General features: G+C 40.4%; 3 protein-coding genes across 3 annotated transcripts in view; 2 read left to right on the plus strand and 1 right to left on the minus strand.

Annotated features, from left to right (window-relative positions):
• Window positions 1–7,951: 7,951 nt before the first annotated feature.
• Window positions 7,952–53,275, plus strand: kcnq1.1 (potassium voltage-gated channel, KQT-like subfamily, member 1.1; the record flags this gene model as incomplete). The annotated part of the gene is made up of 17 exons (XM_083911834.1): window positions 7,952–8,310; window positions 17,333–17,423; window positions 26,404–26,530; window positions 26,987–27,065; window positions 27,223–27,319; window positions 34,402–34,542; window positions 37,558–37,668; window positions 38,369–38,464; window positions 38,628–38,744; window positions 39,654–39,792; window positions 44,759–44,815; window positions 47,091–47,220; window positions 50,283–50,358; window positions 51,352–51,446; window positions 51,637–51,683; window positions 51,792–51,853; window positions 53,093–53,275. The coding sequence occupies 17 exons, from the start codon at window positions 7,952–7,954 to the stop codon at window positions 53,273–53,275; spliced, it is 2,007 nt and encodes a 668-aa protein (XP_083767960.1).
• A 4,650-nt stretch (window positions 53,276–57,925) lies between these two features.
• On the minus strand, window positions 57,926–58,590 carry cdkn1ca (cyclin dependent kinase inhibitor 1Ca; the record flags this gene model as incomplete). Its single annotated transcript, XM_083920510.1, has 2 exons — window positions 57,926–58,029; window positions 58,164–58,590. 2 exons carry the CDS (start codon window positions 58,588–58,590, stop codon window positions 57,926–57,928), a joined length of 531 nt encoding a protein of 176 aa, XP_083776636.1.
• A 2,721-nt stretch (window positions 58,591–61,311) lies between these two features.
• trpm5 (transient receptor potential cation channel, subfamily M, member 5) overlaps window positions 61,312–72,089 on the plus strand; it is a gene marked incomplete at both ends in the record, with an annotated part of 21,668 nt that continues 10,890 nt past the window's right edge. The window contains 11 exons of the mRNA XM_083911822.1: window positions 61,312–61,338; window positions 63,465–63,532; window positions 65,566–65,722; window positions 65,819–65,999; window positions 66,353–66,528; window positions 66,651–66,828; window positions 68,251–68,315; window positions 68,726–68,911; window positions 69,253–69,352; window positions 69,466–69,584; window positions 71,046–71,393. Coding sequence (XP_083767948.1) covers window positions 61,312–61,338; window positions 63,465–63,532; window positions 65,566–65,722; window positions 65,819–65,999; window positions 66,353–66,528; window positions 66,651–66,828; window positions 68,251–68,315; window positions 68,726–68,911; window positions 69,253–69,352; window positions 69,466–69,584; window positions 71,046–71,393 — 1,605 coding nt within the window. The remainder of the gene's footprint in view (window positions 61,339–63,464; window positions 63,533–65,565; window positions 65,723–65,818; window positions 66,000–66,352; window positions 66,529–66,650; window positions 66,829–68,250; window positions 68,316–68,725; window positions 68,912–69,252; window positions 69,353–69,465; window positions 69,585–71,045; window positions 71,394–72,089) is intronic.

The raw sequence follows: 72,089 nt of genomic DNA on the forward strand, positions 1-72,089 counted from the left end.
AAAATAATAGTAAAACCATTGTAAAAGGGGGACATACTTCATATTTAGACCATGCAAATTTACATAACTATAGGTTCATGGTAAGGAAACCATTGAAAATAATATATTTACCTTCACAGTCCATAATAGAACAATGAAAATGTAAAAAATAATTGTATTTTTATCTACCAGTATTGCTACTCCCCTGCTTTTGCTGTTAAATCCTGAGTGAAAAACGCACACATTTCTGATTTAGTCTACAAGCTTCAGATAATGTTAGATGTGTTTCTTTCAGTGGGGCTTATTAAAGGTACAAGGAAACACAGGTACCATTAGATTCTATAATGGCAATTTGGGAACTGAAAAGTATTTGTAAAATGGACTGAAAGGGCATTAAATCAGTATTTATTGTTCCTGCACTGCAAGTTCCTGCTGTTAAAAATGTTTTGCAAGTCAGAGAAAGGTCTATGTGCAGTGCAGCCATAGCCAAAGCACTTTGTAGATGTATATGTGGTTTGAATAAATGACTCACACACAGATTTGGTGAGAGCTATAAATATGAGTTAAAAGTAACCTTTAAAAATGTTTTCAGTTCACTGGAATAGTCTGAGCATCTCCGGAGACTAAACATATAGTGGTTCTGGCTGAAACGGCTGTACATTTAAAACGTACACATGTAAAACATACAAAAGGGCCCCACAAGGAAGTGATGCCATAAAAAACACAAGCGGTGCATTTGCTTCCTTCTGGATTTTAAATTGGTCATGACTTTCAATCATTTCAAGAAAGCACATCTTTAATTTCAAGGTATCAAAATGTAAGAGGCTAATGTAAACACTGCAGCAGAGGTTTTCAAAGTGGGAGGCGGACCTCCCCGGGGAGGCTCCAAATTGTTTCAAGGGAGGCTCAGTGAATGGAAGTGGAAATATATTACATTAGTTATCAAAAGAAGATCACATGGAATAGCATAACTGTGTGTGATTTGGTTAAATAGATAGTTCAGAGATACAATAGTTTTAAGGAGTGTACATTTTTTCTTACTTTCAGAAACCAATAAATGCCTAAGGAAAGATCTTTTTTTCTTTTCTTTTTAAAAACGTATTTGTTATAGTCTGAAGTTATGTCAAACATCAATATCGGGCTTTCTTGGCTCAATTGTTGAGCGTCTATGGGATCAGATAACGTAATCGTGATCCCAAAGGCATCCAGGAAATTGAGCGAAATGTTGAGAGTAAACAAATACAAGCACAACACAAGCAGACATGCCAAATGTTCATCTGTACACATAATGCCGGAGGTTACAATAATCTCTTTAGTTCCCACAACGCAGTTCAGTTACAAGTTTAGTGTTTGTCACAGCTGCTCCTGCGTCACACCCATCCCTTGCCTGCCTTTGTGTGTGTGTTTACGTCTCTTTTTTCAGATGCTGACATTTGCCACCTGTCCACCAGCCACCTCGCTGTGTTTTCCCTTGAGCCTGACTTGCTGCACAGCTGGTACTCCTCTCCTCTGCTGTGTCTCAATCCCATATTATACACTAATTCTGACTATGTGACGCCGGATAAAATAGGGGGGAAAAATAAGTGTATTTAGCTGTCATAAACAAGACTTCCTGTTGTCATGTTGTCTAAAGTTGTATAACAGGAGGTAGAGTAGATGAAGGGGTGTTAAACCAACGATCGGATGACTTTGGTCATTAAATGAGTGTTATGTAGTTTCTTCCTGTTACATAAGATAAACTGCAGTTCCTTCCTGTTTTCAGAGAAGGTTCAGGTGCATGTTGTGTCCATAAGTAAGGGAGAAATAATCTTCAACTATTGGCTGATGATGCTGCTGCAAGTCCTGAATAAAAGGCTAAGCGGGAGATTTCCCTCGTGACCACAGTTGACCCTTTTCCAAATGAATACCTCCGTGAAGAAAATACAACATGACAGCTACTTACGTGTACTCCAATAACCTTCCCAGTCGCTAGATTTCAAACTTTAGGGATGACTTAAACGAGAATAGACAGATAAAGTGATGCTATCAATCCAGCATTGACCAATATTTTTGTGTAATATTCATAGCGCCATTGAACCTGTTCCTTTAAGTATCTGACGTCAATCGAAGGGTGATTGGTAATGATGTTTTATGTTAACTTGATGGACAATTGGCACATCACAACAAAGATACATATTCAATATTTGTTTCAATTAATTCATTCAGCCTGACATTGTGTCCATGTTCGCCCATTTCTTGTTGGAAGGGAGGGGTGTTTTGCGCTATCCAATCAAAGTGCAATGTAGCTGTTCTGTGACCAAATGGCAACGTGACAAAGTTGTTGAAACATTAATTAAACGGCAAACATAATACAAATAATAATTAACTTCATTTATAGAACACCTTTTATACAAGATGCAACTCAAAGCTCTTTACATAAGCATACAAAAGAGACACCATTAGCATTAAACATGAACACTGAAGAACAATGCTTCATTGACAAATAATACATAAAAGAGAAGAACAAATTATTAAATAGTTATTGTATATATAAAGAAAAGGGATTCTGAGATGTAGTGTTGTGATGAGTGGTTAGAGCAGTCACCCCATGTAAACTGGCTGAAGGTCCTTGAGGCAGCGGCTGCATGTTCGACTCCCAACTGCAGCCCTTTGCTGCATGTCTCCCCCTCTCTCTCACCCAATTTCCTGTCTGTACTATATAATAAATGACTTGGAAAAACTGCCAAGAAATAATCTTAAAAAACAAGTAAAACTACTTTATTAATGATTCTGGAGGACGCAGGGAGACAGTGTAGTCCAGTCAAATCATGTGAATACACAAAATTAATCAAAAAAACAAGACAGCTTCATGTTCCACATTTCAGAAAAATTACTTTTTTTGTTGTTGTTGCATTTAATGTTTCTCACAGATGTAGCTATACCCAGCTCGCTATGAGGGACAAAGCTCCGATTGTTTAACTGTGTTTCCCACTGGTGGAAACTGCCATCACTGGCCTGTTAATCTGCTGGACAGAACAAAGATGCTGGTGGTGATTCAGAGGTTTTAAAAAAAAAGGGTGAATTCGGAGAATTTTTCTTAAGTGATCTCACATGTGAACAAAAGGGGCCCCTTGCCTATAGAATGTTTACCATGACCAGGGTCAATAGGTCATATTATGTGTCAGCATGGATGCGAGGATGTCTGGTAAACATCCAGTGTATGTCAAATCAAGTATGCTGTGGGAAGCCGCCTGAACAGAAGATTCTGAGTGTTTCTCATTTGTGTGTCCGTCTCTCCTTGGACGTCAACTCAATCACAGTTATATGACTAAAACGCTTTTTTTCCAGCCAACTTAGGTCAAAACAAGAGAAAGTTTTGCAGCAAAAGTGTTTTGGAACAGGCATCTAGGACAGTCTTCAGTGCGTTTTAGCCTTAAGTACCTGCGCACAGAATGAGGGCCACAAAAGATGCACCGATTGTGTCCTTCATATTCAGGCAAAAGCAGAGCCCATTTCTCAGGCTGCATTCAGAGGAGCCTTTGGAAGGGGACGGCCTTGTCATATTAGTCTAGAAGTGCAGACTTCATGAATGCAGCCTGGGTCACAGTGAATGTGTGCACAACAGCCTCAACTCGGTGATGCACATGCAGGACACTCTTCATCATTATTAATTGGGTTATATCACAACATGCAAAAGCTTCACCCCTCCTTACACGTTATATGCTGTGGCTTGATTATGTCTTTACATGAATAGGCTTAGTCACTGATAATTTGTTTATACGGTCATCGAGGGATAGCTTCTCGTCCCTTTATGCATTTGTATTACTCGTAAATATGGAGGACAATGCAGTCTGAGATCCCATGACTAATTTCTACTGACTGCCCTGAACGCTTGGACAGAGCCTGTTTGGAAAGGCTGTCTGTGCTACCCTGCAGAAACATGTCAACCCTTATGTAACCGCCTATGAGTTTAAACCATTTATGACAAGGAAACTGCGGAAACGGTTGATATTCCAGTTGTCATTTTTAGGATGCTATCTCTGCATCATCTCTCCTTTTCACCGTTTTTTTTTTCTCTCTGGCTTCCATATTCGTTTATTTGAGAGCATCAATTAATTACTATGGAATGTTATTGTTTGTTTCCACTTGCAAACTAATTATGCGTTGCTGCTGTGTCAGTTGGGGCTTGGAAAAAGAAATCCCTTAATCTCATCTGGATCTGGCAAGAGTTAATAAAGAACGGCTTGCTTCATATGCCCTCGTGGAGGAAGATGAGCTTCTACATTTCTTACCTTATTGCAATTGTTATGAGTGACACCGTACTCCCATAGCTTTCTGACTGCCATCTGATGTCAACTTTAATAAGAGGTGCTTTCCTCTTTAGGTGAAGTGACTATGGCTTACAATTTGTATTATTATTTTCTCATGGGATTTGAGTAAAGGCTGATGCTAAATGGATGTCATACAGTCAGTTTGGGATTGTCAAACAGACATAATACTTATGTTGACTGAATAAAAATAGTAAAATAGGCCTACAGCTAATTTGAGGGCAGTTTTCTTCTTTTGAGCAACTTGAATAAACATACATTTGTAGTCTATAACGCAGCCACTTTGAATGTTATCAGTCAATTGAACGGGCGTTATCAGTTGATTTCACTATCATTGACTGGCTCACTGGATGTACAGCGCTGATATTAAGCCTTAGATCCTGCACCCTCTCACACGTCAGATGTCACTTCCTCTATCTATTTCGCAAGAGCAACGTTGGCCTCAGTGCCGTCGAAGACAAGTGATGTGTGCAATGGTGCGATACCATTCTTCACAGCACTGTAAAGGTATGTCTGGCAATGAGAGATAGATATAATCATCGCTATAGCCCTCAACCTATCTTCGATTGGTAAGCCAGAACACCTGTCCGCTTCCATATCAGACACTCAGAGCAACTTCTCAACCCTAACCGTACATCTTCACGGACGTAGTAGCTAAATCTGTCCACAGAAAAATTACAATTTCTGCAGATACCATAGTCCTAACAGGATTGAGCTAGCGAGGGAGTTTAGTGTTTAGATGTGTGGCATTTATTCAGTTTGAGAAACGTCACGATGTCTACAAGCTAACCTTAGCTTGAGTTGACTGGTGGCTCAATCGGTTTGTAGAAATGGTCTCCGTTGCTTAAATCTGTCCATAGAAAAATATTTTTATCGGCAGATATCTTAGTTACAACATGATTGAGTTAGCAAAGCAGTTTAGTGTTTATATGTGCCATTTTTATTCAGTTTGCAAAACTTGAAACAGGATTTCTACAAGCTAAGCTAATGCTAGGCTATGCTTGGTTAAGCTAACAGTTGTTGTCCTGACATTCATATGTGTTGCTTTTTTGTTTATCATCATCTTGCTTTGCTAAACGCCATTATGATCGAATATAAAAGTATAATAATATTTCTAGGTTACTTCAAGTGGATCAGCTACCTAAACTTTATGTAAGGTGTTGTTGGTGTTTTTTTGTGTGTGTTTTTGTTCATTTACATTTACTTGCATTAATTCAGGAAGTGACATCACACATTCTCTTTAAGACACTTGATGAGAAAAAGGGGTGGGGCAGGCACAAATTGCATTCAAATGTTGCCATTTTTTTGTGCAATTGCTATTGAATGCTGCCTGAAATAAATGATTATGAAATGAAAATGAACAAGGCAGCAACAGGCTAAATTAAATTAAGATCGTGCGTTCAATAGCAACTGCCGACCAGGAGGGCCTATTACTTTGTCAGAACAAAGCTTTATGGATTTTTGTTAAATTGGAAATGTCCATCACTTTAATATTGCCATAGTCACAGCTTTATAAAAGCAATAGCTCACTTCAGGCAGTGATATGTTGAAAATTGAAAACAAGGCATTTTTTTTCTTATACAATAAAATCAAATGGACAGTGACAATATTCAGATTACTTGTTTTTAATAATCCAGAGTCCTAAAGCCATGTGTTCAGTTCACTAACACTTAACAAAACAACAAATTTAAAAAGCTTGTACTAGTGAATCTTTGACATTTGTGCATAAAAAAGGATTAATCGATTATTACGGGGGTTGTTTGTTAAATATAAAATGATGTAAAATGTTTGATTTCCTTGTCACATGCAAATATAGGAGCATGTGACCTTCAGGTGCCTTTTCTTCAAAAACTCAGATGTAGTGGGTGGCTTCTAACAGCAAGAGCCACATAGAGTTGTGTTTAATGTCTACCTGGTAACAGATCCTGTCATCACATGAATGCCACTCGACTCCTATTGAAATCCGCTGCAGTGAACTTGTTTCCTCCTCCATGGACTAGCATGGCTAGGAAGGTCATTGCAAAACAAAGGTCCACAGGGTAACCTTGTCAAACTAAACTGCATGTGTCCCCAGAGTTTCAATGGATTATACCAACAGCAGGGTTAACAAAGTTACATTCAAAGTGTCATAAATCCCACATAGGTCAGGGAACGGGCATGGTTTTCAATCAATAACATGTTTTATTATAGCTCCATATGATCTGTATGCTATCAGTAATGTGTAGGTGTATGTTCTTCTTATTTTGAGAAGCTAACAGTGTGAGAAAGTACGAGATCGGAAACAATTAGGTGGAAAACTGAATGAAAAGTTTTTATGCACAAAATGCAGAGCTGCTCCATCTAGAAATATTTACAGTCTCAGCAGTTACACATCTGAGTAATGTTGGTGACAAGTATAGAGAAAAGCAGGGTATAGCTTCCAAACGGGCCAGAAACCTTCTCCCAATGAGTGTCACTTCTAACCTCCCACTGACAGTTTAATGAGGGGAAATGACTCACAAGCTGTATGTCATCTCAAACAATGGGATGCTATTCTATACACTTCTGCACAAATTAAATCCTATTTTTCTCAGTAATTTCTCATGAATATGCTCAATTGAGTATATGTGTGCAAGCATGTGCAACAATATAGGGTACTACTGAAGGTCTTGCATTAACCTTGAATTAATCCTCTATTATAATCTTCTGTTCCTTTATATAATCATGGTTATACGCAATATGAGAACATTTTTTCTTCATATTCAATTCACATTAAAGCCGGAATATTTCCTCTTGACCATATGAGGGATATTTACTAATTCAAGTTATGTATATCTAATTTACAAATGAGAAAAACAATGTGTTTGTAACATCTCGTCGTTAAAATCGCAGGCACATTTTGTTGTTTTCTATTGATATTAAAAGACATTTTAATGAATTCAGGATTGATAGCTGGTTCTAATCTTGTGTTTCGAGGGTTGTTTACACGTGGGTTAGGGTCTATGCCTTTTGTTACTTAGCAAGAGACTTTTATTGCAACACAATTCACTGGTAGTCTAACCTTGAGGTATTTACGTGCTTTGTTCACTGCTCATTTCGTATTGTGCATATCAACATTCACACATGCACAATGCATGTCAAAGTGAAATCAATACATCACCAAATCTATCTGTCTAGTAAGAATTGCATTATGTGTTTAGAATAGCAATCACGTGAAATGTGTGTTTACAGGTTTTGCAGAAATATTTTTGCATTTTGTGTGAAAAGTAATTACTGTGGAGAAAACAGTAAACTGTGTGTGTTGTGTATTTTTCAAACAGTTCCGGGGATGGAGTTCATCAGCTGCAGATTGTTTTTGAGCACTTTTTCCCCAAACAATAAAATGTCTGAACAGCTGGCGACTCACAGCGCTCCGCCTGGCGCTCAGAGCTCTCCAGGCTGATAAGTGCCCTGGACGAGGTAGGGGACGTTCATTTAGGGCTGAGGCACAGCACAGCCTCAACAATCCAGAGAGCTGTAAAGTTAAATCAAAGAAACTCCGTCCTGGTGATTCAGAGCATTAATAACTCCGTTTATGTTACAGCTCTATGCGCACTGCCGAGACCGGGCGCACATGGGCGACCACTTCTCTGAAAAAACACTGTGAAAAAGTTAACCCGGTGACAGAAGAATAACGGGAAGAAACTATGTCGTATTCCGCCTCATATCAAGAAAATACACGGTGGTCTTCTGGTGCGACCCGTGGAAAGAGACCACCGGATTTGGAGCTGTCGGAAACCGCGTTAAGCGCGCCTGAGTCGGGGACACCTGTAGGCAACGACGCGTTTGCCGAAAAAGACACAACGACGGAGGACGGTAACAGTCCCACAGTTGTGCCAAGTGTTCACCTCCACCCGTACTTATCTCACCCACGGATGTCTGTGCGGATGTCGGTGTACAGCACCGGGGTCCGTCCAGTCCTCACCCGCGCCCACATCCAAGGACGCGTGTATAACTTTCTGGAAAGGCCATCTGGCTGGAAATGCTTCGCGTATCACTTCACAGTGTGAGTGTTTTTTATTTTTCATAATCATCCAGTTCCATGGGGCATTCAAGGGTGTAATTGCAACTCCGAGATCCTAATTAAACAGGGAGTTAATTGCGCATGTACAGTCTTAGAAGCCCTCACTACAAAGAACCGTTAATCCTGTGAGTTTTTGAAAGATGCTGCACAGATATCACCGCACAACTGGAGGTCCCGCTAGGAATAAAAGGACATTTAAGTCTAGCCAGAGCAGATTAAAAAATACCATATAATTCATGGCATGCAGGAGAAACTCAGATAAAATATGTCCTCTGGGGTGTACTAAAAGGGATATTATAAATATATTTCATTTGGGGGACTGTTTTCCCTTGCACCATTGAACAGTTAATTTTCCAGAACAGTTTGAGTACAACATCACAGACTGGGTTTTTATTCAGTAAGTTTATAACCAAAGAGCTTTTCAACGTGACAGGGGATGTTTTTAGTACTTTTTCCTTCCTGACAGTATGACAGGTATGTGAGACTACCTGATTTAATGAAAATCAAATATAAATAATAGGCCTACAGCTAATAATGAACATGAATCTTGAGGTTAGCCAGTGTGGGATGGATTTCATCTGTCAAAGTTCCAAAATCATGAAGACATCACATTATGGTTCACCCTCCAAAATTGATGTGACAGTTCTGTCAGGTCTGTCTTTTTTTGACAAATGAAATGTTACTCATGATTAACACCTCTCTATACACCACCGGTGTAATGCCAATGGATACGTTTCACAGCTTTTGTTTCCTTGGTATCACCCACATCCGCGAAACTCTCAGCTAAGTAGATCCAGACCGGAGGGTTCAGGCAGGTTTAGGAATGTGGGATATGATTTCCCAGCTCACCAACATGTGTGCTGCCTGTCCCCACTTAATGGTACTGATAGCAGGCAGCTAAACTTGGCAGTGCGTGTGTTCTGTGGAGGAGGTAGCTGCCCCGTCTGGCGCTGCCACCCAGTGACCCTACAGTGTCGGAGGGGACGCATGGGAACGCAGCCTGTCGGAGCAGGTTAGAGTCTCAGTGACTCAAAGGGAGCATGAGCCATTACAGTGCAGCCATAACATGTTAGAACATTACCAAGAATAACTGCACAATGCACTATAATAGGTAAGATTCTGGCGTCAACATTTCAAATATTATATTAGTAGACTGTAAGTGAGATACAAGCCAGCAACATGGGGTGCCTGAACATTAAAGTGTAATTCCGGCTCAAAATCATCCCATGGCCTTTTTTCGGCACTTACCTACATCAAATAAGCCATCAAGACAATTTTGGCGTAACAACTATTAAAGAGTCGCTAACAACCTGACGTGGCTAACATTGATTTGCTCGGGGCAGTACGGTGAAGGCATTAAAATGGCTTTTAACCACCAATACTGCCCTCAATAACACCAAATCTTTGCACTAGCATGATAAGTATCTCTACACATAAAAAGAGGCATCAATGGGCTCCCTAAAAAGGACCTGTAGTAAACATTGCGCAAACTGATCACAAACTCTATATAGTCTGATACTGCAAAATTGTAGAAAACAAAGTGATGGCCCCTGTTAGAATAATGATCTCTACATTTCCAACTGTGTTTCTATGGGCTGACCATGCACATGCACATGGTAAAAGTTTAACTAAGGTGATCATCAAAGTTTAAGTCCACTGGAGCGAGGTGATTGCACCAGATAAGGAAGCACATCTTTGAATTTGTCTGTTGTGTGGGCTTCAGTTGTGTGGGAGACAATATTTGCAGGACAGAATTGTAGTGGGATCATACCTTGTACTACATACTTGTACTGACAATTTGCCTTATATTAGAAACCTACACTTTATTTAAAAAGCACATCTCTGAAGTGTAAGCAGCAGAGTTGTTGTAGTTTCTTATATTTCATCAGTATGGTAGTGTATTTTAAACAAAACTCTCTCCAATTGTAAAACACAAGCAAAGGTTTGTTGTAAGAGAATGTTGTTGGGATGTCTACCCATCCAGCTGTTTTTTCGGGGTCAGTTCAATACCTTGTTTTGCAAGTGTTTGAGAGGGAGAAAAACAGTTAAGAACAAGCATGGCCTTATCACTGACCCAGAACTCGAACGTCATAGTGACCCGAGTCCTTATCAGAGGTACCCTTGTGTGTGCGCATGTTTGGGCATTGTCAGTTTCTGTGTGTGTGGCGATACAGTATGCTCACAGGGACTCAGGTCTGTTTTATGCAATTAATGGAGTATATGCTCCTGCTGGGTGTTTGCCTGCAGTGTGTTAACCATAAAACAGTAAATTGTGTATTATGGTTTGGAGCAGCATGGATCCATCCCAGCTGCTGGCTATAGATAAGTTGAGCAGGAGAGTTAAAAGACTCAAATTAACCTCCGCTCCATTAACCATAAACCAGATATCCTCTCAAACAGTATCAAGCCGGAGGAATTCTGACTCAATTTTTAATGACTTAACAAACTGGAGAGTTCATGCATTGTTATATTTTTTTAATTTTAGCAACATTTTTGGCATAGCCTGCTTATATTCCATCCTAGTGGCGGCTGCTGGTCTTTCAAGGAGGGGAAGCTCATTTTTCGGGTCTACATCATAAATGTGTTTGTTTATTTATATGTAAATTCTACCCTTCGTTCCTTATTAAGAAAATTACCTGAGATCTTGTTGTACCAACTAGGCATCTTTTCCACGGACTTGACCAGTGTCCTCTCAATGGCAGCAGAGCTAGGTTGCTTAAACGGCCTTGGCCCAGCTGGAGCTGCTGCGCCAGGCTACTGTGAAGTGTGACCGCCTGTGAGTGTGAATGACAGGGGGAGAAGCTCCGCAGCTGCCGCTGCTCATTGGGGAAAGAAACCACTGAGTGACAGAACAGAGTAGCAAAACACAACGCTAGTCGTTTCAATCAAATATAAAGTCTCTGGGGATCGGTAAAGTCCCCGGATCAGTTCAGAACAACGGAATTAAAAACTTGGAAAATGCTCCGTTGGATGTTTATTCTTCAAGGTCGCTGATTCGCTCATTTAGCTGTCAATCAAAAAAGGATTCCACCTCAGACAGCTCATCCAATCATCATGCAAAAGGCTAGTGTCCAAGCCAGCGTCAGAGTCTGTAAAGCGCTGTAACACTGTGGATGAATGAGAGGGAAGTTGCACCGGTAACCTGTGATAAGAAGCTGATTCTGAACAAAAGATGAAGGCTTTCTAGCACGTATTTATTCAATGAAATGTACACACAGCGGTACATATTTCACCACCTTTTTTTTTTTTTGGTGACATTTTAGGGGAAGCTGAGCTTCCCTAGCAATCTCCATCCAATATTTCAGTGACTTGGGAAAGGGCCTTCATGCTTTTATCTTTTCTTCTCCATTACAAAGCACAGGAGCTCAGAGTCTCCATGGAGCACATAGACAAGGTCACTTGTTGGGGATGTCTTTGAGTTATTAACCCCATACTAGCCAAAGGTTTTGCTGAGCGCCTGAAAAAGGCTTCTATTGGCTGTCCAAATTACAAAAGAGGCCTTTTTTTACATTTAATTTGAAATTTTATCTAAGTCTGAACCTGGGTTTTGTGTTGCATAGCTCTTTATTGATTTATGTTTTGTCTTTTATCAACAACCCTTGTTGTTCCAAACAAGATATTTGATGGTAACAGCCAGTGACACGGTCAGCAGCATCACTAACTCTTATCCTGTCCCCTGCTTTGTGTCTACACTCACTGCACAGCAGACTGCAAGTGAATCTGTCCATCAATAATAGATAGGAGCAATGCTTTGAGCTTTTGTTTAGAGTTCAGTGGTGCCTATGTAGCTGAGCCAATGTATTATTTTGTCGATTGCTAGACCAAGCTCACTAGAGGTAAAGGAAGTGAAATGGTGGTGTGGTTAGCAGAGAAGCACTGATGAGTCAGATTGTCTCAGATGGATTCAAAGTGAAGCAGAAATGTATTGTTAGGAATTAGACATTAGAGCTCCTCTGTTTTCTTATTTCTTTACTTTTCTTTTTGGGCTGGTTTTCATTTGCACAATGGTTGGGGGTGAAGTTTCCGTGGATGGATTACTGAACAGGCCTACTGTAAAATGTTGCTGAAAAAAACACAAAATGATCACAAAGAGATGCTAAATGACCACAAGTATACATTCAACGAACAAAAATGACCACAAAAGACAAACAATTACTATAGGGATGCAAAACCATTACGAAGACCATTAAAATAGACACTAAAAACATTTAAAAAAAAGACAAATCATGAGGACAAGCAAAATGATAAAAAAAAGATGTAAAATGACCACAGAGAGAAACGAAACAACGACATAGAAATGTAAAATGTCTAAAAATAGATGCAAAGCCATTACAGAGATACAAAACAATTTCAAATACATACAAAACAACTAAAATGGACATAAAAAGGACCACAAAGAATAACAAAATTATCACATAGAAAACTATTTAAAAATAAGTGCACAATGACCACAAACAGACCCCAAACTACTACAAAAGTTTCCCATAATCCGTCCTTGGTAAATACACTGTGTGTGATGAAAGAAAAAGAAGTGTGGATGGAGGATAGTACATCTCCAACATATGACATTTTGTCTCACAATCTGCTGATGACCTTTTTTACTGGACTCAAAATCAATCCCACTGTCTGCCAAAAACTCCAAACACGCATCACCGCAATAGAAATCTGGTCTAAAACTCAGCTGCACCAAAACTCAGCTCATCCTTTTAACCAGAAACACCAAACTCAAACCAATGACTCACCTCACCTTCCACAACACCCCCCACTGCCTAGCCCAAGAGGCAGGGCCACGCAAGGCAAGTTTTTAGGAACCACATTCCAAAGAAACATGACTTGGACCACCCAATAACCACCCTGGACCATCAATAACCTGGAAAAACAAGGACACAAAGCATTCAGCAAACACAAACACAGAGGATCACAGAAAATCCTCCTCAAGGTTTACCGATCATACATCAGATCCATTTTTGCAGCACCAGCCTGGACCACAGCCTCCCAACATAAATTCAACTGACTACAAATCATCCAGAACAAATAAAAATGGCACACAGACTCCCACAGTACAACGGCACCAATTACATCCACAGAATGTCTGGGCTCAAAACAATTCAGGAAAGAAACGAAATAGTCATTCCATTCAGCCCATTTATATTCCACACACCTCATACATTCATCATTCTTCCTATCCATTGTTATGTTACTGAGCTGAGGAAAGCGACTATGGCAGCAGATTCTCATGAGTTAACTCGCAGAGAGGGGCTGTGGAAAGGGAAGTTTGGTAGAATAGGAGGCAGGGTGCTACTGACAGGCCTGCAGGGGCTGTCATGCCAAAGTGAAAGCAAAAGGCTTAAAGAGCTACAGACGAGAGCCACTGACAGAAAGGACAAAAGATGTGTCTGCATTTGTGACGCCAAAGTGGTTGTTGTACTGTCAGGTTTCCCTATTGGCATCAAAAATGCCCCAGCAACCTTTTTGAAGTTAATGAATTTGATTACGTCTTGACCGTAGAATAGGTGACGTGGTTCGTTATAGCTCTGTTATAGCTCTGTTATAGTTGTGACAACACCACAAACTCATAGAAAAAGGGGTTCAAGTTTCAAGTTGTCAAGCAGCTCTGGAAATGGTTAAAGCTTTCCTAGCGAGTGGACCAGTGCTCTGGACTTCTCTGTCCCATTCAAGATGGCAGTAGATGCTTTTAATGTTGGGGGTTGGGGTGGTGGTGGCGGTGGTGGTGGTGGCGGGGGGCTTGTGGATGCTCCTGCAGAGCATGTTGCGTATTTCTCTAAGAAGAGTGATATCCCACCACTGAAAAAGAGGCTTTGGATCTTGTTCTAGCAGTCCAACACTTTGAGGTGTACGTCTCCAGTGCTGGATGTGATCTAATAGTTCTCACTGATCACAACCCACTTACATTTCTGGTAAAGTTCAAAACATCCAGTCACAGAGCGTTCCGTTGGAGTTTAATTTTGCAACCTCACGGTCTCGTTTTCTTCTTTTCAGCTCATTCCAACTTAGGACAAGTGATAGAGCCGTAGCTTTAAACCCTAGACCAAACCTAGTTCATAACAGTATACTCAGCATGAGTGTGTCTGCTTACTGGCATTTCAAATGCCCTGAAATAATTTAAGCAGAGCTTCACTGACAGTTTACACTCATTAGCATACCAGAGTGTTTGGCTTGGAAAGTTTGACGTTGATTTGTATTTTCTTTTGATCCTCCATTCCACTGCCTCTGTCACATTTGAACACAAGATTGTTATAAATCACACTGCTTCATTGAGTAGTTTTTGTTTACGCCTAATGTGCCATGCTCTCCTTAATAGACGCATTTATTTCCGTTTACACAGTAGCAGACTGTAGAAGTCATTTTGCAGAAGACACAGGTACCAAACTGCAGTCATTTTGCTGTGTTTTATTGTCTTCTTTCTCTGCTCTTACAGAGAGACCAAGCTGCTTTGTTAGCTGTAACACACCAGTTCATCTTCCCTGAGCAGGTCTCTCCTCGGTCTTTTATCTGTGTTGACGTGTGGCGTGCATGTTCAAGCCTGTGTGTGTGCGTGTGTGTGTGTGTGTGTGTGTGTGTGTGTGTGTGTGTGTGCTCGTGTGTGCGCATGTGCGTGTGTGTGTTTGTGTGTTTAAAGGGGGGGTATTTGGATTCCTGGCCAGTCCTCAATAAACTCAGGCTGTAGCATGCGGTGATAAGCGCCTCCATGGTGCAAACACTGACTGGAAACTATAACTCCCTCTACACATAGTTTCCATCGATTGTGCTCATATAGTAACTACAGTGATTCTTTAGGGCTGCTTTCTGAACAAACTTTAAAACAATATCCACTAGATCAGTGGTTTTCAAAGCCTTAGAAAGTGGGCCTCCCCGCAGACAAAGTTTGGAAAAACAACGGAGCCAAGATAGCCAAATATTGCCGTTTGACATAACTTCAGACCACACTTAATACTTCAAAAAGGTATTCCCTAAGGCAGTTATTCATATCTTACTGGGAAAAAAACAATTGTATCTCTGATGTATTATATGTTAAACCCAATCACACACAGTTAAGGTCTTCTGTCAGGCCTCCACGCTGACTTTTAAAAGTGGTAGCCAGGCTGGCAGCTAGGCATCAGCTTTTGGTTGATAAAACTGAAAATTTGGTTGCCTCTATAATTGAAGTTATTAATATACCATGCAGTTATACGTCAGATTGAGCATGAAAATGTGACAGCGTAAACCAACAATAACATTTTCTGTCCTTTCCACTGTCAAACAACTTGATCTGAACATGTGAGTGTGTGCAATGTGGTTGAAATTGGTTGCCAATTTTTCCAAATTATTGCCACTGTCAATCTGGCCACCATTACTGTCAAGCCCTGTTAATGTGATTTGAACTTTACTGTAATTACAAATATAATATTCTTTCTCTTCCATTCACTGAACCTCCCTGAAAGTGTTTGGAGCCCCCCTGGGGAGGCCCGCGTCCCACTGAGAACCTCTGAATTAGATGACAGGAGAACAAATACTTGCCGCACTCCACCATGCTGTACTACTAAGATCTGCCAGTTCCATAATGGGTTTCTTACATTCCCCAGCATCATTTACACATTTACAATACCTCTATATGATCTCCTTTTTATAAAACAAAAAAAGAACCAGCACACATTATAGTAATATTTTTTTAAGTTATCTTGATTTTGTCCAGTAGGCATTAGGACTGCTCTTCTGTCACTGTACCAAATTTTGAAATACATTCTGGCAGTGTGGGTATACGTAAACAGAAAGCAAACTTTCCAGTGCATCCATGTTATTTTTTTCCTTTTGTTCTGTCAGCTGACTGTCAAATTAATTCAGATGGTGCAATGTGAATGCATTCAGAAGTTTCACCACCACATCTCATGCCAACGGAAATGAAAAGTTAATCAGTTTGTCCTTGCCACAATGCCAAGTGTTTTACAAAGTCTAGTGCACATTCATTATTCAATTTCTAAGATATCCTGCTAACACACAAGGGTATTGAAATGTGGTGAAATATAACTCCAACTTACAGTACTGCAGTGATAAAAATACAAACAGGAGCTGAGGCTGGGACACGTGCGGACAAGGTTATGTGTTGGCTCACTGTCACCCTTATTGCAGTTAGCCCCACACTTCCATCTTCCTCCACTACCATCACATTAAACCCTCCCTCTTTTATGAACAACTGTGGAAAATGACCACTAAAATATATTTGGTGTTAAAAGGTACCATATTCAGGTCATTGTTATATAAGTGGGCTTGTTTTACAAATTATAAAAAACTCAACCATCAACTCAATCATCAACCAAAAACTCAAGGCGACATTAGTGTCAGCAGCTTAAAGGATGATCTCAAAAAAATACAATACCTTTCTACCAAGTAGGTTGAGGAGTTACTGTCGTCTCATTGTTGCTGCAGTTGAAACACTTGTGACCTTGAGGGGGAATAAGGAGAATGTTAAGGAGCAATTTAATGTTTGTTTATACTGTGTGTGTGTATGTGTGTGCAAACCTGTGGGCTCATTATTTGACAAGTGTATCATGCGCTTTGCATTCATATGGTGGAGTTCAAAAGGTTCATAGTATTTCCTCCAGAGAGCTGTCCTTGAATGTTTGCTCAAATTTAGTCAGATACGTTTCATGATGAAAATATAAAGTGATGTTATGCTGTCTCGAAACTTTGTTCAGAAGCTCACACTCGAACCAGACACCAAAGTTGACTGAAGTTTTGTCGTTTTTAAATCAAAGGGTGAAATGTTGACATGAAGTGGAAAATGTGCATGACTCCACTGATAACAAGTTACGTAAAGCTTTAATTTGAGGAATATTGGGTTTTAAGTAAACAGGAACTGGTCGGGCATCATAAAGCATTTGGATTATATAAGAATATATATATATATATATACGGAAAACGGAAATAAGAATGGCCACCAGCATAAAACTTAAAACTGATGACACTTTAATGAAGTCTAATGTGCAATCTGCTTTGTTCTCCACAGGTTTCTCATAGTTCTGGCCTGTCTGATCCTCAGCGTTTTGTCTACCATTCACCAGTACCAGGCCCTGGCTCACACAACACTCTTCTGGGTGGTAAGTGCTGATTTAGATGAAATTGACACGTAACACATGGGATTAACCATAAATATATTGTTTTGTCTCTAATTTGTTTCAATCTCAGTTTCAATTGTATTCTGACATCGCCATACCAAATCTCAAATGCGAGTTAGTTTGGAACCTCTCAGTTCATCTTCAATTCCCAAGGAGTGTTATCAATGACCTGAATTCCTCTGGACGCGACCAATCAGAAAAAACAAAACGTGACTAAGCACTGAGCAACAACTGTAAACAGACCACATCATCCCAGCTAGTCACAATTCGCCACAATATCAGGGCCCCTTGGCATTAGTAGTCAATGCTTATTAGAGTTTTTTGTGTCCTGGACCAACAAAGGGGGAGACAGACTTAGCGAGTTCCTCTTAAACAGTTTTAATAAACAATGGCAAAAACAGGGTTGATGTAAAAAACAAAAAACACAGGTGGTGACTGCAGGGCTCAGGCAGGCATGAGGGAAGACAAGGGGTGTGGAGACAGCAAAGCACACGCTGGGAAAAAACACAGAAGAAGGGACGTGAGTGACTGAAAAAGTATCACAGAGCAAGAAAACACTAAAGCTATTAATCACTAGAGAGTGAACTGCACAGAGGTGATGACCCGGCTTGTATGAAGGAGGTGATTGCTGATGATTGACGCCAAGTGGGCCTCGCTGCAGCTCAGCAAGGGGAAGAAGGGAAAACCAACCCATCTCCTGCCACACACACACACTCGCGTACACACGCACACACACACTCACACACACACACACAAGCACACTGCAGGAAAGAGAACACAGAGGGAAAGGAGAGAAAAAGAGAGAAAACAACTGAGAGAAGTGAAGATGTACCAAACACTAAAAAACCCAAACCATAACACAATGCACTGGATAGCACTGCAGGTAAAATGATGTTCGCTGATTTAACCACGTTACCACATGGTTAACATTGTGAATTCAAAGGAAACTATGGTTAGGTTCAGGCAACAAAAGGAAAGTATGATGGTGTAGATGTGTGTTTCTGTGTTGCTGGAAATGTATCTGAGTGGAAGGGGGGCCAGACACACTGTATCTGTCAGAGCAAATTAAACATGAGCTTGCAGATTTGATCTGGTTCCCCCTGCTAATAAGAAGAGAAGTTTCAGAGATAAAAGTTAAAGATGATTTCTATCCCAATTGGACCATTGGACTCTCAGAGCTGAGAGCATGGTTTGGGTTGAAGATGGGTGAAGATGATACTCTGGGAGATGTGGGCTCAAAACCAGAGCCTTTAAAGCCCCTGTCAGACCAGAAAGTGACTTTGTGTGATTAAATAAAATAGTTGAAAGCTGAAAGCTTAGTCGTATAGTGATTATTAATGGGGTTAGCTAGCTCTGTCACAAACAGGACAATAAATGGACTTAGTTCATTCGAGAGACGTATTTGTATGCTGCTCTGTCACAACTGCAGTCTGCAGATCCATGCCGCATATATGTTGTGTAGCAGTTTATATTCCAGCAGACCAGTTTTATATAACGTTGAATGGAGTAGCACCATTAATACAATAGCTTTCTCAAACTCCCTCAGGTCTTTTTCCCTAAAAGACCAGTACTACTACTACACACACCAAGTCATGAGTCTGAAGCACTGAAAAGGCTGAAATCTGAAAGTGATTGTAGCAAAACCTAAGGAGAGTTTCAAACAAAGAGAAGACCTGCTTTAACCCCAGCTCCAAGACTGTTCGCAACTGATGAAATAATACAGATTTTTGTAACTTCTCTTTGTAACTGAACTTTCTTCCTCTGTTGTCTCCTGATCCGATCTTTCCTTTGACTTTCAAACTTTCTGCATAAGGTTTCTTTGAAAGTGCATGAATGTTCAACAGTTTGAAACACACGATCGCGGTGATCATGTGACCCATTGTGTTTAACATATTGAAATGAAACTACTAACATTAAGGAAACAAAACTACTTTGTTAGGTTCAGGCCACAAGAATACTTTGTTTAGGATTTGTAAAAGATCAAGGATTGGCTTTATGAGTCACCAAAAAAACACTTTGGGTGGCAGTAGCTCAGTCCATAGGTGACTCGGCTGGGAACCGGAGGGTCGCCTGTCCGAGTCCCTGTGTGGACCATGATTGGAGTGTGGACTGGCAGCCCCCTCGCGCTGACATCTCTCCATTAATTGCATGTCTATAGGTCCTGTTTGTGCATGTGTGTGTGGTCAGCCTGTGTGTGTGTAACATGAATAATAATAATAGAGTGAAAAAAATCGAATTTCCCGTTGTGGGATTAATAAAGTTATCCTTATCCTTAATATCGGTTTCACACGTGTCACATACTCCAGTCTCCCAGGAGAAAGTCCTGTATTTGTTCGATCCATCCTCCTACCCAACCTTCTACCCCACCTGGAGTTTGGGGCTCTTAAAACTCTTTTGTTACTTATTTGTCTAACAAAATAAATATGGTTCGTTATAAGCTGCTTGCACAAATTACTTTGAAGGTAGTTTTTTTGGAGAGGACGATTCTTTATGTTGGATATCTTTGTTTAAATTTGAGATTAAACTGTTTAAAACAGTTAGCGGGCGACCGGTGGAACAGTGGTTAGAGCAGTTTCCCCATGTAAAGAGGCTGAAGGTCCTCGAGGCAACGGCTGCGGGTTCGACTCCAATCTGCGTGTCTTGTCCCTTCGCTGCATGTCTCCCTCTCTCTCTCACCCCAATTCCTGTCTGTCCTATCTAATAAATGGCTTAAAAACTGCCAAAAATAATCTAAAGGAAAAACAGTTAACACATTAAATTAATATATATCACTGTTTTGTATATTCTCAATGGCATTTCTGCAACAATCAATCTGATTTGTGTGAAGTTAAAGTAACAAATATTAAACCTCAGTGTCTGTTGTTTGAAAAGCAATTCCATGGCTTATCCAAGAAAGGGTTGAATCAAGGGCAACTACACTCAAGTCTAATTGCCTTTGATTCAACCTTTTCTTGGATAACCGTGACCCACATGAATGAGAATTTTCACAGATATGTTATGGGTCGATTGAACTAACTGCTGCCTCACAATAAACAATTTAGGGACAGTTTAGTTGGAACTACCGACTTTTTTTCCTGCAAACAATTTCAGGGTATCCTGCGAGCTTAAGAGGGCAGGGCTCCTCCTCTAAAGTCAATAGTAAATGCGATAAACATAACCCCGAGGCACCCACTGCTGAGCACAGGAACTGTTTGGGTGATGAGTGAGTCAGTCGAGCTCAGACAAAAGAAATCCCCAGGAAAGGATAAAAATGACTTGTGGGGTTTCTTTGAGGAGGCCTGGAGCATGATACATGTGACAAGTTCACCTTGGTCTGAGGATAATGGGATGAAATGGTCACGGTGTATCATGAGCCGGCACATCACAATCTCAAATCCTACAGGTTAATTGTTGGATTCATAGAGATTCATGCTCCCTGTTCTGTCCCGAGTTAGACCTGTAAGTAAGGTGTGAAATTTGATAATAAATACCCCAACATCATGAAATATACATTTTATGGCAAAATGTTTTTCCGCCTTAAGTTCACCCTGGAGAAATGTAATCTTCTTATTCTTCTGTTCAACACAGATAATGAATAATTAATATTTGCCATGCTACTAAACCGTCCAAAATCTCAAACATCGTTTTCCATCCTCCATCCCAAAGGGACTGTTTTGTACTTGGTGCTTTCGAGTTTAGAGATTTGCTGTGACCCTGCCACTCTTTCATTCTCTCTTCCCCCACCACAGGAGCATCATCTTTGTCTTGTTGCTTTCTTCCTGCACACTCAAGGTTAACAGAGACCACTGTGTTCCTTACTTGGAGATGCAGCGTAGGCTGACAGTGTTTGTAGTAGTGTAGTAGTGTTTGGCCAAACGCTCGCCAGTTTGCCCAAAGGATACACATGGCTTAACCTTCTATGTTCTCCTGGGTCCAAAACTAAGTGTAGACTTTTAAAAAGTATTGCTACATTTTATTAAATTCCTGAAACAAATCCTGTCACATTTGTTGAAGCTGTGATTTGTGACCAAGTCAAGTCACGCATAAATGCAAATTACTTTATTGTAAAGGAAGAATGAATAAGGGTGGCACAGGAGAAGATTGAAGTGGGATGGAATAAGGGTCAAGCATTAGGGGAAGAACCAAGGGTCAAATAGGGATCAATAATGGATTTAGGTTGAAGGATGTTGTGGAGAGGGACTCAGTGTGAAGCCAATAGCAAGATAAGGTGTTCTTGTTTTATTGTCCCCCTTGTGGTTCCTGTAATGAGAGTGGAGGTCAGGAAAGAGAGAAGAAGGGCATTCAAGGGGTGAGGAAAGTGGGAGCTCAGATATGTGGAGGAAGCAGAGGTTATTACAGGTAAATGGATGAGAAGGAGGATTGGTGTATTACTTAATAGAATCCGTCATGCATAAATGTATTTTTTTAAAAGCTAATTCTTGAAAAGCAGCCCTGCGATAGACTGGTGTCCTGTCCAGGGTGTACCCGTCTTGTGACAATGTCAGCTGGGATCGTCTCCCGTCCCCCGTGACCCCGACTGGGATAAGCTGTTGCAGATGATGGATAATGGATTCTTGTAGTAGGATTTCTTGCAGTTGACACCACTATCAAAACTCAAGGTTCTCTTTCTTGATTATGTTCTACCATGTCGCATGATCGGCCAATGTCTTTTGTTTTCAAGTTCAAGAATGAACTGTCACTTTAAGACAACATCTTCAGTTTAATGACAAATACAAAAACCTGTTGATGAAGATAGACTAAAGCTCTGGAATGGTCAAGTGCTTTTCCTAGCATCACACTGAAGTGTCCAGCTCATCTAAAAACAATTGTTTCAATTCTCCTTTATCCGGCTGTTAAGTCTGACGTAGCACCCTTTCAAAATACGATTTCCAGGTCCAAACGCTCCGTTGAAATAAAACAGACACAATGGCCGAACATGTGAACAATTACACCAATTAGACACCTTTTTAAGATAAGAAAGAGGTAAAATGACAATTACGCTGTTTTTTTTAAAAACTCTGATCTGTTCAAACAACAGGGAAGACGGCACTACTGCGTTTTACGGGGCTTGAACCGGCTTGGACCCGGAAAAATCGTATTTTTAAAGGGCGTTGCGTCACGCCGTAACAGCCAGATAGCTGTTTCAGCTCCCTTCCTGTTTGTTAATGTATTGCTTTTTTTGGAAGGACCATTTGTTTTCCAAACTTGAAGCAAAAAAGCCTTTGCCAATAAATTAAGGTTGACAGCATTTTACACATTCACTTCCAAGAACACTATTTGTTAATCCAATTTCTGTCTTACAAGACACGCTATTTTATATTCATTGATGTGTTAATCTTTGGCTCTGATGAAGAAAAACATGTCCAATCATTCGAAGCTGACAACCTCTTCTGCTGTACAACATGGAACACTTCCTCACTTTGTTCCCGCCATCACTCACTGCAAAATGATCATGTCACCATTAAAAATCTATGAAAAGGGCATTGAGTCACTCTCAGACAGCTTCCTCTCCAAATGCTTGTGAATGATTAAGAGACGCGTAGAGGTAATTGCATACTCATTCACACCAATTCATTAATTTCCACGTGCTGGTGTAATTGTGTGTTGTAATTGATTTTTTAAAATCCATTTGTCCTCGAGGAGCGCTGGGGGAAACTTGAATCAAAACTCAGCAGCCTTAATTGTATGAGTTTCGTGTTTAGCATCGGGCCCCTGCCGTTGTGACTTCTTTCAGATATTATCATGCTAATTAAAAAATTATAAGGCGAATAAGGAAAAGAAGAAAAGGAAGAAGTAATCTAGATGCGGAATGGTTAATATGAATACCCCCCTCAGCCGGTTAGCTTAGCTTATTACAAAGACTGGAAATGGCTACATTTCTAACATGGCTCTGTCTAAAGGTGACAAAATCTGCCCACCAGCATCCCCCTAATTGTCGTGATTGGTTCTGGAAAGTTTCTCTCTCCTTTTTAATCGTTGTTTTTGTCTCCCTCTGTCGGTGTATTTCTGTATGTGCTTTCTTTCTGTTTTCTGGTTTGAGTTTGTTTTCCTGGCAGGTGATCCTTGTTAACATTGATCACCTGTCACTCTGTATTTTAACCCGGTACTGAGCCTGAGCCTCACTCAGTGCCGGATCATACCCTCTACATACCCGATGTCTCCCTGTGTACCTGTCCTCTTGTGTCCATTCATCGTATCAGTTTGTATCAGTTCTCTTTGTGTTTTTCCTTTGTGTTTAGTCCACCTTTTGTAAATAAGTTTTATTCAATTTGTTAATACCGTCTTCTGAGTTCCGTGTCTGCATCTCCTCCGTGTATTCTCCGTCATCACACATGACACTAATTTACTTATTGATTATCTCATCATTACATGATTTTATGATAGGTTGTGAATGGTATAAAATGCCTTGTTGAACCACATGTAATTTTTTACATTGCAGTTTTTGTATGGTTTAAAAAAATGAAATATGACTAAAATAGTTAGCTTTAGAACTGCTAGTAGGTGGATTTTGCAGAAGCAGAATTAACTGTGTGGAATAATTAATCAAAATGACACGTCTGATGTGCACATAAGCACAGAGGGCTCTGTGGTGATTTTACAACAGCCTCATGCTGGTTGCACAAAATGTAACCAGCGGATATGCTGGGCGTGCATAATGGAGGCTTGACAGCACGCAACACACTCCAGTTAGAGACTGCAGATGGAACAAATACCTGCTCCCTTCAGATGGCTGTAAGGCAAAGATTGGCGGTTTGATCCTCGGCTCATCCAGTCTGCATGTGGAAGTGTCCTTGGGCAAGACGCTGAACTCTCTGTAAAGTCTTCCCGTGCTGTGCATGTGTGTTTATGTGGAATTGTTAGATTAGATTAGATGGTGGGTAGGGGCCATCAGTATGAATGTCTGTGTGAATGGGTGAATGTCACAAGTAGTGTAAAAGCGCCTTGAGTAGTCAGGAGACTAGAAAGGCGCTATATGAGCACAAGTCCAAATTACACAAAGTTAAAGTTAAAGTAAGTTAAAGTATTTTTGTTTGAACAAAAGTGTGCGCTGGTGCTTACAATGACTATTTATTAAGGCACCTGCTATAAAAGCTGGATTAGAAGTGTCTTTAACAACATGTGTTGTCTGGTTTCTTCAGAAGGCCAATCCTTTCTTACAGCCATCTGAAGGGAGCAGGTATTTATTCAATCTGAAGGCTCTAACTGGAGTGTGTTGCGTGCTGTCAAGCCTCCATTATGCACGCCCAGCATATCCGCTGGTTACATTTTGTGCAACCAGCATGTAAAATCACCACAGAGCCCTCTGTGCTTATGTGCACATCAAACGTGTCATTTTGATTCATTATTCTTCACAGTTTCTTCTGCTCATAAACAGGCATTTTGGAGTCTGACACAGTGAACAGTTCACTCAGCTCACTAAAAAATTGTGAATTACTTAAAACAGTCTTGCTCTGCGTATAACTCTCTCAGGACAATGTGTTCCTGCCACTCTTTCACCCATTGTGTCCTCCTGAACACCAAGTAACCGGGGTAACCAGGGTAACCGGGGTAACGGCTGCAAGTGTCAATCCTTTTTTATTACAAGGCTGGACAAAATGCCGACCGGAGCTCCACACAAAACTAAACTTTATAAAAATGATTTCTGTCCAAAGTCTCAGACAGTTGCGCTAACACTCTCTACAGGATTCCTGGGAGTGTGTCATGACGGGGACATCTCTGTGATTAAATGTGATTGCTGGTTGAGTTTCATGCCCAAGATGGGTTCAGTGGTTGTATCTCAGCTATCTTTTCATCTAACTCTAAGTGGGAAAGCAAACAAGTGCATTTGCTGAATTTTTAAACTATTCCCTTGAAGTAAAGATTGAAATGAACGTATACGTGAGGGATCATGCAGAGCGGGCCTGTCTTCATTGAATAACCCTGAAGGAGTTTCATTCGCAATTATGACCAGCTCGCTCTGCAGTATGTCACTTATTACACGGCTACCTACTAAAGAAATCCATTATATAACAGAAAATATGGATTCGTTCTGCCACAGCTCATGTTAGCTTTCACAGGCTTATTTACTTTTACCAAGGCTCATGTTAACTTTAACAGACTTACTTTTATGTAACAGTGGTCTGTATTTCAGAGATAACAGATCGAAGAATGCCGTAATTGACCAATAGGAATCAAGAGTTCGACAAAGCCACATAATTCCATGGTCTGGCTGAATACTGAAAATACTGAATACTTGGCTGCAAGGTGTTCTGCAAGGTTTTTGTGCTTCCTTGCATATAAAACAAAAGGACTCCAACTTTGAAAACTTCACTCCGAGTGCTCCGAATGCGACCCTGAGGGGGGTGGTTTCACACAGCCCTTTCACTATTCAATTTGCTGCTTCAGGCTGCGGCTGAAAGTAGGCTACACATGGCGCATCAATTGCTGTGTGAAAATCTTGATATTAATTCGGGGACGATGACACTGCTGGATAGCCAGCTTGTCTTGGTGTTAAACAAATTATATTAGCTTTGTGGCTCATAGTTGGGGTTTTACAAGCTGAGCGGACCAGAAATATTTTCAGTTTCAAAGTCGTATAAGGTTAATTTCCATTTCCATTGTAAACCTTTTGGGATTGTAATGATTGTTCCAGGTTTTAGCCAAACCCTCAGATGTTACCAGGGAATCTTAGTTATCATGTCACATATTATGAAACTATTTGTAAGGTTTACAAAATGTTTTTTTTCGTCTATCAGGTCCAAGTACATGTAACAGCTCAAATAAAGAATTTATCAATGGTGTGGTACAAATTAAACAGCGGCAAGCGGTTCAGCTGCTGATGGAGAATCAGTTATCCTTGATAAATTGTTGTGACAGATTTGAGTGAGAAGCAGCACTTCACAAAAATAGAGGGAGTTCAGAGAACAGTTGTGCAACATCAGATTTTTTTTCACCTGTCCTTCTCCCTCATTTGTCTGCTCTTTCATCCTCATTTCTCTGACAGGAGATTGTCCTTGTGGTGTTCTTCGGTGTGGAATATTTTGTGCGCCTCTGGTCAGCCGGCTGCCGCAGTAAATATGTTGGCATCTGTGGCCGACTACGCTTTGCCAGGAAGCCAATATCTATTATAGGTGGGAACACAACCCCAATACACACGTATCTACACGCGTGTACAAAAACACACAACAGACATATCACTCCTCACCCACACACCGCATTTAAACAATATCTGTAATGTATCCTGAGCTTCATCCCAAAATGAGATATCTCAGACAAATTCAGCATGAAATTTAAACTGTCACTGCAATATTTTCTCCTACCTTCAGCTTATTATCCTTAAAATTGGAACCCTCCGGATACAGGAATGGATATTAGCGTTAATATAATGTGTAACCCCTCTCACCTCAACTGATTTATAGAATAATCTTGCTAATTTCTTAATGGCACACTTTCCATCCACTTTTTGACTTTTCCAAATCTCATATAAAGCACAACATTGGTTTTTGTTATGCTGATCCTGAAATGAATGAACATCTGCATGCTTACACTGTATTTATACTAAAGCCCATCATTCTCTATCCACACAGATCTGATTGTAGTTGTTGCCTCAATAATTGTGCTGTTGGTGGGCTCCAAAGGCCAGGTCTTTGCCACTTCTGCTGTAAGGTAAGAGACATTGTGTGCAAGAGGAAACTATATGGTCAAGAGTGTGGACTGTTTTTCATGGTATGGCTTAGTCCCCCTTGTTCTAATTACAGGAAATACCTACATGCATTTGGTATGAGTACAACATCAGCATTTCAACACTCTTATTATTTTCCAGAGGGATCCGCTTCCTGCAGATCCTGCGAATGCTCCACGTGGACCGGCAGGGAGGAACCTGGCGTCTCCTCGGCTCCGTCGTCTTCATCCATCGGCAGGTACACGATCACAGCTCTGAAATCACATCACATTTTCTAAAGCCATAAGGGCTTCTGAGCCGCAGGCTTTCTGTCAGGGTATTGCTATCCTCGTCATCTCTTCATTTCCCACTACAACATGGTGCAGAATCTACAGAAGCGTAGTGCTGCCACTGCCAGAAAAAGACAAACCGATCAATATCAACTTTATTGTTATCACAAGATGTTTTTCATGTTTTAACAATGTATTTTCAACTTATTACAATATACCAACACTTCACCTAATGACAATAAACTTTTCTTGTTATGACAATATACATATTTATTTTGTTATAACATGATTCATTAGATTGTTCTAACATGATAATTTCACTTTATAACGTGAAAACGGTGTGCAGAGAACGAATAAACTGAGGAATATGACTCATTTACACCATTTGATTGAGACACTGTGAGAGGAAAAAGACCATAATTACATAAATATAGAAATATTTGTTACATTTTAGAGTGTCCATTGAACAATAGCACATGGCTAATTTTGCAGGATGATGGAGTTCTGCTCCTGGAAGCTACTGTCCGAACTGATTAATCCTCATTATCAGTAATATCACCGCTGTATAAACACTCCAGTGAAAGAGATCAAGTGTCCGACCCCAGTTCTTGTACCAACAGCCTAGTTTGTTGCAGGGTATTGCAACTGCATGATGTGCTTTTGTTTTGCTTACGATAGCTTATCATAGCCTATTGTTATTATAAATGAAACTCTTGAAAGAGGACCCAGTGTGAGCAGAATGAAAGGGGGCACTGGTAGGTGGGTAAGACCGGCTGCCATACATGGATTTTCTTTGGCAATCCAAGATCCAGCCAAGTCTCTGTCAAAGGACACCTCTGGACACCGACGTTGGCACGGAGGCCGTCCAGCTCAATGTCAATCGCCGGCACACTGGCCAGCAGGATGCCAGCGGGGAAGATGAATAGAGCCGCTGTCGATCCTCCAGTGTTCCCTCTTGTTGTCTGCACACTGTTTCCTCACTCAAGCAGGAGTGACAGTTATAATAACAATATGATAATTTATCACAGAAATGATAAACATTTCGTTAAAACATTCTAAGTTGTTTGTTTTATTTCCTATGTTTCCCCATGTACAGTATGCATCTTGTTCCTTTTTACTGATCTATTACGTATTTTCTTATATGCAATACAAATCTAATCTAAGTACTGGAACGACGTGCGGACACTTTATCTAATTCACTGAATGGACTTATGAGTTATTACTGATAATTGAGGATTCAACAGTTCTGACAGTAGCTTCCAGCAGCAGAACTTCTCATCCTGCACAATGAGCCATGTGCTTTTGATGACAACAACAGATTCCATGGAAACTAAATTAAATGACACAAATGTCTATATTTATTGAATTATAGTCTTTTTCCACACACCTTTGCTCAATATCAACATACTCTCACAATGCCTCCGCTCAAACATGAAGTAGAACTAATCAAATGGTGTAAACGAGTCATGTTCCGTAATTTATCCCTTCTCTGCACACCATTTCCTCTGTTTTGTTTTGTGAAAACATGAAAAGCATCTTGCTATAACAATAAACTTTTCATGTTATGCCACACTGATCCGTCTTTCTGTTTCCGGCCTTGGCAGCACTACGCTTCCGTAAGAATCTCCTAAGGGAATGCATTTTACAGCAAAATTAATATTCAGCAGAGCCAGAAGAAAAGAGACACCTTGCAGTAGGTTATGGCCACACGCTCATCTGCTAGAGATGACTGTAGCCTCTCCAGAGCATCATTCAGCTGAGAGACAGACGTGGATGTGATTATCCCCAGTGGCCACTGTAGTTGTCGTCCATGTCTGTGTAAAACGAGTGATGAAGGTGAGCAGAGCATCAAGGATGTTGCTCATCCAGTACTGCCTGCTGTACGTCCTTGTATTGGCCCTGGCTTATGACCATATTGCTGCTGGGTCGGTGCAGGGAGATACTGAGGTCATTTCCTATGCATTTTACTACAAGAAATCACTTTTGCATGAAATAACACTTGCAGCTATAGGGGGCACTTGAGATGGAGGATGTTACAGGTAAACTTTGGTCGTAAACACCTGTCTGCCATCATGGATACTGATAGATCACGACTGTTCATTAAGCTTTTTAAGCAAACGCATAAAACCCTGCTCTTAATCGCCATATGCAATAAAATAGACGATGCACGCTTTATTAACTGATTGAAAGGGGTATAAGTTATGTGTGTAATTAAGATAATAAACCAATACATGGGCGCTTTTATTCTACAGTAATCAAACTGAAAATGATGTGATTAAAACCACCATGAAAAGACAGACAGAATTTCCCAAACTTCACAGATTGCTTTATCTGAATTACTTTTTAGAAGCCTTACACTAAAAATATGCCAATATAAATGCACGGGAAACAAGCAGGAACCTGCACAGGATAGTCTGCTATGATGATGTGGTGGGTGATAAACAACAGTTTTACATTATGTTATCTTTGGGTTAAAGACACAAAGTCTGACTGCCGCCAGAAGGAAGGACCTGCGGTTTCGCTTCTTCTCACGCTGTGAGTGTCGCAGTTTGTTACTGAAGGAGCTGCTTCAGGCTCAGTCTCTGTGAGAGGTGTCGTCCATGATTGACGTCAGCGTGGCAGACATCCTCCTCTCACCCACTATATACAACACTCCACAAATGATCGTGATTCATTTTACCCGAGGTTGAAAACCTGCTGTATATTCTACGTAAATGACCAAAATTATATGTCAGTAGCCAGATGACATCTACCTTTGTATGATGTTTTGTTCCATTGTCATGCATTCAATGTAGTGAAGGGTAACAAGTCAGCACTGGTGTAGGCTATTTGAAATTTTAAGTTGCCAGTGACCACTCCAGAGTCAGACTGGCTGGTTTGAGATGGACCTCAATATGGTACACCCTTCACACAAATTTAGAAATGGAAGCAGAGAGGAAATAATAAGTGTGTAGGGGCCATGATAAGATTGGCCTTGAGAGAGGCGAGGTTATAATTAGTCCAGTTTGGGCTTTAAAGGCATCAGAAGCTGAGATGTGAGCTTCTCTGACAGTGCTTGGTGCTTTCATGTTATTTTTAATATTTTTTTGGTGTTTTTCCTATGTAGTTCTTTGCATTACAATGTTTGCCTTTAAAGTAATGATATGTTAAGGCCCCACACACCCTAACAGCCCTGCACAAGGAAATATAGTGGGTCATCACCTAGCTGGATGCTACTTTGCACTACCCCCACTACCTTCCTTGGTGATTTTCTAAGTGTTAAGTCAAGACGAGACCTGCATATTAAGTTCAGCCATTCTCTCACCTAAACGCATGAAAATGCAGCCCTTCTGTGTTAACAGCTGGCATTGTTAAAGCCAAAGGAGCTTCAGTCACTTCAATCAGTACCCAGACTTGGTGTTATTACAGCATTTAAACGAGTAGCATGCCAGAGTTTGTGGCTTGTAAACACAATTTGCACAGTTGCTCCTTGTTTGCTCGCCATAAAATTGGGAGCACATGTTTTCTGAATGGATTTGGTAGTGACATTTCAGGAAAATGTACCTGAATGCATTAGAAGCTTTTATTCACAAGCCTTATGCACTTGAAAGTTACAAGCAGTGATGTTAGTTGAAGGTGTACCAGTCTCTCATGCCAATGGGTTGATGCCCAGAAATGTCCCAAACATTCAGAAAGACATGTGTAGTAATTTGAATGAATACAGAGTACATAAGAACTATTTATGTGAGAGCTGGGCGATATATATCGATGTGGATATGAGCATAGGATATGAGACTAGATATTGCCTTATATATTGAGATATCGTAATATGACATAAGTGTTGTCTTTTCCTCATTTTAAAGGCTACATTACAGTAAATTTGATTCAATTAAATGTTATTTATAGTGCCAAATTACAGTATTACAAAGTTATCTCAAGACACTTCACATATAGAATAGTTCTAGACCACACTCTATGACTTATTTATGGTTTACAGAGACCCAACAATTCCTCCATGCACAGCAACAAGTCACACTATCTATAATAATGATAATAATAATAATAATAGTAATAATAATAATATACTGTATTTATCCAGCAACCGTGTGCACACAGTGACAATGAAAACCTTCCTTTTAACAGAGAGGAACATTGAACAGACCCAGCTCTATGGTGGACGGTTATCTGTCTTGACCAGTAGGGGGGGAGACAGACAGACAGACAGACAGGCAGACAGACCCAGGGATCATGTGTAATAATCTATATACAATCTATAGTAATGTGAATATGACTAACAAGTTATGGCAGTTAATATACTAGAATGGTATGAATAGTAGTAATAATGGTCACCAGTCAATAGTCAATATTATCCACATTAGTGATGATTATATATTTAAAAAATCACATTAGTCAACACTGCAATAATATTGAAATATTTATATGCAGGTATTGGGTGAAAAACATAATTTATAAAAATGTTCGCCATATGCCCAGCTCTAAATGTACGGTAATATAAGGATAGAATTATGTTATTTCAAGGGAGGCAAACACAGCCATTTCCCAGATTGTTATTGCAATAATCTGCTGCTGCTGCTGCTGCTGCTGTTGCCGCTCTTTGGTGCTCTGAGAAATCCGGGAGTGACAGTTTTGGGCCGAGACACAAACAAGAATTTCACTCATCAGGAATTCAGCAGTGAGTGCTCCGGCACACGGAGTAGTTAAGTACAGTTGAAATCACGTAGTAGGTGAGTGCAGAGAGAACATTCACTTAAAGAGCTCTCTCACAAAGCAGTAGTCCTATTAGAGTCAGACAGCATTAAAGCCAAGCCCAATTACTGCAGACCTCCTGAGCAAATCAAGACAACTCCGTACTGCATCAGCTGTCCGGGTTTCAAACTCATTTATAATGATTCAGTGCCCATCTGAATTCAATCAACACCTTCCAGTGCTAAGTGATTATTAGTGAAAAATTCAGTTTACACTTTATTGCACTTCTGGTTCCTGCATAAAGAAAATTGATACAAATATTTTTTTATTACTTATGTTCCACTTTTTTTAATCTGTTGTAAGTTAAGTGATAAATATATACAAAGTAACGAATGAAGTAGTGTTCATTTTGTCAGCGTTTAGATTTAGTTTTATGCTTAGTCCTGAGATCAAACGTCTGTTGGTCATATTTAGTCAATTTCATCCTTTAAGTCCTGACATTTAGTTGGATTTAGTTGTAGTTGATGTAAACAGATTTTAGTCATCAAAAGATTCATGCTCAAAGAGCTGGCCCTGAAAATCCACCACTAAATGATTAAAGGTGCAACTTCGCAGAGGGAGTGTCGGGTCTGAAGTTGTTATTTTAAGCAATACATCCTCACTACGTCAGAAGGGCTGATTTATTCTATAATAAAGTGGTTAGTGGTAGTGCTGGACTATGCTGTCATAGACTGTGCTATATTCACAAATAATTTGAACACTACAATATATATATATATATATATATACACCAAATAGACTACCCTGTCTTCTAAAAGATAACGTTCCCACAGATGCATTTTCATTTACGTTTCCAGGTAAACAACCTTCCTGTGAGCGGTCGTTTGATACATGTAGTTAAAGTTATGACGTGGTGAATTGAAACAAAGCTACTTGTTTAGGTTACAAAAAGATTGTAGTTTGGGTTAAAATAAGGCTGCCTATTAGGGAAATTCAGCTAAAGTAACATGCACTTGTTAATTATGTTACGTCGGTTAGAGCTGGCAGGATATTTTTAGCGTTATTGGGAAAAATTCCATGATAATATTCTGTGTTCTTTAAGAAAACTAGATTTCTGCACCTCCTCTTGGCCTCAGGCTTGAAAATCTAGCCCTTGAGGGGAGATCTTGGTCAACCCACCCTGACTTTCATGGACTTCTGTGGACTTTGATTAGAAATGTATTTTGTACGTCAAAAACAAATGTAGTCCAGGATAAAAAAAAAACATTTCCCTTAAAACTTAATTAAGAAAGGAGTTTTGTTGCATGGGAGCATCATTCCTAGGAGACAGGGCTGAAATGGAGTATATTCAGCAGGCATGGAGAATTCAAAACCAATAAGATAAGACCTGACTATTAAACATGTGTAGCAATTATGCAGTCTCTAACATAGACAGCATGTCAACAAATCCTAAGAAAAGACCACAATGAACTGATCCCGGGGAGCCAAACCCTGATACATCTCATTCCTTTGTGCCATCAAACTCCTTTGTTGTCCAAAAACTGAAAAACACATCAACAAACCACTCTGGTGCACTGGGTGACATGTTCCTTGATTACAATGATCACAGCCACTCTAGGTTATTTTGAGAATTTCCCACATGCACCACCCTGTTGACATAGATACGTACTAGCACACTAAACGTGTATTAATCTGAGGCTGAAAATAGTTCATAAAAGCTAATTTATGCATTCACACCTGTTTAGGGAAAAAACAACAATGTTCGGCTGTTTCAGGACATTTCTGAACCGTCTTAAAAATTAAAAATAAAATGACATATTTGTGCGTGACCCATTTTTAAAGATGCATCTGTTCAGTGGATGCAAATGGGCTCGGGGCTGAGAGGCACAGTTTTGTGAAATGGACTCACACATTGTTGGTTTTTGGTCCTTGCATAGGATTTGTTGACGAAAGCAAAAGTATAGAATCACGCCAGCCTTGTCCTTTAAGTACATCACTCTGCCAAACGGATAAGTAGTTACTGCAGCTTAAAGTGTGAATCCCCTTTCAGTTTATCATAAAGCCTGCAGAGACAGCAGAATACTCTGAAAAATATTTTACTCATCATATTCACAGCACATTTACATGAATATTCACAACCATATGTCTTATTAATAGCAAACACAGCAACACCAGTCTCCAGGCTGTTAGCTGGTAAAGTGATATAACTGGTACACTTAGGCAGTCGAGAGGGCTTACGTATGTGTGAAAGTATATATAGATTCCCAGATGTATCATATAATATTGTCTTGTTTTTTTTAATAATCCCTTTGTTTGTCTTTAATGCGTTTGGAATATGACATGCATTTGTGCATATGTATTTCAGGAGCTGATCACTACGTTATACATTGGCTTTCTGAGCCTGATCTTCTCCTCGTACTTCGTCTACCTGGCAGAGAAAGATGGAGTCGACGGCAGTGGCGACACCGAGTTTGAAAACTATGCGGATGCTCTGTGGTGGGGAGTGGTAAGAATCTGTCGCTATTGTGCATGTCTGATATCTGAAGGATGAAATGAGACTTGACTGAATGACTGTTTTGGCATAAGGTAAATACACTGAGAGGTGGTAGACAGGGGTCTGTCACTTTAGCGTAGCGTCAGGGGTACCGATCTGATTGTGCTCCCCCCCCAAACAAAAATGTTTGTAGTGGCCCATCATAAAATTCAAGAGTACTGCACAGGGAATAATTTATTGTACTACTACTACTCACTACTACTTACTTAACTGTTATATTAGTAAATCATAATTTTAAGGGTTGCGGGCATGTAATGTCACCTCTGGTTCTTCTCACCACATTCCTTTTCTCCAAGTGTATGGGACTACTTTATGCATGATTAATTGATATGGATGAATATCAAAATATGAAGCCAGCTGACCATCAGCGTCTGTGTAAGAAACGACCCGTTCATTTGGAGGAGAGCAGAGATTTGTCAAACATTATTTATTCTACCTTTTGCGTGAGGCGGGGTCCACCCTGGACAGGACGCCAGTCTATCGCAGGGCACACAGAGACGAACAGAGACAGACAACCATTCACACCTAAGGGCAATTTTAAAGTCATCAATTAACCTATCACATGCACGTCTTTGGACTGTGGGAGGATGTGAATCTATAATGTGAAGAATGTGAAGTCTGAAAATACATTTGTTCAATTTTGAATAATTAAGGGTATTTTTATTGGGGGGGACAATTCATATTTTTCAGAAATGGGGGCGGACATGACGCCAAATCAAGAATTAATGGAGAGGATTCAGACTAATATGCATTTTTGAATAAGTTTGGCGATACCAGGTTGGCAGAAAGCATGTCTCTAAACATGGAACTATCTTTAATTACCCGTTAAAACAGTCAACTTTGATGATCAAATACACTTTTAGTTGTTTGGTTTGTTTAAGTCCTAATGAACTTTCAGCATCACAGAACAAATATCTTACGTACACAGTTAGACATTTTGACATTTATTGTGCTGTGTTTCAAAGAGAGTTTATTTGACTCATCCTCCAAATATCGTTTTAGAGACTACGCTGTCTTGCCAAAAGTAAGATTTTGCAGAAAACACTCTCTTGTTTTCAACAGTATTTGGAAAGTGAAGGTCAAACATACAGTAAACAGTTTTAACCGTACTACCGTTGTTGTTACAGCAGGAGTTGTGTGAAAACCCTTGGGCACATGCAGTGGGCTTCTAATACAAGCAGCGAAAACAAGCAGTGGAGAGAATACAGGATGAAAATGTATTTTCATACAATAAGTCACCACCCACTCTGCTTCTTCAGGGATATTAAAAAAAAGCACACACACAGCAGAGTCGTATCCACTTCTCTCATAAGAATGAAGATTTATTTGCAATATTTATACGTTACATACCATGAGTTTTTATCAGGTTTGGGTGCATTCTTGCGCGCTCACAGCCTGTTTTTAATACTCCTTGTGCACGAACATTTAAGTGAGATTCAAAGTGGTGAAGAGTTCAGAGTCTTGTTTGGAAGGTCAGCGAAAACATAGGCTTGATGCTGTTTTTTGGGTCCAGAGCTGTTTTTTTGGGTCTTTTGATAAATAATTTACTTGTGGAGCATGCTGACCCGTAAAATGACAAGACATTACAACTATGTCCTAATGAAGATGTGCTAGTAGTGTTTATACTTAATTAAAAAGTCCTTTGAATGATTTTTTTTCGTCATGCTAGTTACATGGCTGTGGGGATGGCATTGTTGGTCAATCCACTTTGATCTAGACTGAAATATCTTCTATCTAAATGTAATTCCAGCGTAAAACCATACCATGGTCTTTTTTGGCACTTGCATACATCAAATAAGCCATCAAGACATTTTTTTCCCCTGTGTATGAATTATTAACGGAGATATCCCGGAGAGTCGCTAACAGCAGGACGTGGCTAACACTGATTAGCTCTGGGCAGTACAGTGAAGGCATTAAAACGTCTTTTTTAACCACTAATACTGCTCAAAATTACGCCAAACCTCTGCAGTAGGATGATAAGTATCCCTACACATAAAACGAAGCACGAACAACGTAGTTAGCGACCTTAGCGAGTTTATTAGAAGACTGTTTTGAAAGACTTACCTACTGGCCCCTGTACCAGCTCCTCTCGTAGTGAAGTCCACTCAATTAAATTACTAAAGGCAATCCAAAAGAAAGGAGCCTATTGGTGCTTTTTTGAGGAATCGTCGCCTCTTCTAATTTATTCTGGGGACATGGAAAAAAGTGTCCAGTATGGTGCGGTTGATGGGGGATGGGGAATCCTCCATAGTAGTCACACAGCTACTACTACTTCTACTTCAGTACCTATGGGCTGACAAAAAAAGGATGATTTTGGTGATACAAAAATTTTTCCGCCATGGTTCACATGCTAAAGTTAGCATTTAACCCAAAGTCTTAGATTTGGGCTACATTTTATTATGTGGTCCTAAATCAGATACAGGTCTGATTTCCTCTTGCAATGTGACCTAATTATGAAGGGAAATATTGAAATGCAACTTTTAAGTCACTAGATTGACATTCATCACAATTCTGCACTGGTGGGAGTCACAGCACGCTCGCACCACTCCTGGCTCCGACTTCACACCCACACACCTCCTTGCAGAAGTAGCAGCCATGGCTCCACAAGAAGTCAGAATTAAAAATGTGTCCCTCTTTCTCCACATCCTCATCATCATCCGCCACTGAATTTGCTGGCTTCCACTGACTGCACATCAACTTGTAAATTAAACCACAAACGTCGACTCCAGTGGCCTTAGTGTTTACTTCTGTATGACAGCAGGGATCTGACATTAACCACATTTAAAATAATAAGAGCCGAACATAATTATTACTATTGTGACTTCAGTATAGGCTAACTCAAGTAGGTAGGAAGTCTGTCGGAGTGGCTGCTCCAAAAATGGTCAGAAATGTAACGGATAGGTTTTGCTCTTGAAACAGCCAGAATCTGAACTTTCCTCTATCAATTTTCATGTTTTCTTTTCAAAGGTGACAGTGACTACCATTGGATATGGAGACAAAGTGCCCCAAACCTGGATTGGAAAGACCATTGCATCCTGTTTCTCTGTCTTTGCCATTTCCTTCTTTGCCCTGCCTGCGGTAAGTGGAAAAAGAAATGCTTCAGATGAATTATTACTGAACTAAATTGGTATTTAAAGTATTTTTTAAGGAAACACAATGTGCCGTATATAGGCTTTAGTCAAGCTATGACTCATTCTTGCATATGCTTTACTAACTGTTGCAAATATTTTAAAAGATTACAATTAAAAAGAGTTGAGAACTTAATACAGATACAGAGCTTGACAAGTTTAACAATGCCTTACCTTTTACTATAATTCCCCTGCTGCAGGATCACATTAGATCTTTTAAAAAAAATATTTTCATTAATGGATGCCTCTTAATTTAATTTGATTTAACATATTTTCTGTTTACTTTTGATGCTTTGATATTCACAGTGTAGTGCATAAATTGTCCTAAATTGTAAGCGCTCAAATGATTTTCAATCAGCAGTGATGTGAAATTTAGAAAAGCAACACCTCTCATTTAACCAAAACATAATACAGTTTATCTTTTATGAGAAAAGACTAAATGTGTTTAACATTGAATCTATTTTAAGCAATTACATTATGCTAATGAAAAATGTAAACAATGGACTCATGTGTTTCAGCATTTAAAGCCTCTTGTCCCATCGTTTTTGTTTAGCTGTATGTTTATTTCTGTCTTTTGAATCGTGCTGCTGCCTGTAAGCGTGCCGTTAAAACTAAATTAATGAGCAGGAACTCTGCACTTTTGTTCACAGGGAATCTTGGGCTCTGGCTTCGCCCTGAAGGTGCAGCAGAAGCAAAGACAAAAACATTTCAACAGACAGATCCCTGCAGCTGCTCGTCTCATTCAGGTATTTGACCAAAAACATCACATTACAGCCGGGGGAGCGAACTGTCTCTGAGCCCAAGTCTTATTATTGAAACCATCCTTTCATGTAGGCCTTTCTTTCTTTTTCTGCATGGCACGCAATTAGCCTCGTCCAGCTGACATATTGTTTTTTCATGCTCCTTCAGACATCATGGAGATCTTTTGCAGTGGAGAACTTTGATTCGGTCACATTCAAGATGTTTTTGAAAAAGAGATCCAACATTCCCGCCTCCTCTTTGTCCACACCCAAGCCCAAGAAATCGGTTAGTACCATTTTACAGATTTCAGTGTAACTTCTTCTTATACTCCGTTTTCAGTTTACTAGGAACACCCAGGCAAAACTAATGCAATATGAAGCAACATCCCTGTAATATTGTAAGGTTATAATGTTCAGGTTGTGGGAAAACTGTTTTTGAGAGGTGCCGATTCCACTTCATGGTCATTTTGAAGCCTGTAGTTTGTGGTGCATTGAAAGGAAGTGCACAAACTGTCATTTATTAATGAAGTAACTCAAAGCCAAAAGGACAGGAGTCCCTCACTAACTGTCCAGTGTGAGACAGACCGAAGGGACACAAATCTACATTGCATTATTTAATGTTTCTGTAACTGTCACAAAGACTTAAAATGTAGCTGTTATTGAATTATCAACGTCATTGTTGTAAGAAAGTAAGACAGAAAGGAAAAAGACATCAGCAAGCTGCAGGCTAATATCAATATTCATATATCGCTGCTACTTCAGTATCAGACAATGCCCACACCAATGCATACGCTTTTAACTGTGTCAGACGTTGTTCCCATTAGACTTCGCAGGGTCTCACCTTAAAGCTGTGAAATGTCACAATAACAGCAATATGAAAAATATGTAAAATATAAAATTGTAACCTTACTGACCTGATAGAGCAGCTGTTATTCCTACGCTGTTGCACTTAGACCCTCAATCTAATCAATGTGCATACATTCATCTGACAACCAAAATAGAAAGCTACATCAGCTATGACTTTTTTAAAAATTATATTATTGGCTCTTTTACTGTCTAAAGTTTGGCGGTGTCAATGACAGGCTGATACGTTGACAATCATGGCTGCCTTTCCAAATCTTTCCCCAGAGTGAACATGGTTTTGCTATCCACAGGTACACTTTGTTGAGCCGAGATATTTACATTTCTTTGGCAGGTGACGATAAGGAGGAAGTTGAAGAGCACTGACAAGGACAACAGGCCAACTTCTCCCACGATTCCCAGCATCACCTACGACTCTGTATTCGACAATGGGAGGGAGCTGAGTTCAGATGTTTACAGCACTGTGGGCACAGGTACTAAAGACGGGACCAACAGCACAATATGCTAATCTCTGACGCACTAGGTTGTGTTCCAGTTTACTTTAATCAATGTGAAAAACTTCAGTAATATTGGATGTTAAAGTAAGTAAAACACTCTAAAATCTTTCCGTCAATGGTAGATGTTAAACCACATAATAAGTTATAGATTCATGTGCATTGTTTCATTAAAATCAGAATAAACTCTCACAGTCTTGCTAAAGATGCACTTAAAAGAAATGCTTAATGGGGCGACTGTGGCTCAGTTGGTAGAGCGAGTCGATCGTTCGATCCCCGCCCTGCCCTACTTGTGTCATGGTCGTTGTGTCCTTGGGCAAGACACTTCACCCACTTTGCCTCGTGTGAATGTATAATAACTGCTGTATGTTTGAGGAGGTGGTCGGAGGGGCTGATTAGCTGCAACGCTTCCGTTAGTCTGCCCCAGGGCAGCTGTGACTACTACGAAGTTTACCACCTCCACCATGAACGTGTGTGTGAATGAATGGACCCGGACTCTGTAAAGCGCCTTAAGCACTGAGAAAGGCGCTATATATATCAAAGCCATAATAATAATAATAATGCTGCACTTGCTGGAAAACATACATTCGGTGATGATTCAGTAAAAAGAAAGTGTTTGATTTGAGCTCAGTTCGGGTGGGGAGAGGGAAAAGTCCAGGCATTAAAGATGGATGAGCACATTGCAGCAATAAAATGTGAGGTTGCATTGATAAGTATGAACTCCAGTGCCGCACTGGTGAACTTGCAGAACTCGAACAACATACATACTGTCCTGCTGGATCAATAGTGGAGAGCTGAGAGGGATATAAAGAAGCAATTAAAACCGTATACTGCATCCTTCTAAAGTCATCTGAGGTAGCTTGTGTTTGGTGCACTTCACGTGTTTCTGTCAAAACATTTTCATGTGTTGCAGTTTTTGAAAAAAGTAATTAGTGATGAAGTATTGGTTGAAGGAAAAATAAAACAAATTTAACTTTCATTTTACAAATGTTTCTGCCTTCAGTACGATAACGGTTCTGCGCACACGGAGATGTGGGCTCAAAAGCAGGACTCACAGGCAGAGCAGATTAAAGCAATCATCCGTTTACTTGGTTAGAAATTCAAGGCAGTGTTCGGCAACAGGCAATCAGTTAGCGAGGGCAAGCTAAGCAGGCAGGGGGCAGGCAGGCGGAACCATGAACAGGTTGGCAGGAAACAGAAACTGAGGCTGGACCCCTTTGTTCATTAGACTTTCTGGCAATGATTGGGGCGAGAGGGATTGTTTATATAAGCAGGGAAAATAATGAGGGAATGTGGAACAGGTGTGCTGGTGAGGGGCGATCCCCTGACACCATCATCATGCGTGAACTGTAATTTGTCTTATACTTTGGTTTATGACCAAATACCTGCAAGAATAATAACCTTCTCATCACCTTAAGCTGCTGTTTGTGTTTACTGCGAATTAGCAAATGTTAGCATGCAGTTAATAAACAAACATTCAATAGTCATCAGATAAAATCAATGAACATTTGACTTTTGCCGTCCTCACCAGAGACTGTATGGCCGTCACTCATCTTTGCTAAGAGGCAAATGCAGTCGCAGGAGCTCCGTGCCGGTCAGATGTACACAGTGGAATTTCTAGGATCTAGGACAAATGGGTTACAATTTAAAAAAGTAATTCCCGGTGTAGTTTTTTTTCTTCAATTTGAATTAGATTAGATTGTTAGAATGATTGGCGGGCCACCAGGTACCAAGGTGGTGGACATAGTAAACATGATCACTGCTTAACTTCTTCATGATAGTAGTGTCACTGTCACTAGTATTGCTCAAAGCACAGCTGTACGTAAGAAAATCCCCCTATGGAGTGTAGACAGGTGGTGGTGATGGTGGTGGTGGTGAGGAGTTGAGGAGAATGTTGAAGATCTGGATGTGATGAGGACTGGAGGTGCGGTTAAGGAGGGCTGTGACAATTTTGCCTAAAATGAAAACTGACAGCAGCAGAGAGGAGAACAGATTTAAAGTTGGCCAGAAGCGACATGATTGGTGGTTGGAGATCATGGTCGGTTTAACTAAAAGAGCGAACGCCCATAGTCAACTAATTAGAAGGAGAGAGAGGACAGAGAGAGAGAGAACTTTGAGGGAATGAAGCATGACGATAGACTTCCTTTTTTGAACTTGCGCAGAACATTCGCGTGAATGCTGAGTTTTTTTTGTGCAAACCACCCTTTTATCTAATGAGGTGTTTGGTGCTCATATCTCATCCTAGTCATTCATCTTCCTCTACTCCTGCTTGTCATGAGTCACATCCCTCTATCCTGCAGAGAGGGGAAACAAGGATTTTAATAAGTATCAAATCATCAAATAAAGATGTGAAATAGACAGACAGTGCACTGCAAGTATGAGATAGAGCATAAATGATCGTCAGCCATCGACCTTCTGTCTGCCTTCACAGACTTTGAATAAAATTAACTAAGCTGTTAACCCAGAGCAACAAACACCCGCTAATTAAATATCATCGTTAAAATTACCTCATTCATTTTTCACTTTTTTCACTTTTTTCACTTATTTCACTTTATCCATGGTTGTGTCCCTTAATGGTTTCTCCTCCTGTAGCATTTTGGATGGACTGATGGATGGATTTCATTAATCCTGATGGGAAAATGTCACTGTTACAGAAGCCAAAAAAGACACAAACAACACATATCAATAGACAAAACATAGCAATATACAATAGTTGTTAACAATAGCTTAAATAAATGATAATACATATTGCCCTGTACTTATATAAATATGTGTGTAATGCTGTGAACTGGACGCACGGTGCAAAATGAAATGTTAAATGAAATTAGTGCAGATGAAAGATCAGTCCAAGGGGAGAAAGTTTGCATTAGTGTTTAGTCTTGAGTCCGTTGGGGGAAGCATGAGGCTTCACATCTCGAGCCTCCTGTCCTGACCCCATGGTCCTGACCATAGACCATGAAAGAGTTCATTATACAGTCTATGGTCCTGACACACAGAGGACCTGTTGTATAGGGAGATGCAGCTGGCAGGAAGATGACATTTTTGATAAAGCTTTCTATGAATAAAATGAATCACCAAAGGAAACAGACTGAACGCTCCACTATCTCATTTTGTCCAACTATTCATTCATTCATTTTCAACCGCTTGTCCCTGTCGGGGTCGCGGGGGGGCTGAAGCCGATCCCAGCTGACATCGGGCGTGAGGCGGGGTACACCCAGGACAGGACGCCAGTCTATCACAGGGCACATAGAGACGAACAGAGACAGACAACCATTCACACCTACGGGTAATTTAGAGTCATCAATGAATCTAACACCTGCACGTCTTTGGACTGTGGGAGGAAACCGGAGAACCCGGAGAAAACCCAAGAAGACACAGGGAGAACATGCAAACTCCGAACCTGGAACCTTCACGCTGTGAGGAGACAGTGCTAACCACTATTCCACCGTGTCGCCCTATTTTGTCCAACTAAACAGAACAAAATGTCCATTTACGCCCTCCATGCAGCACAGCATAATAATGATGATAATAGGAGATATTTATGCAGACTTTTAGCATGCCTATAACATATTAACATCTAAATCGATCTTTGTCAAGCTTAGTTACCTGACCTTTTTATGTTACACCAGCTGGTAGGCTGAAAAGCTGCCTGGCTTCATGATTGCAGATCTGTCATGTTGCTGTGCAAATGGTCGCACTTTACATTCAGTCCTCAGTACAACAGCAGTCGTGATGATGTATGCATGTCTGTTTGCTTCACGTTCAATGAAAATCAGCGATTGATTTGAAGCTAAATAGATTCTACAGGTCGCACCGCACATCTTACATCTACAGAATGCTGCTTTTAAGTATATGAATCATTTAATGAAATTGTCACATTGCCATCTGGTGTGTGGTTATATTGACTGGATACACAAATGTTCAGCTGCTTACAGAGTCTGCTAACATACAGTAGTCCTGAATGGATTTTCTGTAACATAATCCGTCTTTTTAAATTCACTTATTTCAGTCCCCATTTACCTACTTTGTATGCGTTTTAAATCTTTTATGTGTTTTAAATGACCTTTCATGTGTTTTGAATTTATATGTTTTATGGGTTATTTCTCCCAATGCTTTTAATGTTTCATGTGAAGCACTTTGAATTGCCTTGTTGTTGAATTGTGCTATACAAATATATCTGCCTTGCCTGGCCTTACTTTAAATTGTATGCATAACTGTATAGAGTTGCATTACAAAGATAGGGGATGAAAAACTCATCTGTAAAGTAACTAAAGCGGTCAGATAAGTAGAGTAAAAAGGATGTATTGGAGTACAAGTACCTCAAATGTGTGCTTACGTACAGTACTTGAGTCCCTTTACCTTGTTATATTCCACTACTGCACCTATTTAAAACTAATGCAACAGTTCTGCTGCACTAAATCCCACCGTCATCAAGGTTATCATGGACAGTTTTAGAGAGATTGCACGATCATTTTGGAGGCTGTAGTTTGTGCTGTAGTTGAATTTCAGTGTATTTCACTCTGTGTGCATGTATAAATACTCTCTAAATCTGCTTTTTTAAACTTAACTACCTATTTTCTTGCTTGTTTCTTCTTTCCTCTCTTGATGTTCTGTTCGCGTCACGGCTTTGGCAGGACCCCACACTTTGGGAGGATGTGGTGAGCTACTGTTAGTGTCCACGTCCTGCACAAGTCCTCATTACACTGACTGTTCTTTCTTCCTATTCATTTTAACAGCCTTCTTTTTTATTTTCTCAGTTACACTAACTGCATCTCTTTTTTTAACAACTGCACGATCCTGTTATGTTCAATTGCTTGCCTGATTATGTGTATAATGAATAGAAAATTGCACGCTTAGCACCATAGTTTGTGACTCATCATAATTAATTCTTCTGCCCTGTGGTAAACGTTTATCATATTTGTGTTTCTCGTCATGTGTGCTTCAGATTATCAGCAGTCCTGGACGTCTTTGTCTTCCCTTCAGTTCACCTCACCACCTCCAGGTAACAACACGTGTTCATATGAGTGTTTTTAGGTTGTTCTGTATCCCAGAAGTAAATAATTGCATTACGTTGATCTGTAATGAAATGTTTAAGTTGGCATTTCTTTTAAAAAAGAAAGAGTTTAATAGACGTTTTACTCAGTATCAGAGACATGAAAAGTGAGTTCCAACCCTTGGCAGTATCCCATTTTTTGAAAGAGTGTTGAGGGCGGGGGACAAGGGACGTTCAGGCAGGTCAACAGTAGATGTCATAGAAGTGATGTGCATCATCTGAAAGCTGGGAACCTGGAAATTAACTGGATATGCACCTCAGCACTGTGCCAAGTTCTTCTACTCATAAATTTTAAACAAAAATGAGCTCAGACCATTTTGATTGAATTTATGATTCCCATCCCCAAGCTCTGTTATGTCTATTATGTTCTTGCACCATTTTCTGAGGTGATACCATTTTACACACACTTGGTTTTTACCACTCAGAATTGGGAATTGACAAAAATGACACTGTAGAAATATCCATGCTGTGATTTAGTTTCACAAACTTACTGAAATAATCACATTTTTCCCTGATTGGATGGCGAGCACTTCTGTTCTTGAAAATGCACACAAACCCCCTTATTATCAATTTACCCTGGACAGCTAATTTTGAGTTTGTAAAGTTTCGTGATGTTGTGATTATTCTGGAGGTCACAGCAGCTCATTCCTTACAGTGACAAGTTCCAGAAAATAGTCACACTGTAGTAAAATGGCTACGACGGGGACTAAGATCATCACACATGAATATAGTTGGATACATTGAATCCATAAGAGTCTCAACTTTCTAGTCAGACCCAATACACAGAGTTCAACACTGTTTAGTGACCCGAGTATGCAGAAATAACCAAATACTCCATTTTAGAATAGGTAATAAACACATTTGTCCTGCGTGAGGAGAAACTGCATGTATTTTTCCAACACTGTCTTGGATTATCATAAAGTGGGTATGTCTGTAAAGGGGGGACTTGTAGGTACCCTAAGAACCCATTTCTATTCAAATATCTTAAGGGGCGTCTTAAAAAATGACCATGACACTTTTTCCCTCACCAACATTTAGCCTAACTTTGGAGCATTATGTAGCCCCTTCCTGCCAGGCTGTATGCCCTGCATGTCATGTTTGGTACCAGTGGTTGGTCCAACTGTTAAAAATCTTTTTTTTTTTAAACAACAAATTATTCATAGATCCACATGTGTGCAGGAGTATCACACAAACCCACTAAGTGGTAAAAAGACGTTTCTGTACTCAGGACAAATTAAGTCCATTACATTCAAAGTCCATTTAAAGACACATTTCACACCAATGTTTAATTTCAGATACGTTGTATCACACATTTCTAGATGCTGAAGCTTCAAAACCCTTCATCTGTAGATTCAGGTTTGTGGAGATGGCGAGTTATGGATTTCGGGTTATGGTCAAATTTGAAAACTTTCTGGTTCAGTGTAACAGATTTAAAATAGCGCTATAAAGGAAGTTGCTGCTCTTTATACTATGTCACCTAAAGTCCTCTTTTGCTTCTGCCTAATGGCTATGGTCACTAGAGGTCACTACCTAACAACAAACGTAAATATGGGTCATAACAAGCTGCTTGCACAATCGACCTATATGGCCGTATTTTGGTGAGCATGGTCTGCAAAGAACACAAATAGCCAATAAACCTTCCCTCTCAGGTCATGGGTTATGTGGAAATAAAACACATTACAGGGAACTATTAACATTCAAGTTTGACTTTTCCCAGTAATAGCTAGACGAATGCAACTATAAACTCAAATCTTTTTCCCCATCTGAAAATGACAGCTCTGTTATTTTCTTACACAGAGCTATTTACAGGCAGGGTCACTAATCACACAGGGTCATACTGTTCCCACAATGAAGCATCCTTCCCCAAAGCATCAGGGATTTTGGGAAGCTGCTTTAGCATATTTCTTCTTTTATTTCAGCCATTTACTTTGGCTGTGACTTTTAGCTCAGCAAGCGAATGCAGCACATCGTCTCATTCATTTCTCTTCCCCTGTTGGACGTTGTAAGACACACACCAGTGGTGCAGCAAGAGATCAAAGAGAGCAATTAAATAAATTACATTGTAAATCACCAAACCTCAGTGTGACCAAAGTCCAAAGCTGTAAAGCAGCAAAAAAAGAAATCAGCAGCATTAAATGTTCTGAATGCACACATGTATTGATTACTAAAGTCTAATGTGTGTGTGTGTGTGTGTGTGTGTGTGTGTGTGTGTGTGAACGTGCAGTGAAAAGGAGCCCTGGCCTTTTGGAAGTCCAATCTCCCGGCCCCCTCCAGAGGAACTGCAGCTTTGCAGACGACCTGGAGCTGGAGTCAGAGCGAGACAACGAGCTGGCTCCTGTCACCTCATTGTCACAGTGAGTTCCCAAACATTGCATTACATTACAGTGATGCTGCATTTATGTGTGTGTGTGTGTGTTTTAATGAACATGTTAGAAAAAAATCACATGTATTCTTTGCTCTTTTTAATTAACCTTTGTAATGTGTCAAGCCCAGGAGCACTGTCTGCTGTGAAATTATTCTCTATTAGGGAAAAACGCTTGTGCTTGCTGAGGCACCTGCACTCCCAGAGATGGAAACGTAGTGTTAACTGTAGTGTAATATATAAATATAAATGTTTCGACAGTTTTGACCCATGGGACTCCCTTTCTAAACGGTGGGGCAATGATGCAGAGTGGGAATTGCATTCAACCGCATTGTTGGCAAAGACCACTCTATGCTTTGCAGACTCCAAAATATGTAACCAGCTGTTCACATAGAGCAATGCCACATCAAATCCCATGCTAAATTGAACCTTTATGAGATTCTACCGCTTGTGTTTTTCCATGACGAGAGAACACCTGTTTGAAAAACTGGAAAATGTGCTTCTGTTACCAGATTTATCAATTGTATGTGAAGTCTTCGATTCTAAGCTGAATTGCATATTGAATTCCAAATCGTCCAAATTGTCTACAGCGGTGGAGAAGGCTCAGTTAAGTCATTGTTATATATCTAAGATGCAGCACAGACTCTTGATGTGGGCTAGTTCACAGAAGTCATATCTCTTGACAACACAGTGCAGTATGTTTGGGTAAATTGAAGATGATTGAGGTATTGAGAGGTTTAACGGAGCTACCACACAATTGTCACAAACACAAATTACACTTGGTGTGACTAGTAACACAGCAGACATGGTCTTTAGAGTGGGACTTTAAAAAACGCTGGGATTGTTGCAGTTAGGTGAGCGGGGAGGTAAAGGGTTCACAGCGTCTTATAGATAGTTTTCATGTTTCTCACGTTGTGTTATTTGTTTCTATCTCATGAAGCAGTTGGACCAATTCAAGAGAAAACAAAAGGGGCAAAGCCTGTTCTATTAATTCACTAAGGGGCACATCGAGCCAAGCCAAAATACTTTCCCACAAAGTTTTAATAGAATACATTGAAGCAGAATTTTATTGAAACATGAATAATTAATTAGTTTGGATGCAACAACTTTCCAAACTTTACTTACTCACTTCACATACAATCATACAGTACAAAGTACTAATACATCTCTGAATTTAACCCATTCTAAGCATAAGGGGTAGCAAGCCACTGTAAAGCATCTGGGGACACTTGGGGTTCAGCGTCTTCCTCAAGGACACTACAACCTGCTGACAGGAAGAGCTGGGGATCGCACCACCAGTATTAAGAGTCAAGGATAACCCGCTGTACCTCTGCGTCTGAACTATCAAAAGAATGGCAGAGGAAAAAAAGAGTATTATAAAAAACACTGATGGTAATTCAAATGGTCTCTCTAAGCGTAGGTACTGAATCATATTTGTTCAGCAGGTGTACTTTTAAGGCCTAGTGTATTTGTATTAACAACAGCTACAGATGTCACATGACACTTCTCAACACTTATTATGACTTCTAATCCCTCTTAAGCCATAATCCTGAGAATGTATGTCCTACTTGATTGTTGAAACGTCACACGTCAAAGACTCAGGGAAAAAAAGGGATGCTTAATCAGCACCACGGACAGCGCCATGGATCTATTAATTGGCCAGCGCCAGAAAGGATCTGAGGAGTGAGATTGGTTAAAGTCCCACTCCAGACATGTTTTAAAGTACGTAAAAGGTACTCTGATTCACATTTTCTTTAACATGGCACATCTAATATTTCTCCCTCATTGATAAATTCTGGATCTGGCCTCAACGCTGCTCGTGCTCGTGCTCTTGCTCCTGCTCGGGCTCGTGCTCTTGCTCGTGCTCGTTCTCGGGCTCGTGCTATTGCTCCTGCTCTTGCTCGTGCTCTTGCTCCTGCTCCTGCTCTTGCTCTTGCTCGTGCTCATGCTCGTGCTAGGTTAAGTCTCTTCTGTGACTATATTTTAGATTCTGCGTAAGTGCTAATGTCAAACTATTTATATTAATGAATCCAACCTTACCTTAAAGTTAGCTTAAGATTTACGTGTCGGTTAATGTTTGGGTAAAGATAGAACCCAGAGATGCACAGCAACCGCATTAATAACATTAAAAACTATGATATTAGTTACATAGTTATTAGTTATTCCATAAATATAACAAAGGGTAATTATGGCGGTGGATATACTAGAAGTATATGAATAGTAGTAATCATTAGAGTCATTAGAGTCATTCAAAGAAATTGTGTACACCTGTTTGTCTCACTGCCTGTTTCTGGTTATGTCACCACCGTTTGCAGTTGAAAGTGGATTTCTGTAATATGTCACAGAGCACAGCATTTACATATCATGGTATTATTCGAATTTGAATGTAACATGTTAAAGCCGCATTTGAAAATCTGACCATTGTATTGCCTGTGAAAGAAAAAGTCCATTATGCGACACACGTAGACCTTGCTCCTCTAGTCTTTCAGGACTTAACTAAGAGCTGCTCTCGCCCTCACATACTATTTTACTGCTTTTTCATGGTATTGAACCCAGGTGAGTAATAGCTCCTTAATAACTCCCACAACATCCTAATGGAGGATAAATGTACTACAATTATGCTGGCCATTTTATTCATGCTTTTCACAGAACTACTCATCCTTTGTTCTTAATGTCGGTCACCTTGATCACATTCAAAGGAAGACAAGTCATAAGGGAGAGGCTTTTGATGGAGACTGAACAGCAATCATGAAACTGTGCTGCACTGAATATTTCCCCCCCGAAAAGTGGGTGTGAAGGCCACGTCAACATCTTTTCACGGTGATATGTGTTTCGTGCAGGAAGAATGAAGGTGGGGTCTAAAGCAAATCTATTTGGTGCTTTAAGACTAGCCCAGATGTTGAAGTTTTACAAGTTTTCTCGGGTTTTCTCTGATACTTCTGTATAAAGTCATTTCAAAAGTCATTTTCACAATCATCTCTCAGCGTTATTACATTTTCTCAGGAGAAAATTCAAAGTAACTCACACTGATTCATCTGAAACTCTTTGACACAGATTGACAGAGTCACACCGTAAAGCCATCCGGGTGATCCAGAGGATGCGATATTTTGTGGCCAAGAGAAATTTCCAGGTGAGAGATTATCTATCTTATTAAAAAAAAGATTTTTTTCCCACAGCCTGTTTTTCCATATTAGCATTTTAGTAACCCAACTAACTTGAAAAGGATATATTTTTTATGAAAGTAAATAGTATGCACCGTTATTTTTTGGCACCTACGCTCTGACTCTAAATGAGATGTATTGTGATCTCATCTGAACACCTGACTGTTATCATCTGACAAACTATTAATAAAATATAACAAGGTGAGACAACCCTCTGCTCTGAACACTGAAACGCTTATCAGAGTTCTAGTCTGACTTTATTGAAATGAAACATTGTTTCAGCAGAATTTCAGAGCAATTTACATTCTATTATCAAACCTGTCATTTTCTGATCTATTTTTCTCCCTACCTCGCCATCCACCTGTCATTTTATGTCATCTCAGCCGTCTGACTGACTGACAAGTGCACTGAGGTCGCTTCTTCTTTTTCATTAAGGCGGTCGGCAACAATCGTTGAGGTGCATAAGCTCAACCTACTGTAGACCAAGGTAGCAGATCTGCTTGGTAGCATTTAAGTAAAGAAAACGCTGTGAAAATGATCATGTTTGCAACTTCCCTGCATTTAGGACTGCAGGCATGTTCTCTACAGCTGTTTGGAGTTGAGAGAAGTGTTACAGCAGAGTTTGCAAATGAGCAGTTCGGCAACAGCATATCAGAACAGAAAAGTTGGCAGAGCTTCAACAGCTTAAATTGATTGCCTCATTTCAAACGGTTTATTTCAGGTAGTAGTCTACTTAAACCTACTCACAGTTTGTTCCTTTTCAGTCAGTCTACTAAGATAAAATGGATGTACTGGTAAGTGAAATTACAAAGTACTCCACATGCAAACACCAAGCTCAGCAGCAGGGATGTGAAAAAACCCACAACCAACATGAAACTTTGCAGCACCTGTTAAATATAAAGGTTTAACGCCAAACGAGACGTTCACGATGATTTCCCAAACACCTTTTTTTCTCATTGTAGCAAGCTCGTAAGCCATATGACGTACGCGACGTGATTGAGCAATACTCCCAGGGTCACCTAAACCTCATGGTGCGAATCAAGGAGCTGCAAAGAAGGTAAGAAGAGCTTCATGTGAATTAGGTCCTCCTGAGTAATTCATGCTCGAGGAGGTTTTCTTTTTTTGCAAGCATGGCAAAAAGATTAATGACTAATGAGAACAAAGATTTGTCGGAATAAGAGGGGAAATTCAGAGAGCGCTTGTAAATATATATTCCTCTGACTTGAATCTGCCATTGTTTCTCTCAGACTGGACCAGTCTATAGGGAAGATAACGCTGTTCCAGTCAGGCTCAGGTAATGAATAATGAATCACTCCACTGCTCTCGCAAAAATATATTACAGTAACTTTGGAGCAGACCACCGTCCTAATCCTCCTGTCTTATTATTTACATCCCACTGAAGACCGAGCCAAAGACAAAGGCACCAACTCTGTTGGATCCAGGCTCAACAGGATGGAGAACAAGGTGGGATTCAATTTCAGTGGAAAGTCTGGAGCCATATTCCTTCAGCTTTCACCGTTTTTTAAATATTTTGTTTGTGAAAGAGCCAAACACTTACGGGGCCGTGTTTTTCATGTATTCATAATAAGAACTATTATGAAAATGTAATCAAGTGTCCCCATTAACCTCAGAGTGGAAGTTTCACTTACTGAAAGAAACTCAAATTGGGAATAGTTATGGATAATGCAACAAAAGTTTAACCGGCTTTGTAATATCTGTGCCTAGACACGAGCGCCTGTTATTGTTGATTCGATATAAAACTTTAAAAGCTTGTCTCAGTTCCACGGCGCAGAAAGAGAAACCTTGATGTCGTTTTTTTTCTTTCGTTTCTTTCAAAGATGTGTCAACACAAAGAAAAGCAAAAATGTTGAAGAACAACTTTCTCCAACTCCCTTCCCAAGCATGCCTAACGTGCTTGCCTTTTCCACATTGTAGAAAATTACCCAACAAAATGTATTTTGTAAATAAAAGCTGATTTTTAGTTCAACTTCATAATCAAAGAGAAACTGAAATGGTTGTGAAGGTGTGGCATTGGGGCTTTTCACAGTGAAAGTGTAGTGGTTAGCACTGTCACCTCACAGCGAGAAGGTTCCAGATTCGCATCCCGGCTGGGGCCCTTCTGTGTGGAGTTTGCATGTTCTCCCCGTGTCTGCGTTGGTTTTCTCCGGGTTCTCCGGTTTCCTCCCACAATCCAAAGACATGCACGTGTTAGGTTCATTGAAGACTCTAAAATTGCCCATAGGTGTGAATGGTTGTCTGTCTCTGTGCGTCTCTATGTGTCCTGCGATAGACTGGTGTCCTGTTCAGGGTGTACCCCGCCTCACGCCCGATGTCAGCTGGGATCTGCTCCAGCCCCCCCGCGACCCCGACAGGGACAAGCGGTTGAAGATGAATGATGAATGATTGAAGTTCATCTACTTCATCATTTTGAGTTGCAATGAATACCCAAAATTTACACATTTCTATTCTTTCTTGAAATGTAGTTTTCTTTTATGGGCCATTATAGATCATGTACAGTGCAGCGGTGAAATATGCAGGTTGGCTTAATACTGCCACGCCTTTTGTAATTATGTGAAGGACTGAATTCTAACATTCTCCTCTGAACTTTCAAATGACTCTTAGTCGAATTTGAACGGGCATCATGAATCCAAATCTGAGCCAGTTTTGCTTTCATTCATCGATATTTTTATTCAACTGTCACAGATAACGCACATGGACCAGACGCTAAACCGCATCGCAGAGTCCCTCACCTTCCTGCTGAACCAGAGGGACGCAGGCGAGGGCGAAGGTGGAGGCAGGCAGAGGCCACGGCCCGATAGGACCGGTAATCTCCTCCCGAGCCAGGACAGCCTGCCAAGCTACGACCAGCTGTCTTCATCACCTTAGTGCTTCGCCTCCAACGCCACCGCAGCTGGTCCCAACCGTCCCCTCAGCGGCACCGCCAGTCAGGATGAGAGCTGCTGAAACCTGGAACTAAAAGGTCTCAAGGTTTTTCTCTTTTTAGTATAATTCATGAAATGTACTCAGATCAAATGCTGTTTTTACTCTTATCTATCTACTTGTCTGTCTGTCCGCGCACACACACACCGGCACACTGGTCAAATTTAAGTTTAAGGGTATTCTTTAAGACCTAATTATGACTTTTTGACATCTGTTTTATGAAATGTATTACTGATTAACAAAAATATATATATATATATATATTCTAGGTATAATTTCTTTGACAACAGCTTGTGCATTGGCAGAAAAATTAGAGCTAACTAAGATTAACTGCAGTAACTAAACTCTGTTTTAGTAATTCCTGAGCTCTTTCCGCCACAGAGCTACAGTAGTCCAAGTGACTTTATTGGATTTTTCCCAGGGTGTTGTCTGTAATGAAAACATTTAGAAGAGCTGACATCTGGACACTTAATCAATTCATGATGCAGAAAAACTCCCCCCCCTGCTAGCTAAACTCTAATCTCTATGAACAGGTTCTGCACATGAATGTTTAATCTGTAGGTAACGGGACAAGATTGGGTATAGTGGAAGTTTCTGTTTGTAGCGTGAGTGGTATTTACCGACACTTTGAGCGCGCTGACCTTAAACCGCTGCTAAGAAGAGGAAGTCTTGGCCCCGGATCTCCACTGGCTACACCGGAAAGCCTGAAATATAAGCCCTTGCCTGAAGAGGCTAAATCGCCATCAGACCAGTAGCTAAACTCTTGCAATGTAATTAGCTTAGCGTCTGTCATCACCTGTCAGTCAGGAAGTCAGGAAGGCATTGTAATTTTTTCTTGATTTGTTGAACAGTTTGCCAAATAATAGAAAAATGTAAGGCCTTTGTTTCTCACCTTCCCTGCCTCCATTATTACTCTTGGCCTTTGTTTAGCTATCTATCAGCGGCTGCTTTGCTGAATGTTGGCACCGTGATATTAACGTGAAACATCTCATCACATCCATACGTGAAGGAGAAACATTGTCATTATTGACATCCATGCACTTCAGCATATTAGTTTAATACGCGTCAAATGCAAAGTCTTCTGCATATTTTTTTTTTTTTTTTCATTTATTTAGTACAATTTTAAAAAATTAACAAATACTGACAAAGGATACAAATAACACCCAGTGCAGGAAGAGTCAGAAAACCCAGTGGGCTTATTTGAAGCCTCCACCTAAATAATGTTAAAATTTCACAATATTATAAGGAAACACAAAATTAACATTAAAAAAATAAAAACTACATAAAGTAATAACAAGTTAATAGTAACAAATTATATATATTAACAAAAAAAATAACAGTATCAGTATAGAAAAGAAAGAAAGTGAAGCAAAGAAAGTATAAGTATATAATATGTATGTGTATGTGTTTCCCTGTAAACCCCCCCCCCCCCCCCGCCTCTTATTTTTTACTTGAAATCTACGCAGGTTAATGCCAAATACATATATTTGTCCCTGCCACAGCATCATGTACTGTGATTCAATATGCTGTATTTACATTTGAATACTTAACTCGAAAGGGTTCAGTTTTATCAAATGCTGTTTTCACTTTTTTCACTTTTTGTCTTTGCAATGTTTAGAAAGTTTATTCCTCTGTAGCAATAAAATATTGTAGTAATTAATATTACCAAGTGTCTGTGTTTTGTTGGAAGCCTTAAGGGGGGATCTCTGACAAAAACAAACGAGTATATCTAAGATTATTTTCCTTACCAGAGGCGGTTTGATAGAAGCACAATGTTTTCACATTTTCGTTTCTTCCTCTGTCATCAATCAAATGTTGAGATGCTTCACTCGTGAGTTCAAGAGATTCAAGTTAGTATTTCCTTAATAACCGTGGATCACTTGTGCCGGCAGCAGAATTTTCTTTTTTGTAATGGGCTGGGGTTGTGTATGTCCTCGCTGACTTATAAAAATGTTTAAAAGCATGGCTAAAAGCATGCTCTTTAAATGGGTGACCTTTGGGGAGCAGATGGTGACCTTTTCCCTGCTGGCCATCCATGGGGTGTCCAGGCATTCCTTCACACAAGTGGCCGTGTGGAGAAAAGCCCCAAGTGACCATCTGCCTCTGGTGTCCACAACAATGGGCCCTACCCTCCGAAAGTGTGCTGAGGGTGGTTGGCCTTTGTGCTAACCAGGAGGCGGGGGAGGGCAGAGTTTCACTCCAGGGAAAGTGTGGAGGTTTTAAAAAGACCCCCACCCACCCACCCACCCCCCACCAGGAAATGTGTAAAAAGTACAACAGTAATATACAAACAGAAGCAAGCCAACTAACCGCTTTGGTTAAGAATATAGTTAAACATAATATTTGCATCTAAGGCTACAGTTAATTAAAAATCTATTTGCTGAATCATCAGCATGAAAGTTAATCCACCAAAGTTTTGGACTTGTAAATCCTAACAAATGCCGCCCTTGCAGTTTTCTAAATTAGCCTCTTCTTATTTGAGCAATTTGATCAAATCCTGAGTCGCCACAATCGTGCAGCTGAATACAATTCAACCTGCAATTTACAACATAAGTCTTATTTCAGTGTGTGATATTCACAGTGTGAACATACAAAGCACATCCATAATACATTCAGCAACATCGCTGTATTAATTGACACAATCACAAGTGGAAGCTTCATTCACTGATGATGAACTGAGCAGCTTGTAGCGACGTCTTTAAGGGAATTGAATTAAGGTATTGGGAGGAGCCGTTTGGACTCATGGGAGAGTTTGATTATTGATCTCTTGTCTGGTAACATGAATCCATTGAAGCAGAATGTAAGATCGTCTGTTGCTCTTGCAGAAATCACACACTTAACATTGGCTGTCCTTGGCATTTAGGCGTTAAATAATGTAAACGAGATGTTTGCTTCTTCTTTTATGCTTGAACATGGTCCCTTTGCTGCAGTGGCATACAAGTAAACACGAGCCAAAGTGGAAACAAACATTAGTGGGATTGGCTTTGGGCGCATGTCAACGTTAATGGCTGCTTTGGCTATGAAAAGGAACAGGAGTGAAAAGAGAAAAGTGGAGGGAAGACCTGGGGGGTCGAGGAGCTCCAAAGGCAGATTTGCAGGTGAAATGGATGGCACACTCTGCTTTGTGGCCATTGTCCTGCTCTGTGGCCAGATGGCCTCTTGAAATTCTTTAGAGCAGAAACCCCAACGCTGTGGGAGTGAATACACCCCTGTGGGATTTGGCCTCTCTAATGGGCTAATTTGGCAGTTACAGCTCATATTAACGGATACAATTTCAAGCTTGACACCACAGTACTTATGAGTTTGATTATGAAACGTCTCATAATACACCCCAGAAAATGCAATTACTCGAAAACGTCTTTCTTTCTTTCTTTCTTTTTGCCAAACTTGCAACTTAAAAGGATTTTCCTACGACTTTAGAGGCAAACTTATTATCATTAGCTTACCCATCTGTGGCTGTTACAAAGTCAGTATAAAACCAAGGATGTACTTTTGTGTTATGCTGCTGCAGTCACATTGAAAATCGAATGAATAGGAAAATTCTGTAAAGTGGTAGTCACCCAAATGATGAACACAGTTAATACTTTTAAAACCTTAAGCTGCATCTAAAACTGCAAAACATTTTAGGAAAAAAATAACAACTATTCGTGGGCTTAGAAGGTTCAAACTCTGTCGGCTAAAGCGTAAATGATTTCTTCCGAAGATATTTGCTTCAGGCAAACTGTTACAATGCAAAAGATACATGTTATTGCACATAAACACACACTAGTTTGGATATTAAAATCATTCTTTTGCACCCTGAACTATCTACAGTCCTTCAGGGTCCACTCTAAAGCTCTAAACAGAAGAATAAGTCCTGCTGGAGTGTAGTATGTGAGGCATTATTGTTCAGAGAACTGATGTCAAACCTAAGTTTTCTGGACTATTTTGTGAGGGAACAAAATTAGGATGCTGTGACTTAATACAGCGGTTTAATGTGTTGGATGCAAAATGAATAAATTAGTAATAACCAACAAATTAATTTGGTCTACAGATTTTTTTTGTCTGTAGTTGAAAAAATTGAATGTACTCAATTATCTCATAAGGAAAGTTTCTCCAAGGAGACACAAGAAAGCATAATAACCACTTAGTGTCACTGATAAAGCAGTTTATTAAAAATCACAATACTTGCAGGCATTCACAATCTCTGTTAATTTAGGTAAACGGGGCAAGAACAAAACAGTTACATTACACAGTAGTGAACAGGAGCAGCTCATATTACAGAAATCCACCGACAAGATTGGAAAAGAGCAAACGAAAACTCACTCATTTCAGTGTTCTTGGTCACATAACAATAACACAGATACACATGGAAACAAAACATACATAAATGAACATATTGTATAAGAAAAAAATGCAAAGACATTAAATAAAAGTCCATAAATACAATAAATAACAGAAAGTGGTTTAAATTAACCCCAGCTCACGGGTGCTAAAAATGAGCTATAGAATAAAATAAAGGGAAATAAAATTAAATAACTTCAAATAAAAATACTTTGGTGCAGTAAACAGGCCTTGGTCCGGTCCAATATAAATAGTCCCTTTTCAGCAGCAGGTTCACCTTATTGTTTTGCACAGAGCTGCTTCACTGGAGCTTGTGTGGAAAGGATTCAGGATGCTCTTGGTTTCTATTGTTGTCCTCCTCCTCTTTGCAAAGAAATCTGCCAGGGAAAGCAAAAAGAAAAAAGTTGTTTATCCCCATAACACATCCACCATTACACCTGACTCCACGTGTTTTACAGCATGAACTAAATAAAACATTATTATGGATCTTTAAGATCTTTTTGTTCCTCACCTGTAATCCGTGCGTTGTTCCGGGGCTTTGTTGCCGGCTTTGAGAGAGACCTCTTCCTCCGGACGGGCGTCACTTCGGCGGGACATTTGTCCTGTGTGTTGGAGATGCTGGAGCAGTTCTCCTGGTCGGTCCGTGCGCTCTCTTCACGGTCGCTCAGTCGGTCATCTTCCTCGGTGTGTGAAGCGCAGCCGTCGTCCCTCAGCTGTGCGGACTCTTGATAGACGGCGGCAGCGCAGTGTGCGGGTATTTCCTCCCACTGAAACCTGCCAGAGAGCGGCGTTTCAGTCTGGAAGTTAAAGTTCCAGCGGCGGCTGTCCTCCTCGGTGATCTCCTTCAGCTTCAGCGTCAGGTCCCGGCGCAGCTGCTCGTGGTCCACCGGGCCAAACAAACTTCTGCGGACCGACTCTGTGCGCCCGATGGGGTTCATCCTTCAGATGGTTCCGGTGGAGTTTCGGTGGGAAAAAGTTGTGTTGTTTGAGGGGAAGCTGCTGTTTCTGTGTCCCCCTGGTCTGCTCTGGTCATCACTTTACTGCAGGGGGGATTTAAAGGCTGCAGGGCGCACGCTGTTGTGTTTGTACACAATGAGCAGAGGCTGCTGATTGGCTGCGGCTCCCTGAATTGGCGGATAAGTGGAGGGGGCGCATCTATCCATTGTGCGGTGAAGACCACTGAGACCATGAATACAAATGTTTCCTATTTTCATGTTGTGATGAAGTCGATCTGTCCTACTTTGCATTTGCATGATTGCAAACTGTCCGCAAGAACAAAACACTCCTGAAAACCTCAGTGTTGGTGTCCACATTTCTGTTTATGGGCATGTATTTGTTTATTTTTGCCTGAATGAAAGGACATCAACATGCAGCAGCGCAGTTTAGCCACAATGGAGTTAATTAGTGGCCGCTGCAGGCTTTTGTGCCTGAAGGCCATAGAGACCAAAGTCTTCTCACCAAGATGAGATAGAAAAGTAAGTGTGTAGTCTACAAATGAAATCAAGAGGTGAGATTTAGTCATTTAAATTACAGGTCAAAACTATACAGTAATTAGGAAGGCATGGCTTTAATTGCTTTTTTTGCCCATTAAAATAAGATTTCCCCACAGCTTAGAGCGGCTCTAATTTCTGCAACTGCTCTCAAAACACAAATCAAATTTCCGACTACACTATATATGTTAATTCAATTATAGTTTCTACTTGATTAAAGTTTTTTTTTTAACTTTTTCTGTGTGAACAAGGCCCTATTCTCTCACACACAGTTAAACATCTTCACAGGGCCCTTCTGTTGTGTAGCAAATAGTGTGAATAGTTTACATAGTTGGCAATATGAGCCAGAACCAATTCAATTCAATTCAGTTTATTTATAGTGCCAAATCATAACAAAAGCTATCTCAGGACACTTTACAAACTAGGTAAAGACCACACTCTATGACTTATTTATGATAAACATAGACCCAACAATTCCCCCGTAGATCACGGTGGCAACGAAAACCTTCCCTATAACAGGCAGGAACGTCAGACAGACCCCATTCTGGGGACCAGGGCCTGATCATAGTCCCACAGGCCCCTGGGCACATCTATTTTAGAGGGTCCCCCGCGTGGATCCTGCTAATTGTGCCCCTTAACAAATAACGTGATTCTCGTCTCATTCTATTTATTCTAAAGTATATTATTGCAGTGTTTGGCCTTATAACAGGTTGGTAGCTTAGATAAGTATTAGAATCTATAATAAAAATAACAACAACAAAAAAGATTTATAACCTTGGTGAAAATGTTGAAGATTCTTTCCTGGTAGAAAATATAGGGACACAGGTTTTTCAGACACCATTCACACCATTCATTCATCTGCCACAAGTTGCATCCCCTCTCTATAATGCCCAGTGTCTTCCCTACCATCAAGAATTTTATGTTGTACATACTTCAGATCATAACCATTGACCTCAGTGAGTATGGTGACGTTAGGGGATACAAATATTTTCAGAATAGATCTTTAGTCTGACACAAAATGAATCCCGCTATATAATGGACAGTCTCTCAATATCAAGTTTTTTTTTCAATGACTACTTCAGATCATAACTAATAACCTCAGTGAATACAGAGAAGTTTGTTTTTCCTAGCAGAAGTAATAGCGGGATATAAATTCTGTCTGCATTTTCGGTCTGCCACAAAAAAGTACGTCTATAATGAACACAGTCTTTGTGCTAAAATCAAACGTTTTATTTAGTATAAACTTCCGATCATAACTGATAACCTTCGTGAATATGTAGAAGTTTCTTCTTTTCTAGCAAGAGTTATGGGTGGATATCATTTTTTCAGACTACATTTCTCGGTCTGATACATGCATTTCAGATTATAAATAAGATAACGTATAATCTTGGTGAATATGGAGAAATGTCTTCTTTGCGAGCACAAGTTTTTGGAGGATACATATTCTCACAGACCATCTGCCAAAAGTATCCCCTCTCTAATACGCAGTCTTTGCCCTATCGTCAAGTATTTTATTTTGCACTTCAGATCATAAATAACTAATAATCTTGGTGAATATGGAGCCATCCACCGAAGGTATCCCCTCTCTATAATGTCTTTTCCCTATCATCAAGTATTTTATTTTGTATGTACTTCAGATCAGTGAACTTGGTCTTGGGTCACATGCAGCCTGAGGCTTGGAGGCCCCCTGGCAGTCTGAGCCCCCAGGGCCCTGGCCCCTTTTGCCAGGTCCATAATTCAACCATGGCCACAACCCTGATAAACTACTGCTTCTCTAATGTATTCTCTGTTTTAAAATGATGGCTGAGTAAAAAACATATAACAACTCAACTGAATTTGATTCATTTTCCATTGCGCTATTTTGAAATTTGGACTTTGTACAACACGTATACAAATACAAAGGAATCCACTTAAACAGTACAGTATATGAAACAAAAGTGTTTCATTGGGCAGCAGGAGTATGTGGTCATGATGAGAGCAATTTGCAGAGGCTGACCAACATGCAAAGCAATGGTGCACAGCACTGTCTGGGATTGTCCAGTGGGAGAGCCCCCCCTTTGTACCACTTCCTGATAGCCCAGGTAGTACACCTCACAGCTGTGGAGGAAAACCCCTCAGCCCTTTCAGGTGTGGTTCCAGAGGAGGAGGAGAGGAACATTCATTTGAGCCATGCAGGAGAGACAAGGCACACCTCTGGTGAGTATGTACAACGTAGGAGCTGTTCTTTGTTCTGTTAACGACTGTAGGGCGACATTTGGTCAAGCAACAAGATAAGTTCTTTCCATGATGATCAGTGTTTTCACATAGGGCAGAATGTCTGGTAATAATACACATTACATTGTATGTCAGGGGGTCATAAAACGATATGGGAAAATCATTCTATGGTTTATGTGTTGTATAATGGATAATTGTATGTGATTTCATAACTGGTTGTAATTACACAGTTGAAGAGTTTGACTTCAAGATGAAGCAGAAGGTGTGTGTTTCATCTTTTTCGTGGCCATAACAACCTAAAGTGATGTTCTTATGTACCCACAGTATTTCTTCAGAAGTATCACACACGTATTCACAATTCCCTTATATGACACCCATTTGCATAGTTATACTGTAACCAACACTTGTTATATGCACTAGCTTGGTGTATGGCAAGTGATTAATTTTCCTTCCCATGATAATATTTTCGAATGCTTGCAAATGTTGAGACTGAAAAACAGATATTGATTTTTAAATACATCCTTGAAATACAAAATGTGTTTAAAGAGGGCAAATGATTTTTCTTCACTTCTCTATGTATGTATATATATATATATATATATATATATATATATATATATATATACATACACTGTGTGTGTGTGTGTGTGTGTGTGTGTGTGTGTGTGTGTGTGTGTGTGTGTGTGTGTGTGTGTGTGTGTGTGTGTGTGTGTGTGTGTGTGTGTTATATATACGTATATGTGTATATAACATACACATGTGTATATATATATAGAAATTTGTATATATGTAAACACACACACAGACCTACAGGCCGAAATATACACATGCACTAAGAGGACCTAATCCCCATGCATTATACATGGAGAGATAGCTGTCTCGCAGGACAGCGCAACGTGTAGTTGTCCGTTTGGTGCCTTGCTCAAAGGCTTTTCGACAATGCCTGGGAGGTGAAATGGGACCGCTTCAGCTACCAGTCCACTCTCATGGATCTGGTCTGTGCTACTGCCGCTGTACACACGTAGATTAAGACCTCATCATCACTTCTGCTTGAGAGAAGACAAGTTCATTATTCAGACTTCAAGCAAGATGGCGCGTGTGTGCGCGTGTGTGTGTGTGTGTGTGTGTGTGTGTGTGTGTGTGTGTGTGTGTGTGTGTGTGTGTGTGTGTGTGTGTGTGTGTGTGTGTGTGTGTGTGTGTGTGTGTGTGTGTGTGTGTGTGTGTGTGTGTGTGTGTGTGTGTGTGTGTGTGTGTGTGTGTGTGTGTGTGTGTGTGTGTGTGTGTGTGTGTGTGTGTGTGTGTGTGTGTGTGTGCGTGTGTGCGTGTGCGTGTAACTTTGCATGCAAATTGTCCTGTTTGCATACCCGATCGAGACCTGCAGTCAAATTAAGGCGTTCACGACAAGCTGCTTACTTACATTCAAACAGATGGCTAAACACAAATTGACTCTCTGCATGTGCGTTAACCACTGCACCACAATTCTATTATTGTGAGACACTTTCCTTAATCCAATGTGCCCACGGAGGCTTTTTGTCAAAGAAATATGCGCTTGTGCTGCACTTTTGTTCCAATCGTCTTTCACAAACAGCCCACGCAAATAAGGCTGTCTGATAAAAGTCTGTATTTGCTCAGGCAAGTGGATGATCTTATCAATAATGGATGGGTTCCTTTCTGAACTCTGTCATTTATTTCTATGAAAATAACCATTCAGAGATAAACAAACTTGTTGTTTTTATTGTACAACAATGACTACTTATTAAGCAAGTCATAATGTCAACAGCTCATTCCAGACTGCTTAATGAAACCTAAGTACATTATTGTCATTTGACATAATATCAGAGGGGGTTTATGTTTAGAAATTCTGCTGGGAACCCACAGTGTTGTGGCCTAGTTTGTCTTTGTTTCATCTGTGAGTGACAGTGTTTTGTGAATTTCTAGTTCAAACATCATTCAGGAAGCACTTTGCATATGAAGCGAGGATGAAAATTCTGCCAACTTTGCATTGACCACAAGTACTTCTAAGAGCCTTCCCCTCTGTGAAACGGCTGGTGAGTGAGTCATAATGGATTTAGAGGGGGGTGGAAAATGACATAATATTCTGTTTACAGGGAACACTGCAGCCACAGACACGATGTCTGCGATGTGGGGATGCTCTGGAGTGGTCAGAGGAGCACAGGTGTGTGTTGAAGTCAAAGACAATGTGCACAGATACAGTGGGCTTATTCCCTCCACAATACATTCATGAAAACTGGCAGAAGCTCTTATCTGAAACACATCACAGTGCTCTTTAGTATTCTTGATCGATAAATCACCATCAGATAATTTGCAGACTTGTGGTTAGCAGGCCATAAATGAAAGAGGTGAAGGGGGCAAACATCTGTACTGGACCAAGAAGCCTCTTTGATAAAGCTTACAGCTAGGGCTTACGAGTCCTTAGCAATGTTGTTATTTTTAAGCTGATCTTGTTCTGCTTAATGATGCTGCTATAGGCCTAGTCTGCCGGGTATAATACTTTTCCTGATACTCTGAGCTTCTCTCCTCTCTGTCTGTATCATTCATGTCTCATCAATGCATGTTATTAATTCAACTTCTTGCCCGGAGTTGTTTGTGCTTTGTCGTCTCTCAGGTCTCTGCTGATCGTGGTGGTGTCTGCTGCCGTGGTCCTGCATGACGTTTCCTGTTGCTATTATAATCTATCACCTTAGCTGGGCTTGTTTCTACTATTCTGCTGTATTAACTGCCATAACATAGAAGTCATATTCACATTACTATAGATATTATTATAGTTATTGGAAGTGTGTCTGTCTCTGTCTTTGTGGCCGTCTTTGTCTCTCTCTGTACATCTGTCCGTCTTTTCTAGCTTTCTCTCTCCTTTTCTTCCTCCCCAACCTGTGCAGACAGATGTCCGTCCTCCACAGTGCAGGGTCTGTCTCACGTTCCTGTCTGTTATAGGGAAGGTTTTGTTGCCACTGTACTCTATGGGGGAATTGTTGGGTCTATGTAAATCATAAATAAGTCATAGAGTGTGGTCTACAAAGTGTCCTGAGATACCTTTTGTTATGATTTTGCACCGTGTAGTAGTGTAGTGTAGTTGTAAATAGAATGCTTCCTGTCAAATTCTAGCAAAAGTGTTTCATTCTTCTTAAGGCAGATTATCGACAAAGCAGCCAAACAGAAAGTGTAGATTAGCTCTTTTTAATTATACAGTGTGTATAGATTTTAACTCACCTCTGTATCCGCATCTGCTCTGACATAATATGGATTGTGATACTGTAGAAAGCTTCGAGCCTGTCTGGAAATATTTGGGCTTTGTCCAATTAAGGATGAAAGTGAGAATTATAGTAAAGTGTACATTAGTGAGTTATGTCTTTTTAATGAATTTGCCAATAAGGACAATGCACAACGATCAACAGTACTGTCAGTGTGCCACTGAGCAACACAATACAGTAATACATCAACAATATCCACTATTACAGTACATGTAGCTATGTAAGCGGGCAACACAAAGCAACAATCCTGTTCACAGTCATTTTTTTGACACAGGCAGAGCAGCAATAAGCCGTGAGACATAAATAAAAAACAACAAACACGATGGAGCTCTTGATAAAATGTTAAAAGGGAGAAAAGTTACAAGTTGGTCGTTGATTTGATATGACAGACACATAAGTCACGCAGCACAGAGTTGTAATACAAAACTTTAAAAGATCATAAAGTCTTAAAGTACAAAGTAAATATTTCAAAACTACCCGGGCCATGCAAAAGTGACACCATCTGACAAGTGGCACAACATGGGGCAAGTTATTTGACAATTATTTATGAAATACGGCATATCATAAAAAAAAGGAGAAACAGTGTGTTTGTGATCATCAAATGGGCCTTTTGCCAATGATGATGAGAACTGGATAGTATTTGTATGAATAATGGTTTTGAGAAAATAGGTTTGAAAAAGAACTGCTTAATGATGGTTTACGTTCACATTTGAAGATGGACAGGGCTCCACAGTCTTCTTTAAATGCTTGATACACGACAGGAGGGCATGGAGAAATAATAGTCTTACTACATGTTTCTGAGGAGCATAGGGAGAGGGATGTTGCAAGTGAGTGGTGGATCATAGACTATGGTACAGCAGTTGCTTTTTTCCTAATGTGTGTTGGTATAAAGGACTACATGATACAAAACACATAACCGTTGAATGTGTCTTTGTCTCAGTGTCCTGCTGGGCTGTTCCTGCTGCTCTACAGTGGATGAGACTCTGGAGACCGTAGCAAGAGGCCTGGCCAGCAGAATGAAAAAGGAAAAGAGTCACTGGGCAGCTGGAAGAGTGGGTGACATTGACTTTGTTGGCTCTACTAAGACGAGAGGAAAGGTGAAACTGGATTATTTAACAAATACTGAAGGTTACATAACAGCATAGGAAGAGTTTGCAGAATAATGACATGTCAACCCTTCTCCATATATCCAGTTTGTGAGGGTGCGCAGCAACACCGACCCTGTGCTGATCTACCAGATGCTGACAGAGGAGTGGGGACTTGCTCCCCCACACCTGGTGGTGGCACTGGTGGGAGGAGACGAGCTGGCTCAGATGAAGCCCTGGCTCAGGGACACTCTGAGAAAAGGACTTGTGAAGGCTGCGCAGAGTACAGGTTATAAGCAAGGGGTTAAAACAGCCCTTGACTTTTGTAAAGCCAATGCTAGAGGATGTATTATCTGTCCCTGGTCATAGAATAACTAGAAATCACCAAGAAGAAATCCTGTCTTTTATTTGGATGAAGTCTAAAATATTTTTCAGGTGTTTTTGAAGTGCACTACAAGTAAAATAACTGCATGACTAAATTAATGCACGTTAGGAGGATTAACGCATGCATGATGGCCATATAAGGCAATAGCCATAGTAGAGACCTGCATTAGTTCCCCTCAATCCAACTACCAAGTGCACAAAAAAATGTCTAGACCACACACACACACACACACATGCAACTGCTTCTCTGTTGTCTAGGGGCATGGATTTTGACTAATGGCCTTCGCTTTGGCATCACTAAGCACTTGGGCCAGGCTGTGAGGGATCACTCGCTGGCCAGCACCTCCTCTAAAGTTCGTGTAGTGGCCATTGGCATTGCACCCTGGAACATGATCCACAACCGAGAGGCACTACTCTCTAGCCACAACGCCAAGGTTTCTGTATATACACAGACAATATAGAGCTAATAAAAATAGCAGCAAATGTCCATGAGCAAAGATTTATATCTCTCATATAAATGTGTTCACGGTGTCCTCTGTCTTCCTGCTCACTCAAGGTGGATGAGCCTGCAGTATATAAACCACAAGACTTGCCTCATGGGTCAGTGTATTCCCTGGACAGCCACCACTCCCACTTTGTGCTCGTGGAGGAGGATCCCAACAGACCAGGAGCCACCAGTGAAATGAGGATGAAGCTGCTCAAGCACATCTCTCTTCAGCGCACTGGCTATGGAGGTAAAGCTCTTTAGATCACTGCTGGGAACCAGAAATGGAACGAGAATCCCATACTTTAGCCTTTAAAATGACATGATTAAATGATAAGTTAGATTAAAGTCATGCGTTTACTTATATAAATAAAAAAATATAAACAGTAAAATGCACTTAAATATTAAAAGTAGGAGTAGTCATTCCAGCAAATGGTCCCTTTCATGACAGTATGTTATAGATGCATTAAGCATTTTTTCACTGTCAAGCTACTCGTAGTACTGGTGGCTGCTTTATATGCTGATAGCTTTAAAATAAATAAATAAATAAATAAAATCCCTGATAAATTTTTTATGACCTTTTCATATGGCTTGCTGTAAAATCATACGCCTCCAAATTGTTCAAGTGCTGTAGTTGGGCAAATGAATATATACTCAGAACTGTGTTCTGCAGTGCGACTGTAATTGGAATTCAGTGTGTTGGGCATGGACTCTGGACTCTTTCGCTGCCCAAGGTAAGTGAAATATGGAATACAAACTGTCTTCTAAAGAGCAGAAAGTGAGCAGCATCACCAACATTAGGTGTTTCCACACTCTAGTCTTTCTTTTTAAACAACAAATAATAAAAAAAAAATGGGTTTGCACTTGTCAAAATACTGTGTTCCCCTGAAATCTTAAAATGTGTTTAGGGCATTCATTTCCTCATAAAACATTTGTAAAGCCATTTTTTTTTTTATATCATGTATATCATAAATATCATTTAAATTGAATTATGTGTGCTGGCAAGGCAGGGAGCTGCTTGGGGTCCCAGGCCAGAAGGGGGCCTTAAGGGCTGACAAAATTTAAAACCAAGCAGGGAGAATGTGCAAATGCAATGACAGTAGAAGACCTTATCCCTCCCACCCCCCACCCACACCCCTACCCCCCCAAAAGTGGGCCCCACCTGAGTCCACACACTCCTGTTGTTAATTTTGTATTTACTTCTGTAGAAAGTGCCGTGCATAATTCCTTCTAAACAATCCTATAATTGTGATGAGTGCTGGTTCGAAGGGCCCCCTGTGAATTTTTGCCTAGGGCCCCGACAGACTCTAGAATCACCTCTGGGCTTGTGGCCTTCTTTTATGCCTTTTAATTGACATTGCTGACTCTTTGTGAGTCAGTTGAGTAGCCTAATAGGAGCATCAGGAATGTATATTGCATAGCTTTGGTTTTATCCCTTGAGGCCTCCAAAACTGTTCAAATGTAACAAGTGGGAACATGACTTTTTGACTTCACTTCTCGCAACTTGGAGACAAAAGGAACCTGTGAAAAATACACAGTTCATAGCAGAAGCATACGCACTATTCGCACAATAGTCAGATGCAAGAGCAGAGTTGTACTAATTTCATACACTGATGTGCATACGATTTTTTAAATAAGATCATTTTATGAAAGTACTTGTTGGTGCTTGCAGGTGCAGGCAGTTTTGAGATCCCTGTCCTGTGTCTGTTGGTCCATGGGGAGCCCAGGATCCTAAAGGTGAGTACCGTTGCATTATGCTGGGTTACTTGCTCAAGAACTTTAAAGACGTGACCGCAAAGAGACCTGAACATGAGATATCTTTCATCATCTGAATGTGCATATTCTGTCTTTGAACAGAAGCTTATGTTTGAGAATTAGGCTCCAAATCAAATTTTAGTTGCACCACCTCCTGAAGTCGCGGGCCAAAGCCAGACTGAGAAAGAAATTCTTGTTTTCACAAAACTAATCTCTTTGGCTAGAGAGCCTGTCAAAGCCATCACATTTGCATAAATAGGGCCATAACCAAGATTATGGAAAACACTGATCAACATAATTATTTGTTTATGTTTAGTTGAGAAGTTATTCAGTGGAAATGAGGATGTTTGTGAGTTTGACTGCGAGTCTGAACATTGTGTTCCCGTCCGCAGAGGATGTACAAAGGCATTGGCAATTCGACACCATGGCTGATCCTGGCAGGCTCAGGAGGCGTGGCTGACATCCTTGTCACGCTGATGAATAGGGGCTGCTGGGATATGGACAGCGTTCATGAGCTGCTGCTGGACACCTTTCCGAATGCCCACCACAGCACAGACATCAGTAACTGGGTCAAGCTGGTGAGAGTGATGTGCACAGCATGGAGCCAGGCACATACACAGATGCGCACATCAGAGGACCTAAATGTTGCCAGAAAAATGGGGCACACAGGGGAGGATTGTGAGGGAAATTAATGTCGGATTTCCATCCTTATCTACGAAATGTGTATGTGATGACCTAATTAAGGGTATGAAGGAGGAGGGAAAGTTACTATTAATGGAATATTTTTTTCAAGCTGACGTACACGGTGAAGGGATTGTAATTTTAGAAAACAATGCATCACTGATCAAAACAAACAACAACAACATTTCTTCACCGAAATGAGGTATAAGTAATAACTGACTGTCAACCTGCCAATCAGATCCAGAAGATACTTGATCACGGGCATCTCCTTACTGTCCACGACCCTGAACAGGAGAGCTCTGAGCTGGATACGGTCATCCTCAAAGCTCTAGTAAAGGGTAAGGCACTTTAGGAGAGATATGGTGCCAAGATACATGCACTTTTCTCAGTCTGTACAATTATGGCACCGGTGCTGAGTGTGTGTGTGTGTGTGTGTTTGTGTGTGTGTCAGCGTGTAAGAGCCAAAGTCAGGAAGCTCAAGACTTCCTGGATGAACTGAAGCTGGCTGTGGCCTGGAACAGGGTGGACATCGCCAAGAGTGACATCTTTAATGGAGATGTGGAGTGGAAGGTAAGACAAATAGGAAGGAGATGGCCCTCGGCTTGCACCAAAAAAATACATTTGAAAAACTCACCAACATGTCTCATGATAATCCACAGACCTGGCCATGAGCCGTTTCATGTAGGAACTGTTTTATATCTACTTAACTGCAACATGCAGAATGAAGCATACTCATGTTTGAGAGGCTAGTTCTTGTGACAGCACCAGATTTAAACAATAATGGCAACATTAATCGACTGAGCTCTAATGTTAGCGAGCTCACTTGACCTAGCAGTATCGGTTAGCTCTAAACTAATCTGCCGAAGCGAACAATGTCGTACCAAGAGCCTTTGGTTCATGAGTATGGTTCATGAGTATGCTTCCTTCTGTGCGATGTTACAGTTGGCGGGTGTAGTTTGATAAAAAGAAAAAAGTTACTACATGAAACTGTTCACAACAGGTCTATGGATTATCTTGAGTAACCATCCATGATTTCTGCACTCTGGTGTCCTTATATTTGACAGAAGGCAGATATCATCTGGAGTATCTCTAAAACTGGGAAACTCACACCAAAATCACCTAGATTGGTGAATGGCACAACAGGAACTGAATGTATTCATGATTTTGGGGTGAACTGTGCCTTTAAAGTGCAATCAGCAATAAAGGGCAATAGTTGGCATATTTAACCAGACTGAGCACCACTGGCAGTGAGGCTATGCTTAAACACAGTGGTTGTCCCCAGAAAGAAACCGTGTGACTACACCTGAACCAAGGGAGAAAAAAACAAAACGTTTTTTGAAATCCGTGGCGTGTGAATGCACCTAGGTGGCATTGGGATCTGATTACTCTCAAACCACATTCAGAGGTAGTTTGGGCTGCATGTGTCCACATTTAAGATTTTTTTTTTTTTTATGGAATGAGGTTAAAGGTCCCCTAACAGTGGCCACCTGACCACACCTGAGGCAAGGAGAATAAACCAAACACTCCTGCCAAAAATGGAACTGCCATTCTCAGGTGCAATTACTCCCACTAAATGAGAGTCTATATATTTACGGTATATGCTACCTTCCTCCCTTTGCGCTCTCTTTGTTGACCTCAGTCATGTTTTACACACCCTAGATTAAAACCACACACATACAGCGGAAACAGAACAATAATCCACCTTTGATTTAAACAATTCAAATTCAAGTTCAAATGGAATCTTCTATGTAAAAATAAATTAAGTCCAGTGCTTTAATGAACACCAAAGTCAGTGGGATTCACCCTCTGAAGACCATGAATATTTGTACAAAACTGACAACCCATCCAATTAACATGAAAGGGTCTTATAGAATAGGGACTTATTAGATAGCACTCAAAATGAGAGTGGCAAGCCATTGTACATCACTATAAAGGGAAAAATAACCTGACAATTACAGAAACCTTTTCACAGGAAGAAGAGAAGACAGCTGCTTTATGAGTCACTGTAACAAAGACACATGATCTTTACAGGCATGCGACCTTGAAGAGGTGATGATGGATGCACTAATCAATGACAAGCCAGACTTTGTGCGCCTCTTTGTGGATAACGGTGTGAACCTGGGCGAGTTTCTTACCTACGGTCGTCTACAGGAGCTTTACTGGTCCGTGTCGGAGAAGAGCCTCTTTCACAACCTTCTCCTCAAAAAGTACGAGGAGAAGCAGCTTCTGCTCGGAGCTGCCAGAACACCTGGTCCACCTGGACACCATCCGCCTGAGCAAGGCGACCGGAAACCTCGCTTCACCCTCTACGAGGTCGCCAAAGTGCTGAAAGACTTTCTCCATGACTCCTGCAAAGGCTTTTACCAAAAGATTCCCACGGTGAGTGAAACACTCTGTCTAAGGAATGTCAGCATAATACTGCAATGAATAAAAATCCTTTCAACTGATTAATTAAGTGCCACCTTGAATTGCTTCTTGCAGTGGTTCTCATTCTTTTGAACGTGTCACCTTCAAACGAAGCAGTGTCTATTTGTGCTCCCTTCTTACAGTTTGCATTTGTCTTTGTGTGAGCTGTGAGCACAGAGCAGTTTTCTCTTCTAACCCTCTCAGTCTTTTTCATTTGAAACTGTGAAAGGCCTAAAAGATGCATGAAATAGACATCCTGGTTAACTCACATCCAGGAGAACAGTGGGTTTTTTTTTTATGGCAGCCTAATCCTGCACTTGTTGGAGTAAAACATGAAATCTATCCTGTAAGGTTTTCGCAATTTCTGGGTAATCCCATTGAAATTTTAAAAGGATTTGTGCATCAGAACTATAAAGTTTCCTTTTTTCTATTCTGTTAGTCAACATAGGCCCCCCAGATTTTTCTCGAGATCCATTGGAAAGGTCCTGACCCCCATGCCGGGATGCACTTGGTCAGGGGCCTTCAATTTCACCAGAATAGCGGAAAGGAAGACATGGATCATCACATTACCACCGTTGTGTCATTTGCAGTTAATTACCCATCTCTATATGTTGTTGTCATGCTATACAGCTAAAAACGATGATGATCATAGGGACGAAATCATAGCTC

This window comes from Echiichthys vipera (genome assembly GCF_963691815.1).
Source record: "Echiichthys vipera genome assembly, chromosome: 1".
NCBI classification, from domain to species: domain Eukaryota; kingdom Metazoa; phylum Chordata; class Actinopteri; order Perciformes; family Trachinidae; genus Echiichthys; species Echiichthys vipera.